The sequence below is a fragment of the Elephas maximus genome, chromosome 1 (assembly GCF_024166365.1).
Source record: "Elephas maximus indicus isolate mEleMax1 chromosome 1, mEleMax1 primary haplotype, whole genome shotgun sequence".
Classification (NCBI taxonomy): domain Eukaryota; kingdom Metazoa; phylum Chordata; class Mammalia; order Proboscidea; family Elephantidae; genus Elephas; species Elephas maximus.
In genome coordinates, this window is record NC_064819.1 from 93379886 (window position 1) to 93442689 (window position 62804).

At 50.2% G+C, this 62804-nt stretch overlaps 4 protein-coding genes and 1 long non-coding RNA gene across 7 annotated transcripts; 1 reads left to right on the forward strand and 4 right to left on the reverse strand.

Moving 5' to 3' along the window:
- Window positions 1-6634: 6634 nt before the first annotated feature.
- Window positions 6635-10939, reverse strand: NEU1 (neuraminidase 1). Its single transcript, XM_049889144.1, has 6 exons — window positions 10613-10939; window positions 10053-10245; window positions 8729-8991; window positions 7903-8085; window positions 7495-7717; window positions 6635-7397 (listed from the first exon to the last, which is right to left on the reverse strand). The coding sequence occupies exons 1-6, from the start codon at window positions 10772-10774 to the stop codon at window positions 7171-7173; spliced, it is 1251 nt and encodes a 416-aa protein (XP_049745101.1). The 5' UTR covers window positions 10775-10939; the 3' UTR covers window positions 6635-7170.
- Window positions 10940-11185: 246 nt separating this feature from the next.
- On the reverse strand, window positions 11186-25335 carry SLC44A4 (solute carrier family 44 member 4). Its single transcript, XM_049889131.1, has 21 exons — window positions 25302-25335; window positions 23077-23125; window positions 22593-22666; window positions 22397-22475; window positions 21358-21457; window positions 21150-21275; window positions 20883-20943; window positions 19216-19297; window positions 19042-19125; window positions 18546-18778; window positions 18344-18443; window positions 17550-17644; window positions 16969-17069; window positions 14067-14320; window positions 13883-13977; window positions 13688-13791; window positions 13504-13577; window positions 13199-13269; window positions 12988-13082; window positions 12824-12908; window positions 11186-11421 (listed from the first exon to the last, which is right to left on the reverse strand). Exons 1-21 carry the CDS (start codon window positions 25330-25332, stop codon window positions 11300-11302), a joined length of 2115 nt encoding a protein of 704 aa, XP_049745088.1. The 5' UTR covers window positions 25333-25335; the 3' UTR covers window positions 11186-11299.
- Window positions 11460-18686, forward strand: LOC126078546 (uncharacterized). Its single transcript, XR_007518076.1, has 3 exons — window positions 11460-11547; window positions 15463-15523; window positions 17443-18686. It is a non-coding gene; the product is annotated as an uncharacterized LOC126078546 (long non-coding RNA).
- Window positions 25336-25844: 509 nt separating the features above from the next.
- Window positions 25845-39699, reverse strand: EHMT2 (euchromatic histone lysine methyltransferase 2). Of its 3 annotated transcripts, XM_049889108.1 has the most exons (28): window positions 39636-39699; window positions 38923-38989; window positions 38605-38823; window positions 38241-38500; window positions 37239-37323; window positions 37105-37145; window positions 36796-36951; window positions 35170-35307; window positions 34967-35081; window positions 34708-34809; window positions 34339-34487; window positions 34103-34246; window positions 33788-34023; window positions 33527-33709; window positions 33341-33423; window positions 32750-32856; window positions 32529-32651; window positions 32345-32446; window positions 31182-31286; window positions 30906-31060; window positions 30651-30818; window positions 29859-30003; window positions 29448-29525; window positions 29009-29124; window positions 28788-28874; window positions 27108-27186; window positions 26741-26916; window positions 25845-26336 (listed from the first exon to the last, which is right to left on the reverse strand). In XM_049889108.1, the coding sequence occupies exons 1-28, from the start codon at window positions 39675-39677 to the stop codon at window positions 26156-26158; spliced, it is 3642 nt and encodes a 1213-aa protein (XP_049745065.1). In that variant the 5' UTR covers window positions 39678-39699; the 3' UTR covers window positions 25845-26155. The 3 variants fall into 3 exon arrangements, with proteins under 3 accessions (XP_049745065.1, XP_049745057.1, XP_049745075.1); XM_049889100.1 differs by lacking the exon at window positions 39636-39699 and having other exon boundaries at window positions 38923-39202; XM_049889118.1 differs by lacking the exons at window positions 26741-26916; window positions 39636-39699 and having other exon boundaries at window positions 26248-26336; window positions 38923-39202.
- A 2047-nt stretch (window positions 39700-41746) lies between these two features.
- On the reverse strand, window positions 41747-43738 carry ZBTB12 (zinc finger and BTB domain containing 12). The gene is made up of 2 exons (XM_049889203.1): window positions 43716-43738; window positions 41747-43226 (listed from the first exon to the last, which is right to left on the reverse strand). Exon 2 carries the CDS (start codon window positions 43204-43206, stop codon window positions 41827-41829), a length of 1380 nt encoding a protein of 459 aa, XP_049745160.1. The 5' UTR covers window positions 43207-43226; window positions 43716-43738; the 3' UTR covers window positions 41747-41826.
- Window positions 43739-62804: the final 19066 nt, after the last annotated feature.

The window sequence follows — 62804 nt, forward strand, 5'->3', positions numbered from 1 at the left end:
AAAAAAAGTATACTTTGCAGCTGTTGGGTGGAGTGTTCTGTACGAGTCTATGAGGTCAAGTTGGTTGATTTTAGCAATTAGGTCTTCCGTGTCTCTATTAAGCTTCTTACTGGAAGTCCTATCCTTCTCCGAAAGTGGTGTGTTGAAGTTTCCTACTATAATTGTGGAGATGTCTATCTCACTTTTCAGTTCTGTTACAGTTTTTTTTATGTATCTTGCATCTCTGTTACTGGGTGCATAAATATTTAATATGGTTATATCTTCCTGATCAATTGTCCCTTTAATAATTATGTAGTGTCCTTCTTTATCCTTTCTGGTGGATTTAACTTTAAAGTCTATTTTTTCAGAAATTAATATTGCTACTCCTGCTCTTTTTTGATTATTGTTTGCTTGATATATATTTTTCCATCCTTTGAGTTTTAGTTTGTTTGTGTCTCTAAGTCTAAGGTGTGTCTCTTGTAGGCAGCATATAGACAGATAGTGTTTCTTTATCCAGTCTGAGACTCTCTCTCTCTTTATTGGTGCATTTAGTCCATTTACATTCAGCATAATTATAGATAAGTGTGTTTAGTGCTGTCATTTTGATGCCTTTTTGTGTGTGTTGTTGACAATTTCATTTTTCCACTTACTTTTTTGTGCTGAGATGTTTTTCTTTGTAAATTGTGTGTTCCTCATTTTCATAGTATTTGACTTTATGTTTGCTGAGTCATTATGTTTTTCTTGGTTTTTATTTTGAGTTATGGAATTGTTAGACCTCTTTGTGGTTACCTTAATATTTACCCCTATTTTTCTAAGTAAAAACCTAACTTGTATCGTCCTATATCGCCTTGTTTTCCTCTCCATATGGCAGTTCTATGCCTCCTGTATTTAGTTCCTCTTTTTGATTATTGTGATCTTTTACATAATGACTTCAATGATTCCCTGTTTTGAGCATTTTTTTCTTTTTAAAATTAATCTTAATTTGTTTTTGTGATTTCCCTATTTGAGTTGATATCAGGATGTTCTGTTCTGTGACTTTGTGTTGTGTTGGTACCTGATATTATTGATTTTCTGACCAATTTCCTTTAGTATTTCTTGTAGCTTTCGTCTTGTTTTTGCAAATTCTGTAAGCTTGTGTTTATCTGTAAATGTTTTAATTTCACCTTCATATTTGAGAGAGAGTTTTGCTGGATATATGATCCTTGGCTGGCAGTTTTTCTCCTTCAGTGCTCTGTCTATGTCATCCCATTGCCTTCTTGACTGCATGGTTTCTGCTGAGTAGTCTGAACTTATTCTTATTGATTGTCCTTTGTAGGAGACCTTTCTTTTATCCCTGGCTGCTTTTAAAATTTTCTCTTTATCTTTGGTTTTGGCAAGTTTGATGATAATATGTCTTTGTGATTTTCTTTTTGGGTCAATCTTACATGGGGTTTGATGAGCATCCTGGATAGATATCCTTTCGTCTTTCATGATGTCAGGGAAGTTTTCTGCCAACAGATCTTCAACTATTCTCTCTGTATTTTCTGTTATCCCTCCCTGTTCTGGAACTCCAATCGCATGCAAGTTATCCTTCTTGATAGAGTCCCACATGATTCTTAGGGTTTCTTCATTTTTTTTAATTCTTTTATCTGATTTTTCTTCAACTATATTGGTGTCAATTGCTGTATCCTCCAGCTCCCACACTCTGCATTCCAATTGCTCAATTCTGCTCCTCTGACCTCCTATTGTCTAATTCTGTAATTTTACTGTTAATCTTTTGGATTTCTGAATGCTGTCTCTCTATGGATTCTTGTAGCTTATTAATTTTTCCACTATGTTCTTGAACTATCTTTTTGATTTCTTCAACTGCTTTATCAGTGTGTTCCTTGGCTTTTTCTGTAGGTTGCCTTATTTCATTTCTGAGGTCATCCCTGACGTCTTGAAGCATTCTGTAAATTAGTTTTTTATATTCAGCATCTGGCAATTCCAGGATTGTATCTTCATTTGGGAAAGATTTTGATTCTTTAATTTGGGGAGTTGTAGAAGCAATCATGGTCTGCTTCTTTATGTGGTTTGATATTGACTGCTGTCTCCAAGCCATCTATAAGTTATCGTAACGATTTATTTTATATTTGCTCACTGAGTCTCATCTTTTGTTTTCTTTCAATATATGTAGATGGGCTACTAGATTGTGCTGTTTTGATTGTTGTAGCCTTTGAATCCCTTATGTCCTATTACTTGGTGGTTTGGGCTGTTACCAGCTATATAAGCCTAAGAGTCTATTCACTATTCTTGAGTAGAATCTGATTTTTGGTCACCACATGTGTGGTGTAGACTGTCACCTATTCACTTAGAGGAGTAGTGGTGATAGTTGTGTGCACCAGATTCTAGTAGCAGCAGGGGGTCACACTCCAGGGGAGGCAGGTTGCTGACAGGCTTCCCCCAAGTGCCAGCGAGGTAGGTGTGTCTCTATTCCTAAAGCACTTTGGTGGGTGGGCTTTGCAGCTGTACCTTAGGCACCCAATGCATGTACCTCTACAGATTGGTAGGTGTCACTATCCTCAGACCCCTATAGCAGGAGGCTAGGTGGTTTGGGTGGAGCTTCAGCCCTCAGTGGGTCAGTTAGGGCTCTGTTTAATAGGTAGAGATATCAGACCTGGGAAACTTGTCTTTTCAGAAATCCACTAAAACAATTACAGTCAGACCACTATCAGAACTGCCTTTGCATTATAATAGCCACCTTGTTGCCTGTAGGGATGAAAGTCCAAGACTGTGGAGCTCATATGCTTGGCTGGTGCTGGTTCTGTATTTTTAGTCCAATTTCAGGAAGTCAGGGAAGGATTTTTGGTCCCTGGGTTTTTTGTAGCTGCTTCTCAGGGCAGGAGAATGGGTTAGGAAAAGACAAAAAAAAAAAAAAAAAACCCACAGAGCACTTCACTCTCTGGGGCAGGAAATTCCAATGTTAATGAAGCCACCTGTGAAGGGGAGGGGAGGGATCAGATAGATAGGAGAGAGTAGCACCCAGGAATATAGACAAAGTTACTTATCTTGCTTGGTGATGGCTGTTTTATCTGATCTGTAGCCTGGGTGCGTTGGCTGGGTGGAGATTGCCCCCGAGGGTCAGGCCCCCTGCTTGTGCTGTCTCAGAAGCCGTGGTCAGTTCCTCTGCTCCCAGTCCAAAGCCCAGCACCAAGGTTCCCTAGCTGGGACGCCGCACTCCAGGCTCCAAAACCAGTCACTGCCTCCCGGTGACTTCTCCTCCTGTCAGCCGCATCACTGCGCTGCCTGCATGTGCTGGCTGGGCTGCCCCCGAGGTCACTTCAGGAGGCTAGGGCTGCATCCCGTGTTTGCGCCGTCTCAGGATGCCGTGCTCAGCTCCCCTGCACCCAGTCCAAAGCCCGGCGCCAAGGTTTTCTGACCGGGACCCTGGCTCCAGGCTCCAAAAAGTCACTGCTTCCCCATGGTTGCTCATTCTCTCGTTAGCCCCGACAGTGTGCAGCCTGCTTGCGCTGGCTGAGTCTCTACAGAGGTTACCCCAGGAGGCTAGGGTTTAGGGCTGTTTCCCATGCCTGCCCCACCTCAGCAAGCCGCGATCAGCCCCTCCACTCAGCACCCAGGAACCGTGAGGGCTCAAGGCAGTGGCACAGGTCGCCGGTTCCAGAAGCGGTCGCTGCTTCAGGGTGCAGCTTTTTGCTCCCATCACTCAGGTCAACTCTTTAGATCTGTGTTTGATAGTCAGGGTTCATAGATTGTCATGTATGTGATTGATTCACTTGTTTTCCCGAGCCTTTGTTGCAAGAGGGATCTGAGGTAGCCTCTACCTAGTCAGCCATCTTGGCCCCGCCTCCCTATTTTTAGTTTGAGGAACCGCCATACTATTTTCTACAACAGCTGTGCCATTTTTCACTCCCACTAGCAATGGATAAGTGTTCTAATTTTTCAACATCCTCATTTGTAATTTTGTGTGTTGTTGCTTGTTCTTAATCTTTGCCACCCTGAAACCAAAAATAAATAAATAGATAAACCTGTTGCCATCAAGTTGATTCCGACTCATAGCTATTCTATAGGACAGAGTAGAACTGCCCCATAGGGTTTCCAAGGAGCGGGTTGATGGATTCAAACTGCGGACCTTTTGGTTAGCAGCCAAGCTATTAACCACTGTGCTACCAGGGTTCCTTAGCCATCGTAGTGGGAGTGAAATGGTAAATCTCATCATGGTTTTGATTTGCATCTCTCTGATGGCTAATGATGCTGAGCATCTTTTCATGTGTTTGGTGGCCATCTGAATGTCCTTTTTGGTGAAATGTCTATTCAAGTCCTTTGCCCATTTTATGATTGGATTATTTGCTTTTTGTTGCTAACAAAGTTTTATACGTATTTTGGTTATTAGATTCTTGTTGGATATATGGTTTCCAAAGATATTTGCCATCAGTAACTCGTCTTTTCACTTTTTTGGTAAAGTCTTTTGATGAATGAAAGCTTTAAATTTTTATGAGGTGAAAAAAAAATTTTTTTTTTTTCCAGAGATACATACTTAGGAATGTAGGGATGAAGTATCATGAGGCCTGGGGTTTGTTTTAAAATACTTCAGCTAAGGAAATAGAAAGAACAGAAGATACAAATGTGGCAACATCTTGATAACTACTGAAGCTGGGTGTTGGATACATGGGGCTTATGACACTATTTACTACTTTGTGTGTTTTTTCAAATGTCTGTAATAACAAAAATCATTACATTATTGACCACAAATTCTAGAAAAAAATATTTAAAAATTATACCATGTAAATATACATGTAACATTTGCTATTTCAGTATTCTTCACAGGTATAATTCAGCAACATTATCATATGCAACAATCGACCATTATGTTTCCACATTTTTTCATCACCCTTAACAGAAGTTCAGTGTCCCCTAAGCAATGAATTTCCCCCTTTTCCCCTTCCTCCTGCCCGCCCCTGGTAACCAATAATAAACTTTTGTCCCTATAGACTTGCCTATTCTAGATATTTCATGTAAGTGGGATCATACACTATTCGTGCTTCTGTGGCTAACTTACTTCTCTCAGCAAAATGTTCTCAAGGTATGGAAGGTAGTGAAGTAAGGTGTTGAAAACACGGAAGCATTTATTAGAATTTTATTTCTCTTTATGCCTAAGTAATGTTCATTGTATGTACGTACCATATTTTGTTTACCCATTCTTTTGTTGATGGGCATTTAGGCAGTTTCCACTTTTGGCTTTTGTGAACTGTGTTGTACTAAACACTGGTGTACAAGTATCTGCATTCCTACTTTCAATTCTTTTGGGTATATAGCTAGCAGTGCAATTGCTGGATCATATGGTAATGCCATGTTTAATTTTTTTGAGGAACCACCAAATTGTTTTCCACAGTGGCTGCACTATTTTAAAATCCCACCAGCAGTGGATGAGGGTTTCAATTTCTCCACATCCTCACCAACACCTATTGTTTTTCATTTTTTTAATCATTGTTATCTTAAACAAACAAAAAAACAAACCTGCTGCCGTTGAGTCGATTCCGACTCAGAGCCACCCTGAGTGATAGTCATCTCAGTGGGTGTAAAGTGTATCTCATTGTGGTTTTGATTTGCATCTCCCTGATTTAATGATGGTGAGTTTCTTTTCATGTGCTTGTTGGCCATTTGTATACCCTCTTTGGTGAAATGTCTGTTCAAGTCCTTTGCTCATTTTAAAATTGGGTTGTCTTTTTGCTAAGTTTTAGGAGTTCTTTATATATTCTGGGTATTAAACTCTTAGCCAATATCTGGCTTTCAAAAATTTTCTCACAAACTGGGAACAAAAATTTTTAATTTTGTTGAGGTCCGATTTATTTTCTTTTGTTGCCTGAATGTTGGTGTCATATCTAAGATTCCATTATTAAAAACTAGGTCCCAAAACATTACTATGTCTTCTTCTAAGTTTTATGGTTTCAGTTTTTACATTTAGATCTTTGATTCATTATCAGTTTGTTTTCTACATGATGTGAGGTATAGTCCAGGTTCATTATTTTGCTTGTGAAGTCCAGCTGTCCCAGCACCATTTATTGAATAGACTCTTCTTTTCCCACCTAGCACCCTTATTGAAAATCAACTGACCACAGATGTATGGGTTTACTTCTAGACTCTCAATTCTATCCCATTGGTCTGTGTGTCTATCATTATACCAGTACCAGACTGTTATGATTACTGAAGCTTTGTAATATGTTTTGAGATCAGAAGTCTAAGTCCTCCTACTTTGTTCTTTTTCAAGATTGTTCTTCTTTTTCAACACTGCTTTGAGTTGGAATCGGCTCGATGGCAATGGGTTTGGTTTGGCTATTTGGGACCCCTTGCCATTCCATATCAATTTGAGGACTGGCTTTTCCATTTCTGCAAAGATGGCTGTTGGAATTTGGATGGATATTGCTGAGCAGGATTTTAAACATCCTGTGGAGTTCACCTTCCTACTCCTCACTACACTCATGAAGCTCAATCTGTGTTTCTGTGAAAAAAGGAATCTCAAAGGCAAAGAAAGATTTGATTTGTCAAGGTCAGATTTTCACTGACAATATGCTTCATAGGCACTAAACAGCTCCCTCCCCAAACTCATTCCCACTCTCACAAGTGTATTTCAGAAAAATAAACATGAAGACATGCATTGACAGAACCACGGAGCCTCTACAAATGTTCGTTCTCTTTCATTAAAAAATTTGAGTTATAAAGGTATCGATTCATAAATAGTAATGGGGCAGGGGTGACACTTAGTTCCTTACCCTGAAACCAAATATCCTGAGCTTCTGGGACTCCCTTTGCCAACGCCAGTCTCTTCCTCCACCCCCGAAGAGGAAGCTCTGCTTACTCAACTCTGAGGTCACATTTGTTCAATTCTACAGGCCCACCTAGGCCCCATTTCCACTTTGCCCAAGAAAAGGACCAATCACTGTCCAAGGAGGGCAGAGAAGGTAGAGAGACCACATTTGCAGGGCTGTGGAAAGGAAGTGTTCCCAGGCGAGGGTGGGACTTCCTGTGCGAGAGAGGAAGTCAGGCTTTTCATTTTAACAGAGTCATTTCCCTGTCAAAGAGGAGTTGATTCTGCAAAAAGACAGAGTCTAAAGGAAGGCAGAACTACCTTTTCGGCACCCCTAGCAGATCCTGCCACGGACCTATAGTCTTCAAGTCTGAGTCTAGGGCCTCCTACCCTTATGGCAGGGGTGCAGCTCAGAAAATCCCATAGATGCTGACCCTGGCCAGGGAGATGCTCTCTGTGCACTGGTACCGGCCTTTCTCATACAGGACGTACAGCTGAGGAGCCTGGCCCTCCCCACTCATGTTGCCCTCCAGTACTGCCAAGGAGGAGTAGCCACTGGGCCCTGGCCATAGCTGGAGTCTCTCCTTCTGCCAGGAGGTACCATTGCTGAAGCTCCAGCGCAGAGTCAGGTTCACTCCTGGGGAGACAGCAGAGTCAGAGAAAGGAGGGCCTCTGCCCAGACCCTCTCTGGCCATGGAGGCATCCCCAGCTGACCCCACCCCTCAGTCACTCACGGAACTCTTGATGGGCTGGGTTGGAAAAGAAGACAATGCCGCTGTTGGTGGCCAGAGCTCCTGCGGCTACCACGGGGTCCACAAGTTCTTGGTCAAAGGTCACATCACGGGGCCGCAGTGTGTCACAGGCATCATAGCTGCGGAGGATCATTCGGCAGTGGCAGTGGTAGTTGTTCTGGTTCCTGGTGTTGATGACGACGGAGCCATCGGGGAGCTCATAGGGCTGAGGGGAAGAGACCAGGGCCTCAACAAAACCTCATGGGAGGAGAAAGGGCAAATGCCTCTGTCTCCGACGGGAACAAGGGTAGGTGAGACAGAGCTAGGCAGCCAGGCCCTGTGTCTGAAGGGAAACGGTGCCCTGGAAAACAGTGCCAGAAGAGTGGATGGGAAGAGCCATGGACACCTGACCTGGCACTCATCAGGACTGAAATCACGTTCCTGCTTGGGCTGGCCATAGGGGATGCCAGTGACCCCACTCCCATAGCGCCAGGAGGCCCCGTGGTCATCGCTGAGGAGGCAGAAGACCCCATCCCGCTCCAGCGTCCCATGGCCACACACGATGAGTCGGCCCTTCCGTGGCTCCCGCTGTTTCTGTGGGAAGGAGAGTTGGGCGTCACAGAGGGAGACACTGCAGGGGCTCAAAGGCAGGGAAGGGGTACCCACACCACACGGAACCTACCACTTCTCATATGTAAGGACACATCTGGCCCCCTTCAGTCTTGTCCTTGCTCCCTGAGGGTTCCAAGAGTATCCCATAAACACCCACTGCCTGAATTAAGAGGCTTTTTTTCAGAATAAGCTCCTTCAGGACATCCAAGGTATACAGCTGTACAGGCTGTGCAGAGCACAAGCGGACCCAGGCAAGGGGGGTACATAGGAACTTAAACCCAAACCTGTTCTCCTTGTCAAGCTCTGTACCTTGGCACAGGCTTGTGTCTTCTGAAAGAAAAGGGTGCCTTTTTCTAATTTGTACCACACAGGCTAGTGTAGCCCTGGTGACAATCCCGAAATGGGAAGGCACTGGCAACATTCCATCTCTCCCTGGTAGGCTGTTCCTTCCAGGCTATCCCCTTCTTCCATGGAATCCCACACAAGATGGAAAATCTGATGCCACAGGATCTTCTCCTTGGGAAGGAGTCAATTTTTTTTGTGGAAAGAGGAAAGAAGTCCATTTTGGGGCATCCCTCAGACTTTCCACAAAGCAGCACCTCTACCCATCTCCCAGGACAGACACCTGAATGCCAGAACCTGGTCCGGGGGCAAACATCTCAGTGCCGATGTCCAGAGAGAGGTTCTGGGGTTTGCTCCAGGAAAGGCCATCGTCCTTGCTCCACACCAACATGGTGGAGGCCACCTTGCAGCCGAACTTGTGAGCGCAGAGGGAGTAGAAAAGGAACACCACTCCTGTCTCAGCGTCGTTCACCACCGCCCCCAGGTTCAGCCCGTCGGGGGTCTCCCCATCATCTATGATGAACTCTGTTGGGGACCATGTGTTGCCTGAAGAAAAAAGGCAAGACACCCAAGGTGAGCACTCAGGAGAGATCCTTTCCACCCCAAAATCATTGCTGTCACGTCAGTTCCGATTCATCATGACTTCATGTGTACAGAGCAAAACTATGCTTCATAGGGTTTTCATGGCTGTGACCTTTTGGAAGCAGATTGCCAGGCCTTTCTTTTAAGGCACCCTTGGGTATGTTCAAACCACCAAGATTTCAGTTACTAGCTGAGCGCTTAGCCATTTGTGCCACCCAGGGAATATTTCTTTTCGCCACCTCCTGTGCTCCTTTGTATTCCTCAAATACTCTTCCTTGGGGCCTTTGCACAGACTGTAACCTCTATCTGGTCACCCTTCCTCCACAAGGCTCACTGTCACCTCCTTTGAGTCTTTGCTCAAATATCACCTATTTAAAATCGCAATCCCTCAAATGCCAGCATTTCTCATACCTCTTGCTGTTTTTGACTCCCTTGCATTTATCGCCTTCCAATACAAAAATAAATTTACTTATTATGTTTATTGTCTGTCTGCCCCCGACAGAACATAAGCCTTGCGAGGAGAGGCTTGTTTTGTTCACGGCTGTATTCATAGAGGAGTTGCTGGGTGGTGCAAATGGTTACTAAGCTTGGCTGCTACCTGCGAGGTTGGAGGTTTGAGTCCACCTAGAGATGCCATGAAAGAAAGGTGTGGCAATCTGCTTCTGAAAAATCAGCCATTGAAAACCCTATGGAGCACAGTTCTACTGTGACACACATGGGGCTGTCATGAGTAAGAGTTGACTAGATGGCAACTGGTTTTGGTCTGTATTCACAAAACCTAGAACACTGCCTGGTATATAGTAGATGATCAATAAATGTTGATTGAATAAATGCTCAACTCCTTGGTAACCCTAATCTCCAGATAGATCCCTGTCCTGGGTACCTTCTCTCCTTTAGGTTCCTCTTCCTCTTAGTGACCCAGGCCTCTAGCCCTCCAAGTTCCCCTATCCTAAGGGCCCTGGCAACTTACAGGCTCCCCACCCATGCAGCCTACACTCATTCTTGCCATCCAGGCATCGTTATACCCTGGTCAATGGACCTCCGCAAAGCGATGAACTTGGCCCCCATATCTGACGCGGACATTTTTCGGGCCTCAGAGAAGGCAAGGAGAGTGCCCCGAGGAGTGGCCGTGATGAGCGGGATGCGGAAGGTGTCCACAGAGCCGATCTGCTTCCCGCTCACCCACAGCAGTTGTTCCATGGTCACCAACGGCCGCACCTGCGATGGGAGGAGTTTGTCAGGACAAACTTGTGAACTTAGCATGTGGGGACAGATGGACTGCGTCTCGGACTCAAGTTCCCCGAGACAGGAAGGTGATGGGAATTTGGAGCAGGAGTGGGGGTCCCAGAACAAGGATGAAAAACCTGCTGGAGAGTCTGGAGCGAAGCTGGGTCTCTGAGCGGGGAGAGGCAAGGAGGTGAGGAGTCCACAGGGAAGGGACCCAAAAGAGGGGGAGTGGGGCTGGGAACGGGGAGGGGGCGGGAGTGGTCCGGCGCAAAGAGGCTCAGCCGCCCGCGTTCCTGGTAACACCAGGCATAGACCGGCCGCGCGGGTTGGGGAAGGGGCTGAGCGAGAGGTAACTCACCAGACTGAAGTCGTCCTTTGGCCCGGCTTCGAATCCTACCAGAGACAACAGCAGCAGGAGGGTCCCGGCAAACACCCGAGCCCCATAGTCTCTCCAGATCCCCAGCATTCGCGGTCCCCGGGGTCTACCTAGGAACGCTGTGCTCAGTTGCTCCACCGTCATTGCTCCCACTCGGTGGCCGCAACACCTGCCCCCTGAGCTAGACAAGGGCTGGAGCTGGTGGGCTGACCCGCCTCTTTAAACTCGCGGGTACCATCCACCCAGACCGCCACGCCCGCTTGCCGCCGGGCCGGGCTTCCGTGACTCTAATTGGCCTCACGCGCTGCAGGCCCTCACGTCACCAGCCGGCGCCGGCGAACTCGCTTTCCAATTGGCCCTCCTAAAGCTCGGAGCGCGTGACCCGGACCGAAGTTGATTGGCTGTGGTGGAGACTCGTCATTCCGCATGAGCCTTTTTATTGGTCACAGCGCCTAGGGCGCGTCTGAGGGGGCGGGGCCTATTTTAAAGAGCCAGGCGGGGAAAAAGGCAGTGCGTCGTAGCGGGAATAAAAGTCTGACTGATCGAGAAAACAAAATATTAATTTTTAATAAAACCTTTTTGCTACAAAATCGCAATCTTGAAGTCGGAGTGGGGCTGGGCAGCTGTTCAGGCGGAGTGCAGCCCTGGGTCAGGGCAGGGCCAGGTCTCTCACTTCTTCCTCTTCTTGTCCCCTGGGGGCGCCTCGTTCTTCTTGCCCAAAATCTGCAGAAGGCCCTTGGACATGTAGTAGGGTCGGGCCAGAGAGCCGTCGTTCCGCTCCAGGTCTTCCACTGAACCGCAACGTAGACCGATTAGAGCGGACCCTCTAGTGGCCATCCCCACCCCATGGAAATCAGGGAATAGGAGACTGAGTAGCGAGTTCAGGCTTCACCACCACTGAGTGGGTTTTTGCTAAGGTACGTTTTGTAATCTTGGTTCCTTATCTGTAAAGTCAGATCAATAATACTATACTGTACTTCCTAGTGGAGCCCTGGTTGCAGAGTGGTTTAAGCATTTGACTGCTAACCAAAACGGTCGACAGTTCGAATTCACCAGGCACTCCTTAGAAACCCTAGAGGGCAGTTCCACTCGTCCTACAGGGTCGCTATGAGTCGGAATCTACCCCATGACAACGGGTTTGGTTTTTTGGTACTTCCTAGTGGGTTAGTGGTTTTTTTTTTAGTGGTGCAGTGGTCAAGCATTTGGCTGCTGCTAACCAAAAATTCGGCAGTTCGAATACACTAGCAGCTTCTTGGAAACCCTATAGGCAGTTCTCCTCTGTCCTTCAGAGTCGCTGTGAGATGGAATCTACTCACCGCAATGTGGTTTTTTTTTTTTTGGTACTTCCTAGAGTGATGATAAAGATTAATGGGGGAAATGAACGTCAGTTGCTCAGAGCCTGGTACATACCACACCCAACCCATACATACCAAGCCCTCAATAAATGAACACACCAAAAAACCAAGCCCACTGCCGGTGAATGGATTCCGACTCATGGTGACTCCATGTGTTACGGAGTAGAACTGAGCTCCATAGGGTTTTCTTGGCTGTACTTTTTGTGGGCAGTCCCTGTTTGGCACAGATGGTTAAGCGCTCAACTACTAGCCATGTGGTTGGCAGTTTGGACCCACCCAGGGCACCTAGGGAGACAAGCCTGGCAATCTGCTACTGAAAGGCACAGCCTTGAAAACCTTATGGTTCGACTCTGCACACATGGGGTTGTCATAAAGTGGAATCTACTCAATGGCAACTAACAATGACAACAATAATCTTTATGGAAGCAGATAGCCAGATCTTTCTTCCGTGGCACTGGTGGATGGGTTCAAACCACCAATCTTTCTGTTAGTAGTCTAATACAAACTGCCACCCAGGGACCTAAAGGCACACAATTGGGTAAGACATAACCCTCTCACTAGATCCACCAGTTAGATCTCTCTTGTTAACTTCCAGCCTAGTTTTCCTAGGAGAACACAGCAGGAGCATCTCTGGAATGCTATTTCCTGGGAGAGTTCACCAGCCTGGGGCTCACTCCCTCCTTTCTTCCCCAATCCCATGGACTGAGGATGTCAGAAGAGGCTCCTTCTGGCTCTTTTAACTGATGAGGTTGCAATTTGTAGAAGCACCAAGTCCCCGTAAAAGCCTGAGTAGTCCCACACCTTGAGGATGGGAGGAGGTGGTTGGGGTTTCACTCACAGAAACAGAGGAACAGTGTGTCCACACACATGCTAAAAACACTGAAGAAGCCACTGGCGATGACGTAGGCCCCCACGATGGAGGTCTGGAAGACACAAAGTCTATTGGGGCTGCTGGGTTTCTTGGGGGAGGTGAGGGGTGAGGCAGAGAGGGGAGTCACTCACCATGATGGGCAGCCAGTAATAGTTGAGATGGGGGTTCTCGAAGTCCTTACCCAGTCCGTGGATGCGACCAGAGAAAAAGAAGAAAGACAGGACCCCTGTGGGAGAGGCCTGGAGGTCAGTGCTGCTCCTCCAGAATCCCCACTTCAGCTGTCCAGCACCCTGCCCAGCACCCCTGTCCTCTGTTCCCAGAACCCCTGGCTCTGGCCCTCACCGACGCCTCCAACCACCAGCAGCTTCCCAAAGAACAGCAGCAGGTCCGTGACTTTATCCAGGACGACCACCCTGCACCGGGATTGGGGGAGGTTAGGGGTGAGAAGCCTGGCAGGAGGAGCAGAACCCACACCATAATTTGTGGGGCCCAGTGAAAAATGAAAATTATTCAGATTTCAAGATGCAAACAATGAGGTATTAAACTAAGCCCAGGGCCCTTCTAAGGAACACAGTTGAACACCCATGAGTCCGGCTTGGGTGGGAGAGCTGAGGAGGGGACCACATGAGGGTGGGGGGCAGCCTGACCTGAGGACGTTCCGCATGAGCAGCATGAAGGCATTTTTGGCCGAGACACAGAAATTCTTCCCATAGATGGCGATCTGGGGATGGCGGGAAGGTCAGGGTTACCTGAGGTAAGCCTGTCTGGGCTGGGGTCCGGGCCTAGGCCCAAGGGCACTGAACAAGGGGTTGCTCTCGCACTGTGGCTCACCATGATGTATGCATTGCGGTTCAGGAACTTGATAAACTTCTCCAGACACCAGAGGCAGCACTTGAAGCAACACATGATACAGCGGGCGATAGGGTTCTGGACTCCTGGGGGCAAGTGAGGCCCGTGTTTGGACACAAGTCTCTAACAGACCCTTCCTGAGGATCCAACTGCTCAGCCTAGCCTTCCCCAACTCACCCCTCAGTTTGTGGTCAATGTATTCCAGAACGACCCTGGCCAACTGCACGAGGGTCAGGATGAGGGCTCCGAAAGCCAAAGACCCAGTGTGGTAACTGCAGAGGGGTTGGGTGGTCACAGGCAGCCTTGGGATGCCCTGAGACCCCCACTTTTACAATTCCCAGGCCCCCTACCCCAGCCTTACTGGAGTGTACGGATGAAGGCAGCGCTCAGGGGGAAGGTGGGGATGTCCCGGGGTTTGTTGAAGGCCCAGTAGAAGGAGGCGAAGGCCCCAGCCAGGACGCACTGGCCCAGGGCCAGTACCCAGTTGAGAGTCCAGAAGAGCCCCAGGACTCCGTAGATTTGCAGGTTGAAGAGGGTACGCTGTACCAGGCCTGTGGACGAGTAGCCCTGGAAGACGCACGTCAGCCCTGGACATGAGGAGTTCACCTGCTGGGCCTGGGAAGACAGAGTAGCCTTCATAAATCTTGGTGCTGCCCACTCCCAGCCAGCTCCTGTCCCTCCCAGAGTAGAGGGAGGGAAGTAGCCTCTCTGAGCTAGGTGGGCCAAAAGTGTCCATCCCAGGGTTCAAACTGCCTATCGTCTGAGTGTAGTTAACTTCTTTCAGTCTCCTGATTGGCACAAGAGCTTCCAGGGCATCTGGGCAAAGGTGTAATGGTGCATATGAAGGCAGCGAGGCTAAGCAGCCTGGCACCAATGCTCCCCTCTGCCTTGCCCTCACTCAGCTGTCCCTTCCCAGAAGCCTTCAGAGACCTCTGGTCTGGGCTGGTTGTCCTGCCTCTGGACTCACAGTGTAGTCTCTGCAACTTCAACCGAAACACTTTCCAGCAAATTTGACCTGACTGGGTGTTAGATGACATTAAGAAATGATTGTTAATTTCGCTGTGTGATCATGGTATGAACCAGTTGCTATCTAGACGATTCCAACTCATGGTGACCCCATGTGTTTCAGAGTAGAACTGCTCCCTGGGGTTTTCAAAGGCTGTGATCTTTCAGAAATAAATTGCCAGGTCTTTCTTCTGAGATGCCTCTGGGTGGATTGAAACCACCAACCTTTCGGTTAGTAGCCAAGCACTTAATGCTTTAGTGGTTGTTTTTAAAATGTCCTTATCTGTTGAGATCCATCCTGATGTATTTATAGCAGAAATGGCATGATGTCCAGAATTTGCCTTAGAAAACTTCAGAAAAAAAAATTTGCAGGTGGGGAGTAGGGAGATAGAGGAAGCAAGAATGGCAGCAGTTGAGAGTCGTGGAATCTGGGTGATAGGTACAGGGATTCACCGTACTATTCTCTCTACTTTTGTGTGTATTGGAAAATTTCCATAACAAAAAGTCAAAGCACACAGAAAACAACCTTTTCCAGCAAATGGGACAAAAATCTCAGTATATGTTTAAAACTTTTAATAAGAAAATAAACAAACCACTTTCTACTTTGCATGTAAGCGTGGATTTGTATCCACTGCTGGATCATGAGTAAGTTGAAAGCAAGAACCAGGTCGTGTTGGACTTTGCGTACCCTGTGACTGGCACATAGTAGGTCCTCCATCAATGTAACTGAGCCTCCCTTTCCTTTTATGCAGAGTGGGAATGAGGCCTGCTGGCCCAGCCCATGGTGCCGGCTCAGAAGAGGCTCGGAAGACAGTAAGTTCCTATCAGGCCAGCGTTCCGGACGATGCCCTGGGCACTCACAGGGCAGCGTTTCTGGAAGCAGCTTCACCCCACGGAGTGCCCGTATGTCTATTGTCTAGGCCAGTGGGGACTGTGTTCCCAGGAAGAAAGATTTAAAAACAAACAAACCAACCTAACCACGAGTTATCAAACTCTTATCTGGTGCCAGGCATTGTACAAAACACTTTATGTGTCTAATGTGTCACTTCATTTTCTCAGCTGCCCAGTGGGACAGATATTATAACGATCTCCATTTTACAGATGAGTGGCCCGAGACTCAGAAGGCAGAGAAATGAGGTGGTCCTCAAGGTTAGGAATGTCCTGGGGAGGCGTGGAATAACTTCTGGTCTCCAGCTTCCCCAGGGCCTGGCCCTGCCCTTGGGCTCACCTTGCCTCCTCCCAGCTTCACTTCCCTTCTCTGCATAATGGGTGAGCTTGGGAGTACGAGATTAAGAGTCAGTGGCACTCCCTTTTTGGCTCTGCTGGGTGGGGGCGGCTGAGTGACCTAGAGTGGACCCCCTATCCTCTCTGGGCCTCAATCTCCTGTGTACAATGAGGGATTTGGACCAGTAGGTCCCCGTTATGAACTACACTGTGTCCCCAAAAAATACGTGTTGTAAATCCTAACTCCTATACTTGTGGGAAGGAGCCCTGGTGGCACAGTGGTTAAGTGCTTGGGTGCTAACCCAAAGGTGGGCAGTTCTGAACCCACCAGCTGCTCTTCGAGAGAAAGATGTGGCAGCCTACTTCCAGAAAGATTCCAAACCCAGCGCCATCGAGTCAATTCTGACTCATAGCGACCCTATAGGACAGAGTAGAACTGCCCCATAGAGTTTCCAAGGAGCGCCTGGCGGATTTGAACTGCTGACCCTTTGGTTTGTAGCCGTAGCACTTAACCAGGGTTTTCCTAATCCAGAAAGATTAAAGATTACAGCCTTGGAAACCCTATGGGGAGTTCGACTCTGGAGTCTGTTCTACTCCCGGGGTAGCTGAGTCAGAATTCACTTGACAGGATTCCTGTGGGTTATAATCCCATTTGGGAATGGGTTTTCTTTGTTATGTTAATGAGGCAGTATTAATGTAGGGTGTGTTTTACCTCAATCTGAGATATAAAAGAGCAGATTATGCAAGATGTAGAGATGTAGGAAGATAGCTGCCATGCCACTTGAAGATCACCAAGGAAGTGAGAAACAGAAGCTGAAAAAAGACCCCAGAGCCAACAGAGAAAGAAAGCCTTCCCCTTGAGCCAGCACCCTGAATCCAGACTCATAGCCTCCTAAACTGTGAGAAAATAAATTTCTGTTAAAGCCACCCACTGCCAGTATTTCTATTATAGTAGCACTAGATAACTAAGACAGTCTCTAACGTCCCCTCAGCCCTATAGGTGCCTCCTCCATGCCCATCCTATCACCTCTTACCATGGGGTCGCACGACTCATTCATTGGCACTTCCTTACAGGCAGGCGAGCTTGCATTGGGTGCCCACAAGACATACTGGGGTTGCCCCGACGTGGCCAAAAACCCAGAAGGGAGTCAAGGAAAGCATGGTCACAGGGGGTCTCCACAGGTCCCCTTCTCAGGGGCCCATTCCCAGGGCTGCCATGAGCTTGTACTGGTTGGTCTCTGCAAATCCAACCTGTTGCCATCAAGCTGATTCTGACTCATGATGACCTTGTGTGTTAGAGTAGAACTGCTTCATAGGGTTTTCTTTGCTGTAATCTTTATGGAAGCAGATTGCCAGGCCTTTCTTCCAAGGAACCACTGGGTGGGTTTGAACTACCAACTTTTAGGTTAACAGTTGAGTGCAAACCGTTTGTGCCACCCAGGGACCAAACGTTCCCTGCAAAAAGGGGGCTGAAATCAGCCTGTGCTCACTCTTTCTACTCTGTGCAGGTGCAGGGCTCCATCTGCCCAGTGCAAGGGAGCCTTCTTCCAATGCCACTAAGGATCTTCCCCCGCCCCCGAGGATCCCAGAAGGGCCCAGCGTGTGGACAAAGGATACAGGGCAGTCATGGCCCAGTAGGTAATGCAGATGAGCAGGAGGACAAAGGTGACCAGCGGGTAGAACATGGTAGACATCATGTGTCCTACAGCCCTGCAGGGAGATAAGAATGCTCAACAGCACAGCCCTGGCCTCCAGCAAGGGCCCCACTCTGCCCTCACCAGGCCATCCCACTCCCCTCAGGCTGAAGCAACCATGGCAGCGACTTTGTGTTTCATATCTGTATTCCTGGCACCTGTGCAGGGCTGAGCACACAGTAGGTGCTCACTGGATGAACTGAATTGGATAAATCAGGTTCAAGGGACCCTTAGAGGAGACCAGAGTCATAGGGAAGCCACCTGGGGCAGCTTCCAGGAGAGAAAAGGAAGAACATCCCCAGACAGTTCTGTACGTTCTCTTGACAGATGTGACAGGTCCTGGTTGGGAGCAAGCTGCTGCTTTTCCTCCCTGACTGGATTCCTCCCCATCCCGCCCATCAACCACCACTCCACGATGACAACTACCACTACCACTAACCCTTTTAGAGGGCTTACACTGTGCCAGGCACTGGTCTTGACATTTGACAGACACTGCCTCATTGTATCATCAAGACAGCCCTATAAGGCAGGAACTACTGTTACCCCCATTTTATAGATAGGTAAAATGAGACCCAGAGAGGCTAACTGGCATAGCGATGTTAACTTCTGCGCAGTTCTGCCCTTCTCCTCCAGGGCTCCTTGACATCTTGCCAACTCCCCTATCCAGGCCCGAACCCCTCCTCCCAGGCCCATTTCCCTCCAGACAGGCTCTGACTTGCTGGCCTCCTTCAGGAGAGCGATGGCGATTCGAATCCGTTGCCGCAGAAAGAGGAGCATCAGCAGCAGTATGCCTTCAAGCGCGGCCAGCACGATCACTGCAGGAAAACAGGGGCAGTGGAGCCTGGGTCAAGGTCCAGGCCCAGGCCCAGGGTGGCCCAGGGTGGCAGCCGGTGGCTGGGTGTGAGTGGGACACTCACAGGCAGCTAGCCAGGTCTCCTGCACACTGCCGTAGACGCTGAGGTTGGTGAAGTCTTTCTGGGTGATGGAGGCACCCTGGTCCCGTAGCATTCGGTACTCCTCCCAGCAGTGGTAGATGCCATATGCCAGCACGCCCAGCACCCCCAGGATCAGCACCAGCACCAGGGGCCCGGCCACCAGGCGCAGAAGCAGGATAAACAGCAGGCTCAGGACCAGAGCCACAAAGAGGGCACTGAAGGCAGGGTGAGGTAGGCAAGGGTCACTTTTGCTTCCCCAAATCTTTCCCTTTTCAGAGGTCCCCAAATGCCTTTCCTTATACCCCTAGTGCCCCAGATTAGACATTTCCCTTCCAAATCCCGTTGGGCTTGGGGTCCATCCTGAGCTCTGGCTCCTCCTCTCCTGTCCAAAATCTTTGTCTGTTTCAATCATTGAGCTAGGGGATAGAGGATCAGGGAGAAGAGAAAGACAGGAGAATGGGGGACTCCAGTGACTCACACAAGAATCCAATACCAGGATTGGGCAAAATCTTCAAAGATCTTAATGCTGATGTCTCTGGCATTGAGGGTGTCAAGAAGACCGCTGTTGGGAAGAGGCAGTGTCAGATGGAGTCCCGGGGAGGAAGGGAAGGAAGGGGTGTGGGGTAGAGATGTGTGGCACCGGAATGCATACCTGATCCCCTGGGAGATGTTGCCAGTGATCCCAGGGAGGTCAGGTGGTGTATTGTTGGACCATGGCAAACAGCGCCCCAGAGCTGCAGAGAGAGAACAGAATTGCCAAGTGGGAGGGCCCAGGGCTCAGCCCCCACCCCGGTGCACAGAGTCCTCAGGGGAGCGAGGAATGATGGGCTCTGCTTCATGACTGGGAGGGGTGGGGGAGGCTGCTCTTGATGCCATAGCCACACAGGAGCACCTGTCCTGCCTCCCTGTCCTGCCAAGCCCAATCCACTTTTCCTTCACTGTCTCAACATGCCCCTTCATACCTCCACCTCTCCCAGCCCCCAGCCGCTGGCTGCCTCTGTTCAGACCTTCATCCCCTCTGGCCTGGACTCTTAGAGCCCCTGCCCCCACAACCGGAGCCAGTCTTCAATCCAACCTCCTCCTGAGTGCCAGGGGGACCACACCAAAGCACAGCCCTGTCACTCCTGGACTCTAGGTTACTCTGCTGCTCAGACATCTCCAGAGGCTCTGTCCTGGAGACTGTCCACACTCCCTGGCCAGGCTTCAAGGCTCAGCTCACTCTCCTGTCACCTCTATGCCTTTGCTCCTGCTGTATCCCCCTCTCTGAGTGCTCTCTTCTCCAGAAATACCACCCATCACTCCCTGTCCAGCTAGCTCCATCCCCCCTCCTCCAGGAAGCCTTCTTACCCCTCCTCCATTTCCTGGGGCACCTGGTCTGTGCCTACAGAGTCATTTATCACAACATCTTTGTCTAGCAGATTGGTTTTGTCATCTACATTCTGAAGATGAGGAAACGAGGCTCAGAGAAGTCGAGTAACTGGCCCAAGATCACATAGCTAGAAAGTGCTGGAATTCAAATCCAGATCTATCTATCTGACTCTGAAGCGTTCATTTAAGACACGACTAAGAACTGAATATATTTTCTCATGTTTTAATTTAAAAACTTTTTTTTCTGTTAAAAAATAACATTTCCTGTTGGAAAGAAGAGTATACAGGGGAAAAAAAAAAAATCAAATGTGATCCTACTACCAGCCACACTCACTTGTAACATTTCGATGAATATCTTTCTAATTTTTTTTCCATACACACATATACAAGTGTATGTGTGTGTTGATTCACCCATGTATGTTTTCATAGGATCCTCTCTTTGTGAACATCTCTGATCTCTCTGCCTAGAATGTAGCTCCAGGCAGGGAGCAGTTTTCATCTTCCCTGCAACACTCCCCAGTGCCTGGCACATAGTATCCAAACCAAGCCAGCTGCCGTTGAGTCAATTCCGACTTGTGGTGACCCCATCTGTCGCAGAGTAGAACTGAGCTTCATAGGGTTTTCATGGCTGTGGCCTTTCCAAAGCAGAGTGCCAGGCCTTTCTTCTGAGATGCATCTGGGTGGGTTTGATTCACCAACCCTTAGGTTAGTAGTCAAGTGCAAACCCTTCATGCCATCCAGGGACTCCTTGGCACACAGTAGGTGCCTAGTAAACACTGGTGATCTGACTGCAGTGTTGTGCAGCAGAGAGAAATGGAGTCCTGGTGCAAATTCCACTTTTGCCACTAAACTGTGTGACTTCACCCTCCCTGGCCCTGGTTTCCTCATTTGAAAACAATAAAAATATTGGACTAGATGATGCCCAAGGAAGGAATTCATGCTGTGTCTCACCTGGGCTGGAGGGGAGGAGGAAACTGGGGCAGAGCTCTTCTTGCAGGCTTTGGAGCACGGACTGAGAGGGAGGGAGAGAGGCAGACAGACACACAGACACAGAGCAGGATAAAAGATCAAAGATGTCGGGGCAGCAGAAGGAAGAGTGAGGTCCTCCCACCTCGGGCTCGGCCTACCCTGCCTTTCACAGGAGAGCCACCCTGGGGGTCCTCCATCCTCCTGCCTCTGCCCCTGATAACCCTTCTCGACATTGAGGGCAGCACTCACCATATTCCTAGGCACCCCTGGCAGACAAAAGCTTCTATTTGAAGCGTAGAAGACCTCATCGACTGTCTGGAAGAACTGGTCTCCTACCACGGTCCATGAGGACTTTGGGCAGGAGGACACACATACCTGGGAGCAGACAGGGTGCTAAGGGGCTGACACCCAGGATCTCGGAAGAGATCTGGGGCAGAGGCAGGACCCAGGCTCTGACCTGGGGAGTGGGGCACCGCAGGCCATTTGTGGCAGCTGTGATGAGGTTGGTAGTCAGGATGCAGCTGAAGATGTTGAAGTACAGTAGATACGGTTTGTCCCTGTGGGAGGGGAGGGCATGGTGCATTAGGGCCTGGTCAGGCCTGGGGCCGCAGGGACTGACTACCGGGGCCTTGCCTTGGTGGTACAGAGGGCCCAGCATGGCCTGGACACATTACACCCCTCCTGGCCTCAGGAAGCTCAGTCCAGCTGTGGAGGTAGGGGAGACACCCAGATCTCCCAGAGTAATTCAGCATCACAACAGCTATGAATTCTGGAGCCAAGTCACCACTCACCAGCTGTATGACCTTGGGGGCAAGTCACTTGACCTCTCATTATCTCAGTCCATCATGTGTAATAGCACCTACCTCATCTGGTTTAAATGAGTTAGTGTGTGTAAAGTACACTGCCTGCCTAGAATACAGCAAGTACTATATAAGTGTTAGAGGTTTTATTAATCTATTGAACTGACCATTTCCTGTATGCCGGGAACTGACAACATCACGTCTAGAATCATCCTTGTGTTTCAGATAAGGAAATCAAAGCTCAGAGAGGTTAAGTAACTTACACAAGGCCATATAACCAAGAACATAGCCTCTTTGGGATTTGAGCAATCTGGGATTTGGGATTTGGTCTCCAAACTCTCAAATCCATGCACTTAACCATGACTCTCTAAACCAGTTGCTGGCAAGTCGACTTCCACCTGTGGCAACCCCGTCTGGGTAGAGTAAAACTGCTCCATAAGGTTTTCAAAGCTGTGACTTTCAGAAGCAGATTGCCAGGCCTGTCTTCCAAGGGGACTCTGGATGGGTTTGAACTGGCAACCTTTTGGCTAGTAGTTGAGTGCTTGCTTAATCATTTGTACCACCAAGGGACTCCCCATGAGTGTGTACTGCCTCCTATTTCTAGCATGGATGGGTCTGAAGCCTAAGAGGTGGGTGGGGGGTTTCCTGCCCATTTTCCCCCTTACCTCCCTCCTGTCCCACCTTCTTCATACTCACTTGTTCTCCCCCAGCCCACAGTAGGCCCCGGTAGAGTTCCTGGGGTAGAGGACTTGCCGGGGGTCTCCATACACCCAGGCTGGAGACAGAAACCCACAGATGAATCACTAGAGGATGGGCACTTGGGTGGGGGAGCAGCTATGGGTGTGGCCCCTCCCTGGGTTACTGCCCCAACTCTGGGCAGCTGGAAACTCACCCACAATCCCCACCACGATGTAACCCAAAATGAAGAGCAGGAAGAGGGTACAGCAGATGACATCTGTGCAGCCCCTGGGAGAGAAATGGGAGCCTGAGTTGGGGAAATAGGGGTGGGGCGTCTGGGGGGTCAAGATTGGAGAGTTGGGGGATGCTGAACTGGAGAGTGGGGATCAGGATTTTTTTTTTTAAGAAAGCTTTTTGGGGCGTGGTTCAATTTTTGCTACAGTATAACACGGAAAAGTACACAACACAGAAGTACTCGGCTTGATGAATTTTCACAGAGTGCACATGCCAGAATATCACCAGCCCCTGGGAGCCCCCCAGGAGCCCCTCCAGAGCGCTGTCCCAGACACAACAATCTCCCCTAAAGCACCACTCTCCTTACCTTTTCTTTCCTACAAGTTCCTTACCACTATTTCAGCAAATACAATGCAAAAAACCAGACTGGTCCCTTCCTCACCCACGGGGTGCCCAGAACTCACCTGTTCTTGATGGGGCCTCGGAAGGAGGGGTCATATTTGACCGGTTTTCCTGAGGGAAATGGGGAGGAGTGTGGAGAATGAGGCACTGAGAAGACTCTATCTTCCTACTTCCTGGCCCTCCTGAATTCTTTCTGAACCCAGGAGTTTGGGGGGTACAGGCGGGGGCAGGGCTGGCCCTGGAAGAAGGGGAATTGGAGAGTAGGAAAAGTAGGACCAAAGCCTGGTCAGCAGTTCAGCAGCTCAGCCGGCCATGAACTCCACCCAGGCAGCCTTGGCAGGTGGGGGAAGGGGAGCCTTCATGGGCCGCTTCCGGCTCACACCTCGAGGCCGTCAGCCTGGCAAATGGCCTTTATCCCTTGCCCCCACCCTGGTCTGTTTCTCCTAAGTCTCCCTTTAGCTGGGATGTGGGACTCTGTCAGCCATCTCAGTGGTTCTCACACCCCCATCCACAACCCTCTCCCTTCCCCATACCCCACCCAAAAAACCCAGGCACCACATAAATCTGAGCCCCTCTGGGAGGTCACAGCTCCTCCCCACATCTGCCCCAGGTCCTCCTTCTACCCTCTGGCCCCAGGCCATGAGGAAAGAAATTGGAGCCAAGTGGCTTTAACCCCTGCAGGCCCAGTGGGTGGGGGGGGCCCCTTGCAGACCCCAGTCCCTAAGGGACCTCAGTCCCCAGGCCACCACTGGGCTCCAACTAGAAGTCATGGTGACACCCGAGCCCAGCCCCTGAGATGGTGGAAGCGTGCTGTTCCCAGTCCTCCCTGAGTACACATGGGAGGAGGTGGGGCCAGATAGCCAGGGTCCCCAGGGTAGTGAGGAATGAGGGCTGGGCAGAGGCTGGGAAGGGGTGGGATCCGTTCTCCTCAGGTGCTCTGGACTATGTCCTACCAAGGCTGATGGACATGAGGTCAATGATTGACTCAAAGCTGAACCAGGAAGTCTACTACGGACTCTTCACCAACCCTTTCCCTAGCCCCCTACGAATCCAAGCCCCACCTCGAGGGAGGTCCCTCCCTCAGGGTTGCTTCCCCTCCAGATCAGGAGCCCACACTCCCGAGCACTGAGCCCTCGAGACCTTGTAGGCAGGCCCTAGCCCTTACTGCTCACAGGGTTCCCTGAGGTAGGTCCCCAGTTTCTTCTCCCCTCAGACCCCCAGTGCCTATTTCTCAGGATGCCTGGAACAGGCTCCCAGCCTTTATTCCTCAGACTTTGAAGACAGACCCTGCTTCCCCATTCTGGCCCAGGTCTTCCCACCCCCAAAAAAGTCTTACCCTTCACGAAATAAACAAACCAAAAAAAAAAAAAAAAAAAATCCACTGCTGTTGAGTTGGTTCCGACTCATAGCGATCCTACAGGACAGAGTAGAACTGCCCCATACAGTTTCCAAGGAGCCACTGGTGGATTCAAATTGCCATCCTTTTGGTTAGCAGCTGAATGCTTAACCACTGTGCCACCAGGGCTCTTACCCTTCACAAGTACCCCAGAATCCCTGCTCAGGAGGGACAGAACAGGTTCTGAGACAGGTTTTTACTCTTTGCTCCTTTCAGAGACCCTGGAGGAAGGGGCCCAGCCCCCTTTCTGCAAAGACCCACAGCCCAAACTCCTCAGAGACTCCAAACAGAGCCCCCCACTCTACCCGGGCCCCTACCACTACTTAGCATTCCTTACAGAGATCCCTGCAGGCAAGCCCCCAGCCTGCTTGGTCCAGTCCCCAACCCCTCACAGAAAGCTCAGCAGGCAGGTCTCCAGCACCTTTCCCCTTAGGGACCTATAGTCCAGGCTGAAACTCTTCATAGGGACCCAGCCCCAGGCTCCCCTCTCAAAGGCTCCACAGCACATTGCACTCCCAGCCCCTGAGCTCCATCCCTGGCTCTGGGCCCCAACTCTGCCTCCTTTTAGCCAGGCTTTGTTTCCCGGACCCTCTCTTCAGGGACCCAGAGTCAAGGCCTGAAATTCTTCATCCTCCTCCCAGGAACCCCAACCCCAACTTGTCACGGAAAGCCGGGCTCCAGCTTCCCTCCCCAAAGGCACTAGCAAGGGCTTCCAGCCCCAGAGCCTCACACCCCCTCCATCGGTGGTTGTTTCCCAGGCCCTCCCCTCAGGGACCCAGAGCTCTCCTCAGCTCCTCTCCCTGAGAGCAGCTCAGCCACAACTCCCCAGAGTGGCCCAGGCCTGGTTCTCCCTTCCCTCTGCAGGGTCTCAGCTTCCACCCCCAGCCTCACCGTTGGCCTCCTCCTTGTTCCGCTGCCCCATGACTCAGTCTCCAGAGTGACTGGAGCCAGGGAGACCTGTTGTCTTACCTGCTGCCCGCCCCGCCCCCCAGCCACGTCACAGCCCCACCTCCACCTGTGGTCCCCGAGACACACTCTAGTTCCTCCTTCTCAACTGTGTGCCCAGTGGGTTGGGAAGGCTGAGCCTGCGCTAGAGGCACAAGGGCTGGCTGCCGGGGCCCCACAGTTCACAGCAAGAAGGAACTGGCATGTCCTGATAGGAAAACCCTTCATAGTTTTGCAAAGGACCTCAACTATGGTGATTATTTCCATGCCACCCCGCCCCCCCCGCCCAAAGATTAAGTATCAGATTTGCCTTTTAGTCCTTGACTAGATCCTACCCCACAGTGTGGTCCACCCACCACCCTGCCCTCCGTCTGGGCAGCCATCCACACATGCCCAGCCTGCTTCCTATCCATTCTGGCCCTTGGAACCACATTGCCGCTGCCATGTGTACCCACCCCCAATCACCCAGATAGTTCATTACCAAACTTGACATTTATTGAAAACAAAAGAAACCAGCTGGCAAAAAGGCCTTATTTCAATTCATCCAATTTCAGCCAAGGATGGGGAACAGAGGGGCAGCCAGCCCTGAAGTCACACTCCCAGGGAGGAACCAGCTCTGGGAGGGGGGTGCTGTCAGACCTCCAGGGCCTGGCTGGGGTCTCTGGCCGAGGAATGTGTCAAGGGCTAGGGTGGGGAGCAGTTGGCAGCGCCCCCAGGGTGGGCCGTGAGCAGAAGGTGGCAGAGACTGCTGAGGCAGGTGGCCATCAGGGATAGGGAGGGAGGGTGAATGTGGCCCATTCTCAGGGGTTGACGGGGGGCAGGGAGCTGAGCTCAGGCAGCAGCTCAGGGTGGGGGTCCAGGCGGGCCAGGCGGCTCTGCTCCAGGGCAATGGCCTCGGCTGAATGCTTGCACTTCTCAGAGCCACACTGGCAGGTGAAATATTTGCTTTTGATGTCCCAGAAGCGGTCACCATAGTCAAACCTGTCAGAGAAGCACACAGGGCTCGGGACCCAGGCCCAGCTGCCCTGAGCCTGCACCAAGGCCTGTGACAAGCCTGCTCCCCGTGAGAAACTCATGCACCCACCCCCATCTTCCCCTGATGAGCGCTAAGCCCTTATGTGTTCTTTGGACCTGCAGCACCAGCATCACCTGGGAGCTCTTAAGAAATGCAGAATCCTAGGCCTCGCCCCTGATCGACTGAATCAGAATCTCTTGGTGAGGCTTGGGACTCTGTTTTAACAAGCCATCCAGGTGACACTTACGTAAACTGAAGTCTGAGCGGCTTGCTCTAACCCATGCCTGGAAACCAGTGCTCCCCAGCTCTTGGCATCTGGTCCCAGGCTCGCTGATCTCTCAGACCTGGGCAAGGCCCTGGGATGCCTCACCCTAGCTCCTCCCCCGTCCGGATGTCTCGGGAACTGAAGAAGGCAATGCGTGGAAACCGCAGGTCTTGGTGCAGCATGAAAACCCGGACGGGGATGATGTTGGGGTCGCACAGGTGGTTGATGAAGCGGCTGATATTGCCATAGTAACGGGCATCAATGCAGTACACCTCTCCATCCTAAGGGCAGGGGTGTCACTCTTCACATCTCCCCTATCCTACTTGCACAGCCAGCTACCAGTCAATACCCAGTCCCTCCTCCCAGATGGAAGCTCCCAGGTTTCTATCTGCTGACTTCCCAGGGGACCCCAGTAGCTCAGAACTAGAAGTTTGGGCATGGAGGGACGAGGGCAGACGGGTTTCCTGCTCACCTTGTTGTCTAAGTCGAAGAGGTAAGAATCATCCTCTCTCACATCGGCCTCGGCATCGGAGATCAGCTCCCCGACATACCTGTTGGGCAGGAAGTGGTGGTTCTGAAGGTGAGCAGAGGTTATGGGAAGGCTGCTCTAGGACCCACTTCTCCTCATAATCCTATGGAACCCCCTTCCACTACTTGTCAGCTGGTCTGGTCACCATCCATGAGTCCCACAGACCACCGTGCTTAGGCTGGTGGGGAGACCCAGAGAGGAGGCTGGACATCACCTGGGAGATGGGTCACCCCTTCTAGGGGGGACTCAGGAGGAGCATGGGGACATAGGCATGTGAGGGGACAACACAGGATACAAGGTGCCAGCTCCCCACTCAACAGCTGGGACAAGGGGCAGGATTGGTAGGTGTGAGAGAAGCCTGAGGCAAGTGGGCCAGGAGTGACCTGGAGGAGCTACAACAGGAAACAAAGTTAAAGCTACAGTTTCTTGAGACTTGTCAAAGGAAGATTCCAGTGAGCCTTAAGATGCCAAGCCTCTGTGGTTACAGCGATTAGTATTTACAGGCAGTTGGCTAAGTGGCTCAGGTGTAGTTAGACACAGAGAGGTTTATGTACTTAAATCACCCAGCAAGCGATGGGCGATGCAGGACTGAAGGACAGGAGGGGGTCAGGGCTGCAGGGAGAGCTGGAGCCACAGGAGCCAGGAGGAACTCGAGGAAGGAGCTGCTGTGAGAACAGCACACTGGGACAGCAAATGAAGGAAGAGGCAGTGCAGGACAGATGGGTCAAAGAGGTGATGTCAGGGTCCTGGGAGCCAGAGTTGTCTAAGAGGGTTGGGCAGATGTCAGGAGAACAAGGGCTGCTGAGAAGCAGCACCCACAGAGGGTGAAGGCAAAGAGGAGAAAAACTAGATGTTTCCTTGAATTGGCAAGCTGCCGCCACCACCACCAGTCGCCATCGATTCCACCTCATGGCGGCCCCATGCGTGTCAGAGCACAACCATGCTCCGTAAGTTTTCAGTGGCTGATTTGTCAGAAGTAGGCTGCTAGGTGTTTCTTCTGAGGTATCTCTGGGTGGACTCGAACTGCCAACCTTTTGGTTAGCAGCCAAGTGCATTAACTGTTTGCACCACACAGGGACTCCTACCTAGGCAAGCAGGGTTACCTAAAGGGAGACCTAGGTAAATATGAAGGCTATGGGATAGGAGCCAGGGGAGAAGGGGTGATTACAGAGGCTGGGCACAGAAAAAATTGATCGAAAGGGACAAGGCCCCTGAAGAAGAGGCCTGAGAAATAATTGTTACCTTCATTTTACAGACAAAAAAAATATGACTCGAGGAGGTTCAGTAACTTGGCCAAGGACACAATGTCAGAGAGACTGAAACTCAGGGCTGCCTGTCTCCCAAACGAGCACCTTTCCCAGCTCAGAGGGCAGGGACGACAGTGTGTAACGCTCAGAGATACATGGAGGTGAAGTGGGAGGAAAACGTGGGCACAGAGATGGAAAGCTCTGCGGTCTGGGCAGAGTGAAGGCACAGTCCTTGGCTGTCAGAGGAGGTCACAGGAGGCCGGCCAGAGAGTGGGCAGTGAGAGATGGGGCCGTCTGGCAAGAGGGCAGAGAGGCCTGGGCAGTGGCCATGCATCCACCCTCACCCCTGGGGGCCAAGGTGTCCCAGCAGACTCACTCGCAGATGAAGGTCCCCTGGGGGATGGTCTGCAGGGCACGGACCCCCCAGCCCATCTTGGCTGTCCGGTAGAGCTGCAGTCTCACCCTGGGGGAGGAGGGAGGGTGATGTTGGGTGGAAAGGCCTGGAAAAGCCTCAGGGTGGGGGAAGGGGTGCCCCACCACTCTCTGCTGAGAAAGGGGATGAGGCAGGTGTGGGTGGGCTGCAGGGCGTGCTCTCACTTGATGCCACTTTGCACTACCCGGTTCTTGCAGTTCCTCCAGCAGGAGCAAGCCTGGTTACACTCAAAAATCAGGGGGGGCTCGATCTTGTTAAACTCCTGGAGCAGCCGCCCGTCCTGGGGTCCAGAGAGGAGAGGAGAGTGGTCTGTGTGTGGTGCCATCTCAGCTGCCCAGGACCCCCAAGACCCCACGGAAAAATGCACTCTTGCCCCACCCCAGATAGGAGGGGACCTGGGGGAGGCCATACATACAGGCTCTGAGAGAGAACAGGAAGCACACAGCTGTCACCCTTGATTTGCATATACCTGGGCATGGCAGTGCCCCAGGAGATCCCGAGGTGCTGCCCCACCCTCCTGGCCACTTCCCTCTCAGGGCAGGAGGTGAGGGACAAGGGCCCAGGGAGCAGGCACCGTTCAGGCCGGATCCTCTGAGGACGCACCTTGTCGTACCAGCACCGGATGCTAAGCTGGCCGCAAAGGCAGTTGGAGCTGGAGCAGTCATCCACACATGTGCAGTGCTGGGCAGGAAGGAGAGAGTGAGCTCAACCACCAGATGCTCCATGCCCCTCAACTGCCATCTTCTCTGGGGGGTCCACGTTTTAGGATAGTGGTGGTGAGGGTCCCAGGGTGAAGCACAATCAAGATATCACTGATGGGAGTACCCCCAGGGCTGCCCTGTGACCTTCCTGGGGTCTAGAAAAAAGAGCTCTTTCTCCGAGTGGGCGCAGTCCCACACCAGGGTCACTTTCTGCCCCCATCCTTGACCAGGCATCTGGTTGGCCCACAACTTGCCCAGTTGTACTGGGTGGCTCTAGGTGTCTCCTTGGGAGGGGCCCCAGCTGACCGCTCACCTGCAGGTGGGTGATGTTACGGTCAATGTTCATGGTGGATGTCTCGCAGTTCTCTGAGATGTACTTGTAGTCCTCGGGGCAGGGCTCCCCATCCACACCATTGACACAGGGAATGGGCACGTTCTCATAGCCCCGAGCCACATCCCTGGAAGCAGAGGAGGAGATGGGGCTGGAGGGCTAGAGCAGTGGTGAGAGGCTGCCCCTGGTGCAAGGAGGGGCTGTGGAGGTTCCAGGAGCTCACTGGGGCATAGGACGGAGCTGGGGATGGTGCCAGGTTCCCCAGGCCACGGGGAAGGCGGGGGTGGGGGGGTGGGGGGGTGTCTGCTGCGGTGGTTCTAAGGGTTCACTGGTCCATGGGGAGTAGAATTACCAGGAAAATACAAAAAGTCAGTTGAATTTGAATTTCAGATGACCACAAAACAGTTTACGTTGTGTCCCAAACACTACATGTGATGTTTTATTTTTTAATTGCAGTAAATACATAAATAACTCAATATGTGCCATTTCTATGTTCTTCTCACATACAGTTCAGAGACGTTATGTTTGTCATGTTGTTCAACCATCACCATTAACTGTTCCCAAATTTTCCCATCACCTGTAACAGAAACTCAGTGTACTCTTACACTAAAAAAGGTATTCTTTTATCCGGAACTCAAGTTTAACTGGGTGTCCTCTCATTTGCTAAATCTGGCAACCCTAGTGGGCAGGGGCCCAGGGAGAGTTCTGGGGATCCAGTGGGGTCTGGAGATGTTCTGAGCAGTAGATGGGTCCCACGGAGGGGCCTGGGCTCACCGGCAGATGATCTTCTCTGTGCGGATGGCCCGGTTTCCCACTCCGAGCCGCAGCTTGCGGTTTAGCTGGAGTGCGAACCACACATCGGAGCGCTCAGGGGTCAAGTCCCATGCTGTGTCCCCCTCTTTGTTCCGCAGCTCAGGGTTTGCCCCACGTGACAGGAACAACCTGCGGAGCAGACAGGGAGCCCATTGAGTCTGGGGCTGTGAGAGGCGGCAAAGAGGAGTCACGGAATGGGACCAGGCGGGGGCTCACAGCACGCAGTCATGGTAGCTCTCCCTGGCTGCGATGTGCAGGGGCGTGTCCCCGTGGTAGTTGACAGCATGCAGGTCACAGCGGGCGTTCAGGAGGACCTCAGCAATGGCGGCGCTGCCAGTGAAGGAGGCCCAGTGCAGGCAGATGTTCTCTTCCTGTGGAGATCCAAGGGGAAGGGATGGACACAGGTGGTCAAGCCCTTGAACTCAGCCTTCACTTTGCTCAGGGGCCTGAGGCTGTCCCCGTCTCCCCCACCCTGACCAAACTCCTGCTCACATTGTCAGTGAGGGTGACATCGGCGCCCCGTGTCAACAGCATGCGTATCACCTCAATGTGCTTGTGCTCTGCGGCCCAGATGATGGGCGTCCACCCCCCACTGTCCTGTGGATGGGGAGAGAAGGAGGAGGGTCAGGCACGCGCCAGTTCCTCCCTGGCCCCAGAGCAGGCCCAGGCTGAACGGTTAGGAGCACACAATCTGGAGCCAGGCTAAGTGTGAATCCCAGCTTGACTACTCACAGGCTGTGGGACCTTGGGCAAGTTCCTTAACCTCTCTGGGCCTCTATTTTCTTATCTATAAAATGATGTCTATAATGGCTATTGCCCAGGGGTGCTGAATTAAATGAGTAATTTTTCTCTTTAAAAAAAAAAAACATCTATTTTCTACGTGTGCCTACTGAAAAGTTCTAGAAGCAATGATAACCCCGGAGAAACAAACACTCCTAGACACAGACTGCATTCTCTAAAAAAGATCTCCCACTTAAAGGAACCAGACTTTCTTAGAGAAACAGCAGATTCTGAGATTGGGGCAAGGACACGCTCAAAACTTCTGAGTCATGTTGATAGCCACAGGAGCCTACTTCAAGGCTCCCCCTGGTCAAAGATGGAACAATTCAAAGATCAAGAAGAATGACGCCAATAAACTAAAGGCATCCCCTGGGTGGACGCAACAGTTAAATGCTCAGGAGCTAACCAAAAGTTTGGTGGTTAAGAGTTTACCCAGAAGCACCTTGGAAGAAACGCCTGGCAATCTACTTCTAAAAAATCAGCCACTGAAAACCCCATGGAGCGCAGTTCTACTGATACACATGAGGTCGCCATGTGTCTAAGTTGATGGTAATTGGTTTGGTGATAGACTAAAACACAACTGACATAAGAGAATCCAACAGTTAAAAAACTTATCGGCCACTTTCGGAGATCAGGGTAGCAGCTCATTATTCTGAAAATAATAAACAAAAATAAGCAAAGAAGAAAAAAGTCAAGAAAAATACAGATAAAGATGAAGAAACAAATGGAAATAGGCACAAGTAGCATGAGTAAGTGAAAAGATCAGAGGCCAGATGAAGGAGACAGGGGGCCCAGAGCCCCAGCCTAAGACAAAGAACCAGGTATCACACACTCAGAGGAGTTGCGGCTGAGCAGTAGGGCTGGGGGCCACTGACCTGGGCATTGACATCCACCTGTCCTGTGCTGAGCAGCAGGCTGACCATCTCCAGGTTCCCGATTTTGGCTGCATGGTGGAGGCAGGTGGAGCCATCCTCTTCCTGAGAGAGACATGGGCAGATGAAGACTCTGGCTGGCACCGCAAACCAATCCCTGCCCCCCCAGACCACTCCCTGCCCGCACCTTGCTGTAGACGCAGCCACCACGCTGCACCATGTAGCGTGCCACCTCCAGGTGGTTGTTCACCACGGCCTCCATTAGCGGCGTCCGCTGCTGCTTGTCCACTGCATTGATGTTGGCTCCAGCCTGCAAGGAAGTGGGATGCAGGCTGGCACCAGGGAGGAGTGGGGGCAGGGAGGGGGTCCAAGGCCTGGTCACCCAGGCAAAGGGCCGGCAATGCTGACCTGCAGCAGCACGTGGCAGATCTCCACGGAGCCCTTCTGGGCAGCTGCGTGCAGGGGCGTGCGCTTGCTCTGCTGGTCACTCTGGAAGTTGGGGTCCAGGTTGTCCACTGTGGGGAAAACCCATTACACCGGGAGAGGGACGGACAAGTGGTGAGCGAGCGAGGGGGCGGGCAGCACGTCCTCAGGGCCCCAGTCTGGGTCAGGGGCCCCTCCCTGGCATCCTCTGTGGTCACCTCCACCACAGTACTTATCAGAGTGGGGAGTTAAGAACTTTGGCAACACCTGGGTTCTGATCCCGGTCCTGCCCTTTAGTACCACCATGCCACCGGGCAAGATATGTAACCTGTGTCTCCACCCCCGGGAGGCTTACACGAGCTGCCGCATATAAGCACCCAGCATATCACTCAGCACCAATGTGCTCTTGTTGTCACCGTTATCCTGGGTCACCTGTGTGTTTTCCCCACCACGCCAAGTCCTTCAAGGTGAAGACTACACCCTTCATCCCTGTCCTCCTGGCCCTGAGCCCAGTGCTTGGTACATACGCAGTACTCAATACAGGTTTGCCAAACGAGCAAGTGGAGGACTACTCACACAGCATCAGGATCACCTTCTGCAGCTCCCCCTGCTTCACCGACAGGTACAGCTGTCGTGGGTGGAAACGAAGCTTCTTCCGCCTGCCATGATGAGAGAGGAGAGGGTCAGCTCCTGGGATTGGATCACCAGCCTCCACGCCTGCAGAACTGCTGCTCCTCCCTCCCCGCCCCAATCCCCACTCACCTCTCTGACTCCTGGATGACCAGGGCCTTTTCCAGGGCTTCCCGGCCTGGTCCAGGAGGCAGCCCCACAGCTGAGAGGCAGCCCCCATTGGGCAGGGTAAGAGAGGGCCCTGAGCTGTCAATGGTGTCCGCCAGGGGGTCACAGAGGGGACGTCGGGGCTCACCATGCCCTCGCATCCGGGCGCTAAGGGAGAAGATGCTGATGTCTGGGGACGACAGGAAGGGGGTAGGGACAGATAACAGAGACAGAAGAGACCAGTACCTGGGCTGGGATGTGTCTGCTCTCCCGGGAGCATCCTGGGCCAGGGGTGGTGGGGCAGGGGCTGCAGCACCAGCTGGTGGGGTCATCCCATCCCCCCGGGGGATGGTCACCTCCTGAGCCTCGGAGGCATCCTCCCCACAGTGGGGACAAAAGACCATCCCGTTCAGTTGGGACACACAGGCCTTGTGGAAGCGATGAGCCACGCGGAAGTCAGGGTGGCACTCCAGGAAGGTGCCCTGGGGGCAGAGAAACGAGGTCAGGCCCTGTGAGCCCCTCCCCTGCCAAGGGTGCCTGCCTGGCCCACTGGTTACTCACCGCCGTGCAGAAGTAGCCACAACCTGGGCAGCAGTGATGTTTGACCATACGGGCACGGTGGGTCTCACAGAGCACCATCAGGGCCACACGGCTGGAGGGCCTCATGGTCTCCCGCTTGAGGATTGCAGCATTGCAGCCCGACAGCTGTGGGCAGTGAGGACGCCAAGGAGAGACAGTGAGGCTGAGGCTCAGAGAGGGTTCTCCCTGCCACCTCTTCCAGTGGCTCAGCAGCCCACCTCTCCATCCACACTTTCGGTGGCCATGCATTTATGCCCCGCCCTCTCGCTGATGCGGTCGATCTTGGGCGCCTCCATGCGGCAGCTGCAGAGGGGCAGCTCCTCAAACCCACGCTCCGTCTCCAGCGAAGACGTGTCATTAGACACCCCTTGGGTGAAGGAAAAAAAGGAGCTGAGGAAGGCCATGCCCTTCATCCAGTGGGACCCCTGATGGGTCCTCTTACCCCCACCCTACTTCTCCCTCCATGCTCTAAAACCCCCAAAGCCTGGCGGTGGATGCCCAGGCTCCGATGGGTCTCCCTCCTCCCCATTCCCTCCGGCCCTGAGGGCGCCCCCTAGTGGCTCCCTGTCCCGGCAAGTGACAATTACCAGCGTGGTTGGGGGAGAGGGTCCCCTCGCTGGGCAGCTCCAGGGACCCCAGAGGGACCTCCATGTACTCACTGGGGCCTGAGGAGCCCACACCATTCACTCCTGACACAGAGACAGAGAGGGTGAGAGTGTGAGCTCACAGGTGCGTGGGTGTGGATACATGCGGGTGTACATGCGTGAGCATATGTGTACATGTGTGCTCTCTGGGGGCCAGGTGGGGGCTGGAGGGAGGGACCTAAAAGCAGAGTAGACCCCTCACCTCGTGGCTCCTTGGCTCGTGGAGGCTCACGTTTCCGCCGTTTCCGGGTTGGCTTCACCCATGGGCTGTCCTTCCGCCATTTCTTCTTGGCCTTGCGCCGGCCACTGGAGCCACTCTGGAGAGGAGGAGGAGAGTTAGGGACCCCAGCCTCCAGTACCTCAGTGCCTGCCTCCTGTGGGGACACCAGCTTCTGGCCCTTTTACCCTGTCTGACTGATTGCCTGACTCCTCATCTTCTTCTTCCTCTTCCTCCTCCTCTTCCTCTTCCTCTTCTTCCTCTTCCTCCTCCTCCTCTTCCTCCTCTTCTTCACTCAATTGTTCGGCAAGAGCTTCAACTTCAGACTGGGAGAAAGGGAAGATGGGGCCAGAGGGGATAACGACTCCCAGGCCACAGCTCTCTCCTGGGAGGAAGGAGCTTGAGAGACAGACTTATCTAGACCCCCAGACTCAGACAATGAGGTGGAAGAAATAAAACAGTAACAACAAAAACCAGGAATGGCGGCTCCCCGGAGAAAGGGAGTATGGGCAGGAAAGAATAGAAAAAGCTTGGCGGCTCCCCGGAAAAGGGGAGTATGGGCAGGAAAGAATGGAAAAAGCTGAATAAGAGAAAGATGTGAACTACTATACAGCAGTGAGAAACATGCTATGGTTACATGCAACAACACACTGAAGTCTTACAACATAATACTAAGTTCTTAAAAAAAACAAATCCCAGAAAACAATTAATAACTAACAGTATAATATAATTCCTTACTCACAAAATTAATAAGTAGACAAGAGTACCAAGGACTTTTAGAGATAACAGGTGAAGAACTTTATAACCAATAGATTAGGCTGATACCACCTGAACCTGCCGGCCAATCTTGACATCACAAAGAAGAAAGAAGACCTGATGTTCTGTGCTTCCTGATGGAATGCAACTGAAAGCACTTGACACCTACTATCTACTTGTCTTGCAAAAACAAACCAAACAAAGGAACCTGAAGCTGACCAGGATTTTAGATCTATCAGTTTACAAAAAAAAATGTGGCAGAGAGAAATGTGTCAGACCTCATCCCAGTTAGCCAACTCCTGAGGACTTCTGTAGGACAAATGACCTGGTTCCTTCGACAAATAAATGGCCAAAAAAAAATTTTTTTAGAAGAGATACGGAAGCTATATATCAAGAGAAACCTAAGACAAATGCCAAACAAGTCAATGTACGGACCTCATTTGGACCTCGACAAAAAAAAACATTTATGAATCAATTGAGGGAACATGAAAACCGACTGGGTGTTTGACAGTATTAAGGAATCAATGGTAAAATTCTTAGATACAAAAACAGTAACACGGTGATGTCAAAACACAAAAAGCCTTATGCTTACAGACCAAAAAAAAAAAACCAAAAACAGCAAGCCCACTGCCACTGAGCTGATTTTGACTCACAGTGACTCCGTAGGGCAGGGTAGAACTGCCTCATAGGGTTTCCAAGGCTGTAAATCTTTATGGAAGCAGACTGCCACATCTTTCTCCTGCAGGGTGTCTGGTAGATTCAAACGGCTGACCTTTTGCTTAGCAGCTGGGCGCTTAACCACTGCACCACCAGGGCTCCTTATGCTGACAGACTCACATAAAAATACTTGCAGATAAAACGATACGGTACCTGGGATTTACTTTAAGACAATCCAGTAAGTACTTGTGTTAGATTTTTAAAGCATTTTATATAGCATTATAGAGCAAGAGAATCATAAAATCCAAACAAAAAGCCAATAAACAGTAAAACAAAGACTGGTGAGAAACCCCTGGACCTGGGGGAGTGCTGGTGGGGGAGGGCAGGCCTGCGGACCTCACCTTGCTGTCAGAGTCCACGCGTTCGTCCACAGAATAGGAATCATAGTAGAGACTAAAGTCGTCCCCCACCACCGTCTCCCACTCTTCCAGGGACCCAGGGTCCCCCTTCTGCAGGGTCACTTCTCCTGAGCCACGGGCAGAACCCAACTCCTCCGACTAGAAAAAGATCAGAAAAATTGAGGCTGCTGGTAACCACTCCCATTAGCCCCCACTTCGAGGACGCAGGGTGTGGCCGCAGAGTCTACACCCTTGAAGCAGTCCTTCCCTCCCAAGGTGGGAAGGCCTCGCTCCCTGCCTCTCCTGGCTTACCAGACCACCTCCAGAGTTCAGTTTCCTCCTTTTCACGACATCTGGAAGGAGAGAATGAAAGGGATGAGGCCTGTGCCCTACACCTTCAAGAATGGCTACTGTCAGGCTGCGGGTGGGTAGTAGGTGAAACTGACCTGAGGTGACCTTCCCCAGAGAGTGCACGTCGTCACTCATTCGGAAATGCTGTACTTCAGGGGGTCGCTTCTCAGGGACTGGGGGCTGGGGGTGAGAGGGAGCATTTGGGATCAGGGAGCACCTACAGTTCTGCTGATTAGCCTGGAGTCCCAGGTATGAGCAGGTTGGTGAGACATACCCTCAAAAATGCCATCTGGTGCTCCAAGAACCAGAATATAACAACAAGATATCAACCACTTTCCATATCAAGCACTTACTTATCTTTCTAATCATTGACCCTCTACTCCAATTTTACAGATGAGAAAACGGCCAAAACCACATCCAGGACCAAACCCACTCATAGCGACTCCGTAGAACAGGGTTTCCAAGGGTGTAAATCTTTATGGAAGCAGACTGCCATGTTTTTCTCCCACAGAGCTGCTGATGGATTCGAACCAACAGCCTCTCGGTTAGCAGCTGAGTACTTAAGCACTGCACCACCAGGGCTCCTTACATTCAGGACAGATCATACCAAAAGCCCTTAAAAACCCTACCATAAAGCTTCTGAGATTCTGGGGACTTTGTGATTTACCTTCTTTGCCATTTCTGTGGCCCTCACATTCTTTCCCGTAGGAATTCCCAATAAAACCTTAAAACGGAGCAGGGACAGGTTTCAAAGGGAGGGAAACATCCCCCTGAGGGCTTGCTTAGAGGTAGAAAGAAAAAGTGCCTTGAAGTTCCTTTACATACTCGTTATCACAAAAATAATTAAGACATTAACTATACAATTAACTCTTTAACATGTCTTTTTTTCTCCTCCTTTTCTCTGAAAAAATAAACTCTAAGAAGAACAGCGTCTGTTCATAGATTAGGCCCCAGCCCATTACTTGACAGGCAACAAAAACAGGTCCTTGGTAAATAAGTAAATGAGCTACAAGAGACCTGAAATTAAGTTTTTAAAAAGCCCACAAGGGCTTTATGGTCAATTACCCTAGTTCCCCCCACCCTGCCCCCACCCTCACCTGTCCATTTCCGGGTTTGGACATGGTTTTCCTGGCTCTGTGGACCTTGGGCTGCCCCTCTGGACTGGTGGTGGCCGGAGGGGCTTCAGGCCCTGCTGCTGCCACCCCCTGGGCCCCTGGCATACTCAGCAGCCTCATGGCCAAGCTCTGGACTGAGGGGGGTGACTTCCCAGCTCCTGTCATTGACATCTTGGCCCGACTGGGACAGGCACCCCCGCCTCCCTTGCTGGGGGAAGAGGGAAATGACTTTGTGGCATGCCCTAGAAGACAAGACGTACAGGCAGACATAATGTAAAATAACAAGGAAGGCTCGGAGGACCCCCCCATGGTACTCCCCCCGACCCCAGGCTCCCCAGCCTCTCACCCAGCAGGATGCGGCCCCCATGGAGGTCCCCATCTCCCTCGAGACTCTCAGGCTCATCCCCAATGAGCGGTGTGGCTCCCACAGGGGTGTCAACCCCCTCATCGCCGACGGTGACAGTGACAGAAGCTGGGGATGAGGGGCCTGCCGGCTCCAGGGGATCAGGGCTGGCCTTGGGTAGGGCCTCCTCATTATGAGAAATGTCTCCCAAAGAGCCATGAACTGATAAGAAAGATAAAAAAGTTCAGGGCTAAGAACTCACGGGATCCTGTGCTGGGGGTTGATGAAGGTTCAAGTGGGCCGTTTCTGCCGCACACTCACCTCTCTCGGTGGCTCCTCTGGGCTCTTTTTCCAGCAGCAGCGCCCCCATTTCAGCGGGGGCCTCCCCCTGGGAGGGGAGACAGGGGACGGGAGAGCTGGTCAGCCCAGTAGGGAGTTGGGGGGCCCAGGACGCCTGGGCCCTGGGAAGAGAGAGCAGGCTTCGGGGCCTACCTCTCCCCCTATGGGTGCCCCCCCTTCCGCGGCCTCGGCTGCCCGGAGGGGCTGCACGACCCCTCCCCCGAGCCCGCATCAGCCCCCTCCCTCTCGGTAGACCCCGCATCTCTGGGGCAGAGAGAAGAGGAGGGGGAGGGGGCGGGGCCTCCGCGCCCCGGCCCCGCCCCCTCCTCCCGGCTGTACGCGCCGCTCCCCCTTTGTCCCCCAGGCCGCGGGGACCCCTGGCACCAACCCCTCCAGCGCCCGCTGCCCCCCAGCCCGGCGGACGGCCCCTCGTGCCCCTCGCGCGTGCCGCTGGGGCCGCGGCGCCCGCCACCCACTCGGGGGCAGCCGGCGGCTGCATGCGCGCCTCCGTGCCCACTCCCCCCACCTCCCACCCCCTGGTCCCCTCATCCGCCCCCGGTGCTGGCCCCCCGGATTGCTCCAAGTCCCGCCCGGGCCCCCCGGCCCCGTTGCACCCCCGGAGCATTGCACGGGTGCGCGCTTCCCCCGGGCGCGCGCGCGGGCATGCACCCGCCTCTCCCCCTCCCCTTCCGCACCTCGGCCGCCGCCGCCGCTGCAGCTCCCGCCGCCGCCGCCATCGCCGCTCGCGCGAGGGGCCGAGCCGGCGCGCGGCCGCCCCGCGTCACGTGATCGGGGGGGCGGGAAGGCGAGGAGGAGCCTTAAAGGAGCCGCAACGTGCTTGCTGGTTATTTTTCTCCGGGAGCAGCGCTGGAAATGGCGGTGGCTGGTCGAAGCTGGGGGCCACAGGCGAGAATTCCTGCCATTCCTCACCTCAGCTCTGCGGGGAACCGAGAGCGAGGCACGCCCGTCTCCAGGTGTGGCTTCTCCACCCCTACCTGGTTTTAGGTAACTAGCAGAGTTGTGAGCCTCCCGGCTCCCGACAGCGGCCGTATTTTCTTGTGGCCCTCGTGAGCGTCTCCCGCCGCTGGTTGCTTTGCTCGCTTTCTAGTTTCTGGGTCAACAGATAGGCTCGGCCTCACTTCTCTAACGAGCAAAAAGGGTACAACAGGGCCGCGCGGAGGATACCTTTACTCTTGGCTGGTTCTGACACTCTGCTTCTGTCCCCTGGAGCAGGGTTCCCTTTTAAAAACCTGGGACTCAATGTCTCTTCTGTTTATGCAGGGCGTATTACAGCATCACACGCACTAGGGATCCAGGTAAGCCCCCAGCGGCCCGAGAGTCATTACTATCTGGTGACACTGCAGTAAGTAAGCTTTACTAAACACTTCACAAACAAAGTCAGGCACTCCATGGGTCGTACGTAGTCCAACTGTCCGTGGAAGTAGGTAGTAGTATTTAGGGTACCATCCCTTTAGGTATTGCATTCTGGCCAAAGTTTGGAAATATCTGTATGATTTCACACGCAGCATAGGATCCAGGCAGGTGGTTGTGATATGGGGCACCTGAGGCCAATTCAAGGCCTTCTGGGAACTGTAGTACTGTTTGGTTAAAAACTATTCCAGAGCTTTCTGGGACTTGTAGTCTTCCCTGCACCCTAGCCCAAACAGTGGTTTTTAACTTTCCCATTGAACAGGGATGGACCTTTCTCTAGACCAAAAAAAAAAAAGTCCAACACAGAATTCTGCTTGCAATTTCAGTGGGTGCACTGACTACCGTTAGCCCATCCCTAGCCCTGATACCAAATTCCTCAAAAAGGAGCAGTTATGTGTAACATCATCACTGCCAAACAACTGCAGCACATTTGTGCTATGAGTTACCCTGCTACATGTTGAGGTTACAAGACTGAGAGTCCCTGGCCAGAGGAGCCCCCTGCCCCAAAGGCTGGGCTCCTTCAGCCATGGGACCTGCATGAATTGTGACCTCTGGGTACTGAAGACACAGCATCAGAGGAAGAGGCTGTCTCGGGTGGGATGCTCATAGAACTGGTGGGGAAAAAAAAGGGCCACTCATACACAATTATCAGAGTATAAAGAAAAAACAAGTTTTTGTTTTTTATTTTGTGGAAAATAAAAGCAGAAAAACTAAAACCCCAAACTCCAAAAAGATCCTAAAAAATATGTTTTGTTTTCTTAAAAAATACTGTATAAGTCTCTACTCCTCTCCCTCCCCAACAGCCCTTCTCGTGTCCTTTCTTCTAAGTGCCCTCCCCTCCAACCCTCACTTCCCAGTATCTACCTAGGATGCTCATCTTTGTGTTCTTTTACCTGGCACCTTACTTTGTTCCCTCTAGAAATTGTACCCCCTTCCCCCAGCATGCAAGAGCTTCCTTTTCTGGGATTCGATCATCTTTTCCCTCTACCACTCCCTCTCCCAAAGATCTATTCTAAACAGGAGCATGTAAGCTGCCCCCACCAAATTCCCTCCCAAGCCCCACCCACCCAATCCCTACCTCAAGAAATGTCAGAACCTCCCCTTGGGCAGCCTTAGCCCAGAATAAAACATTTTCCAGTCTTTTTTCTATTCGTTCTATAGGACCCTTCCCCTCCCTCCACATATCCATGCACCTCTAAGAGAAGAAAATCTTTCTCTGGGACTCCATATTCTCTTGGCTTTCTCAAAGGACCCTCTCTCCATCTGTCCTTTCTTCAGCTCTGAAGAGGCTGGATCTTTTCAGCAGTAAATCTTTGCCTCTCAGAATGCCTCTCCTCAGGTTCCCCAATATACCTTCCTGCCCCAGACCCCCTACCCCCCTATTCTCCCAGGCCACAGGAGGCACCTTCCCACCCAGCCCAGGGACCCCGGCCTCCTGCCCCGGCACCTGCCCCGCTAGCGGATGAGGACGTTGATCTCGGCCACACTGGCCTCCAGCACGTTCTCGGCTGTGGTTTTGCCGTGCTGCTCCTTGAGGTGTCGCCTGATGGCAGGCTTGTGGGCGAAGCGCACGTCGCAGTAGGAGCAGCGGTATGGCCGGGCTCCTGAGTGCAGGTTGAGGTGGTCGTGCAGTGTGGACTTCTGCGTGAAGCACTTGCCACAGATGCCACATGAGTGCGACTTGACACCGCGATGCACGTTCATGTGGCGGTTGAGGTTGCTGCTGTGGTTGAACTGCTTGCCGCAGCGCGGGCACATGAAGATGAAATGCTGCGCCCGCATGTGGAAGACCAGCTTCTCCACGCCCTGGAACACTTCTGGGCACTTGGTACACTTGATGTTCTTCAGGGGGTTCCCACTTGAGAAGCCCCCAGGCAGGGGGCCCCGGCTACCCCCTGCCCCCAGGCTGCCCCCCGCCCCCCGGGCAGCCATGGCCACTGCTGCTGCCTCCACCAGACCTGAGGTGGCCCCCACGCTCGCCCGGCCCCCAGGAATCAACAGCAGGCCCTCCCCTTCTGCGTCCTCTGATAGGCTGTAGCAGGCCTTGACCACACCCTGTGGAGGGGCGACAGTGCTGGGGGGCACACTGCTCTGGGCCAGTTCCCCGAGATGGCTGCCCACAGAGCCCCCAAGGCCCAAACCCCCTCCCAGGCCTCCTGGGGGTTTGAGCCGGTGTGCCACCTCCAGGGCCGACTCCACCTTGACGATGCAGATGTCAGACACATCCTCGTCCTCATCCTCCTCCTCCTCCTCGGCTTTCAGCTCCAGATCCTCATCCAGAGGAAATTCCAGCTTCACGGGCCGCAGGAGCGGAGGGGGTAGAGGAGGTGGGGGAGGAGGCTTGGGGGCTGGTTTTGGGGTCCTAGCAGGAGGGAGGAGGGACTTGGTGGTAGTGATGCCGCTCATGAGCCCAGCCTCGCTGACCCCATCTTCTTTGAGGCCAATCTTGGGCTCAATGAACTGGCTGAGGGCATTCCGGCATTTCTCCACCACGTGCTCCATCTGCAGGTAGGAGGCTGCCGTCAGATAGTTGACGATGTCCCTGACAGCGAATTCCAGCGCGCCGGTGTAACAAGAGAGGAGCAGGTCTGCCACAATGCGCGCACTGTGCATCAGCGAGACCTGCAGTTCAGAGCTGGGGTTCAGCAGGAACTGGTCCCGTAGAAACGGCGAACAGGCGGCCAGGATGACCTTGTGGCCACGGAACTTGAGGCTGTCGGCCACAATGGTCACGTCGCAAAACCGCTCCTCTGCGCGGAGCTGGTTCATGTTTCGCAGGGTAGCGGCCTCGTGGCCAGGCAACTGGAAGCGCAGGACTTCCACCCCAGAGGCCATTGTGGCGGGGGTGGGCAACCCTGGTTGGGAAGGAAACCGGTCAGAGACAAAGGTCTCTGGCTCTCCGAAGCCGAGGCTCCAAACCCCTCGCCCCCATTCTTGCCCGGTTCCCCAGCATCCGATCTCCCAGTCTTCAGGGCTCTTCCTCAGTTTCCCCAGTCCCCGGAGGGGAGGGAGGCGTGGCTCCCGGGGGCGGGGCAGCAGCATCCACACCCTCCCCCGCCCGGCAGCCGGCGAGGATAGGGCAAGCCCGCGCGCCCACGGAGGGACGTAGGGGAGCGGACAGAGGCCTGGGGTTCCGAAGCGGCCCGGGTTGCAGGCACTTCCCACCCCGCCCCCTTTACCCACCACCTTATTCCTCCGCCCCCCTTTGCACGTTTGCACGCGCTTTTCACGTCCCCCCCCCCACCCGCCAGCACGCATCGTGCACGCCCCTACCCCCCACCCCGCTCAGAGCTCCGTGGCACGCCCCCCCCAGCCACAAAACCGTGAGTGCACGCGCCTCTCACCTGGCCCGGTTCCGCGCGCTGTTTTTTTTCCCCCCTATTTCCCCCACCCCCCCCCAGGGCTGGCGGCGCCCCCCACACAAACGGGCAGATCCTGGGCAGCGCGCAGGCGCGGGGGTGTGCGGGGTGCACGGGGCGCGCGCGCGGGGCCGGCTCCGCGTGGGCGTAAGGGGGAAGGGGCGGGGGCGGCTCGTGCCGTGTGTCCCAGGCCCCGCGCGCAGCGGCGTTGGCGAGGACTCGGGGAGGAGGAAAAGGGGAGGGAATTAAAGGAGCAGGATCCCCCCCTTCCCAACCCCCCTTCTTCTCCAGCCCCCCTACGCGGTTAAAGGGGCCGGACGGCCTTGTGTCCCCTTTGGCCAGGATTATTTGTCCGCCAGAGCGGAAATACATTCCTCTCCCCCGTCTTTTTTGCTCCCCCTCCTCTGTGCGGCTGGGCCCCGTGGCCCGTCTGCGCGTGCGTGAGACTGCCGCGCGGGGGCCCGCTTGCTAAGCCCGCCTCCCGTTCCCGGCGTCCCGCTGCGCTACCCACTCCGCGCCCGCCCGCGCCCCGCCAGCCCCTTGGAGACGCGCGCTCGCAGCCGTTTGCGCTCTCTGTTGGCTTGGCTCTTGCCTGGTCATGCTGACACCTGCTCCCAGAGTTGGTGCGGCCCTGACCCAGCTGTGCGGGGCGGCCCGGATGCAGCCGCAGTCCTTTTTGGGGCCCCAGACGACCCCGCGCGTATCAGCTGTGGGTCGCCCTTTCTATGCCTGCATCCCCTGTTGAGTTTGTTCCCAGTTGCTCCAACCACACTTCTAGACTCTTTGAAGCTAGTAACCACTGCACCCTCCTGGCCTAAAAGATGGCTTCCTACAAAGCCCAACGATCCAGTGACCGCAGTTTTCCTCTTCATCTCGAAATTGTTAAATCATACCCGTCCATTCTCAGAATTGATCCAAGGCAAAAGCCCTTCACTTTTGCTGTAGAGGACCTTGCTCATTTCACTCCTATAGAATTAGCTCAGTACTAATTCTTTTAATTATATGATTATTTATATTAGTATGATCGTACTATCTTTAGTCTTTTTACTGCACCCGTCCCTCCGACACCCCCGCAGAGTGCCAAAGTCAGGGCTCCACATCTTAGACAAAACATCTCAACTCTGCTCCTCTGCCTTTCTCTGACATGCCCAAACTAAGCTCCATAGCTTCACAACTAGCACTTAATTAGCACCTTGAAATGTCGATTGGCTCCTTCCCCCCCTCTTCCTTGCACCCCTCAAACCTACACTCACTTCAGCCATCCAGGTCCAGATGAAGGTGCCACTGTTTCTACCAATTAGATTTATTACATCCTCCAGGAGACTAAAGAATTAAAAAAAAAAAGATTTATTCTTTTTTCCACCAGGAGACTAAAGTATTTTCCTTACACACCAATTCTGATGAAGCTCCTTATTAGATAATGCGTTCAATATCCTTCTCCTCATTAGGTTGTAAACTTTTAATTTTTTTAGATTGTAAACTTCTTGATTACCAGACTGTCTTGGGATTATGTTTTACAAATAAAAATCATGCAATAAATAGCTGACCGTTGAAGTCATTCCTCTTGGGCTCAGCTAGCATCCACTCATAAAAAGTTTATTTCTGACTTAAACTGAATCCCCAAACTCAAAGGATGCCCTTTGGGAGGAGGGCTGAGGCAGTGCTTAGGTGGTGCTTGACCCTTTGTTTTTCCCTTATAAATTCACTGACTATAAATGCCCCTGCTTGTTTTTTTCTGTTCTCAAATGTCTCTTCCCTTTCTCTCTTTCTGTAGTCAGGCACTATGGATTAGACAGAGTACATAGGCTTCTGTGTCAGACACACCTAGACTCAAAGTCATATTCTACTACTCACTAAACAAGGGCCCTTGGGCAAGTTACTTAGTTCTTTGAATCACACCGTGTCTATCTTTGAATTGGAAGCTAATGTGAGGTTTAAATAAGCCCGGCTGAATCAATGTAGCTCCCTTCCTTTTTGACTAATTGGGAGGCAGACTATGAAATTTTCTAAAGAATTTAAATGAAAAAATCTGTTTCCCTACCCCACCTCCCCTTTTCCTCACTGCCAAACGTCTCGAAAGAATAGTTCACATTCTAGAGAGAGCAGAAATACAAAAAATTGTCAAGTTAAGCATTTGAAAAGTTTTGGATTCCATCCCCTCTTTGCTGTTTCTCTTTTCTGGGAGTGTGGATGGGACGGACAGGCCCTAATCTTAGGCTATAGTTAAGATGAAATACCTGGCTGTGTGCAACAGTTAATGCACTCGGCTGTTAGCAGAAAGGTTGGAGGTTGGAGTCCACTCAGGTATCTCAGAAGAAAGGCCTGACAATCTACTTCTGAAAAATCAGCCATTAAAATTCCTATGGAGCACAATTCTACTCTGATATGCATAGGGTCATCATGAGTCAGAGTTGACTTGATGGTAACTTTTTTTTTTTTTTTTTTTAATAGTTTAAGACAGGCAGTCCTTGGTGACTGGTGGAGTTGATAGTCAATGAATCCTACAAGTACCCCCCCACCCCAGTTGCAGATTTACATAGAAATTAGCAGTAGGTGCACAGAGCTGTCTTTTCCTATATTGTCTTCTTATGGGGAGATGTAATGGGATTGTTCTGCCACATACACCCCTACGGAGGGGATCTAGAATAACCTAGACCCTTGTCTCTTGGTTCTCAATTTCTGCCGGTGTGAGAAGAGGGGGCCTCACATCCTTCCTGGTTTATAATACCAAATGTCTTGGGGTAGTGCCAGATAAAAGTCAGGATTCTTCGAGAGTTTCAGAAAGAGAATCTGACTAGGGATGCAAGGAACAACTAGGAGACAGGAGGTCTAGGTTCTAGTCCAGGTTTGATGTCACCCAGGCCTCAGAGGTTTCCATTTTCTCTTCAATAAAATGGAGGATTGCCTTCAGAAGTCTTTTCCAGCCCCACCAGTCCATACAAGCTTCTTAGTCTGAAAAAGGACATGTGTATATTTGTGTGTATGTCTGAGGCTAGTTCATGGCTTAGACCTGGATGGATTCCTCCATTCTTGGTTACTATTGGTGGTGAGCAGTGACCTACATAATCCAAAACAGTAGGGAAAGTCAGATGTTTCTCTGAGACATTCAAAATATTTTTGACAGCGGGTTTACCTTTACAATTCTGCTTAGCCCAGACTGAAATGGAAATAACTATATTCCCTGAGCAGCTGATAGGAAAAGGGGGAGGGAAGTCAGCAGCCTGGACTTTTTAATCCATAGGCCGATAAACCAGTTGCAGGATGGCGCAAATGGTTCAGTGCGTGACAACTAGCAGAAAGGTTGGAGATTCAAAACCACCCAGAGGTGCCTTGGAAGACAGGCCTGGCGATCTGCTTCTCAAAGGTCACAGCCTTGAAAATCCTATGGAGCCGTTCTGCTCCGTACACATGGGATCATCGTAAGTTGCAATCGATTAGCCGACAACTAACAATAACAAGAGGCTGATAAAACGTGCCTGTATTTCAACAAAACCTCTAACTTCTCCCTCTTTCTCCTTTGTCTCACTGTCATGGATTGAATTAAGCCCCCCCAAAAAATGTGTGTATCAACTTGGTTAGGCTGTGATTCCCAGTATTCTGTGTTTGTCCTCCATTTTGTAATTGTAATTTTATGTTAAAGAGGATTATGGTGGGATGTAACACCCTTGCTTAGGCCACATCCCTGATCCAATGTAAAGGGAGTTTTCCTGGGGTGTGGCCTGCACCACCTTTTCTCTTTTAAGAGATAAAAAGTAACCGGAAGCAAGCAGAGAGTTAGGGACCTCATACCACCAAGAAAGCAGTGACAGGAGCAGAGTGTGTCCTTTAGACCTGAGGTTCCTGTACTGAGATGCTCCCAGACCGAGGAAAGACTGATGCATCACAAGGACCTTCCCCCAGAGCTGACAGAGAGAGAAAGCCTTCCCCCGGAACTGACGCCCTGAATTTGGGCTTGTAGCCTACTCGACTGTGAGAGAATAAACTTCTCTTTGTTAAAGCCACCCACTTGTGGTATTTCTGTTACAGCAGCACTAGATGACTAAGACACCCACTCTCAGACCTGCCCTCGCTGCTGAAAGCCTGACGAAGACTGGAGCCAGTTCTGGAGACATTGGTAGGGCTCACCACTTAAGAAATGATATGAAAACCAAGGGCTCATGCCACTCTACCCGTTTAGAAAGCCATCTTTCCTGAACTCTCCATCTGCCTCTGGCTCTGTAGCCCACTCCTTGCTGCTGCCTCCTCCTCCTTCCTCCTAAGTCCTTCTCCTGAGCTCTCTGGAACCCCCTCCCAGCCTCAGCCTCCTGGCACCCTCTCCCATCCCTCACTACCTTAGAGGGAATTGAGTTCTCCCCTGAACCACCACCTTCCCCCTCTTCCAAGCCCTCCTAAGCAGACACCCTCCCCTACTCTGACCAGCACCAGGTCTGAGGAAATAGTGGTGGATTCTTCTAGCTCCTTGCCAGCCCCAGACTGAACAGGACTCTCCCACTTCATGTCAAACACTCTTTCCTCTGGGCTTCATGAAGTCCTGTCCTGCCATCCCTGGCCTCTCCTTATTGCCCTGAGCAGTTGACTTCCAGGCCTGTTGTGCCTGGCTCAGGTGGTCTGATGTCCATGAAGATGACACAGCCTACACCCTAGCTTTAAAAAATTTTTGTTCAGTTTATTCTTTCCCCCCATGCAATCACTCATTTGTTTCAAAATTCAAAGAGTATGGAAGGGAACATAGTGAAAGGCCTCCCTTTCGCCCCCATCTGGTTCCCCTTCCCTTCAGTAACTAATATTAAGGATTTCTTTAAAGCTTTTTGACCTCCTTCCAATAGTTTTTTTATTTTTTATTGTTTCCAACGTTTTGTTATGAAAAATTTCAAACATGGAGCAAAGCTGAAAGAATAGCACCACGAACATCTGTATCCCTACTGCCTAGATTCTACTACTCACATTTTACATTTTTTTTGTTATGAAAAGATGTGTAGTACATTTGCCAATTACAATTCAGTGACACCAGTTACATCAGTCCTGTTGTGCAACCATCAGCAATATCTGCTGACAAATTTTTCATCACCGTAAATAGAAACTCACTGCTTCCTAAACAATGGCTCCTTTTCCCCCTTCCTGCTGCCCCTGGTAACCACTCACTTTGTTCTCTATACATTTGCTTCTTCTAGATATTTAATATAAGTGGGATCCTACAGTATTTGCTCTTTTATGGCTGACTTATTTCCCTAGGCATCCTATATTCAAGGTTCATCCCTGTTGTAGAGCCTGCAGCAGGACTTTATTTCCTTTTATGGCTGAGTAATACTTCATCATATGTATGTACCACATTTTGTTTATACATTCATCTGTGGATGGATGTTTAGGTGGTTTCTACTTTTTGGCTCCTGTGAAAAGTGCTGCAGTGTACACTAGTGTATATGTTGTCCTTCCAATAACTTTTATCTTGACTCCATTTTGTCCGCTTTCACCAGAGGATCACACTCTGGTGATAACCAGCGTCTGGAACTTCATCCTCTCTGAAATCTGAAACTCCAGCACATTATTCTCTTAGCATAGAGACCTTGGCTCTCAGAACTCCCCCTTCCAGAGGACAGTAAGTATACCTGCTCCACCACCCCAGGGAGATCTTCAATCCTAGTCTTCTCTTTTCTGCCAGACCCCGCCCCCATCACTCCTGTCCAGCAGTCAAGGCCTCAGGCATGATGTATCCATCACTCAGTCGCTCTCTGGCTGGCACCCTTCACTTGGGCCCTTGGTGTCTCATTGTGTACCTGGATGAGCTCCTTCCCCTACCATGGCATCTTCCAACCTTCTTCACTCTCCTGAGACCCCTACGCCACTCCCGATCCCCCCTCTCAGCAGATGCCCCTGTCTCATAACTACTGAGAAAACTGAGGCTCGCGTGCCTTCCTTCACATCCACAAACATCTCTCTCTTTACTTATCCTTATTTTCCTTTCTTAGTTTCAGAGCCTGTGGAAAGCCAGTCCTTCCTTCCTTCCTTCCTTCGCCCGACTCCTGACCTTGCTGCATTTCTTGCCCTCCTGGGCTTTACATGTACCCTCTTTAGTGCTTCTGATCTAAAGTCTATAAACCCAGACAGATCTTTGCTATGTTAAAAAAAAAAATCCTTCTCTAGCTGGCACCATATCTTACCTCCCCCCTTCCCAGCACAACCACCATTTGTAGTGTTCACCGCTCTCAGTCCCTCCCTGGTCACACTCATTCTGTCTTCAAAACAATTTATTGTGACTATATTATACACATCGAAGAATGTGTAATATAAGCATACACAGTTAAAGATGACTGAAACACCTGGGTGCCCACCCTCAGGTTAAGAAATAAATTCCCAGCACTTTAGACAGCCCTTGACTGCTCCAGGCTAACTGTACCCTCTCCTTCCCCAATGGTAGCCATTATCCTAAATTTCTTACATGTACTTCCTTTGCTTTTCTTCATAGTTTCACTATGTATGTATGTTTGTACTTTGTTGTTGCTACAATTGAGTTGGCTCCAACTCATAGTAACCTTATATATATAACAGAACGAAACGTTGTCTGGTCCTGCGCCATCTTCACGATCTTTGATATGTTTGAGCCCACTGTTGAGGCTACTGTGTCAGTTCATCTTGTTGAGAGTTTCCCGCATTTTCCCTGACCCTCTTCTTTACCAAACATGATGTCCTTTTCTAGCAATTGGTCTTCCCTGATGTATGTTGTAGGCATTTCTAAATAGTGTACTGTTTAGTTTTGCATGCTTCACTTTCATGTGAACGGAATCACACTGTATGTGTTCTTCTGGCACTTGCTTTTTCATTGAACGTTGTTTTTGTTGACTTGTGGAGCTGAAGTTCATTTATTTTTCTTTCTATTGCATACTTATACCACGATTTCTTTATCCTTTGTCCCGTGGATAGACGTTTGCTTCATTAGAAGCTGTGGTTATCATGCACAATGCTGCTGTAAACTCACTGGTACTAACGGATACGGCATGTAAGTTCCTCCAGGACAGCAGTTTTCACACTAGGGCATGTTCTTTCCTGTGGTCGGGAGTGGGCTGTTGTCATGGATTGAATGGTGTCCCCCCAGCCAAATGTGTGTATCAACTTGGTTAGGCCATGATTCCCAGTATTGTGTGGTGTCCCCCATTTTGTGATTGTAATTTTATGTTGAAAGAATTAGGGTGGGATTGTAACACCACCCTTACTCAGGTCACCTCCCTGATCCAATGTAAAGGGAGTGTGGGGTGTGGCCTGCACCACTTTATTTCTCAAGAGATAAAAGGGAAGGGAAGCAAGCAGAGAGTTGTGGGACCTCATACCACCAAGAAAGCAGCACCAGGAGCAGAGCGTGTCCTTTGGACATGGGGTCCCTGCGCCTGAGAAACTCCTCTACCAGGGGAAGATTGAGGACAAGGACCTTCTTCCAGAGCCGACAGAGAGGGAAAGCTTTCCCCTGGAGCCGACGCCCTGCATTTGGACTTGTAGCCTACTAGACTGTGAGAAAACGAATTTCTCTTTGTTAAAGCCATCCATTTATGGTATTTCTGGTATGGCAGCACTGGCTGACTAAGACACCTGTCCAAGGTCAGGTACCCTGGATAGACTGAAGGGAATCATTTTCCAGATCTGACGCTCCCATGTGACATTGGGATGCTGAGGGGGTCCATCCCTGTGAAGGAGGAGGTACCCCCTTTACCTTCCCTTGCCCAATTCTCCCGTACCACACAAAGAAGGCCCCAGGGGGTGGTCAGGAGGGTCCAAACATCTGGGACACCAAAGGGACAGTTCCAAAAGTCTGTGCTGGTTCTGAAAAAGTGAGTGACTCAGGGACCGCCATGTTCCTGTCACTCTGCAAGTCAAGGCCTTTCCCTTTCTTCCCTTTCAACAAATTGAAGGAGAACTAATTGAGTTGTCAGCTGATTGATGCTTTTAAATTTTCTTTTCAGTCGAGGTGAAACTCACGTGACAGGATATAAACTATTTTGAAGTTAGCAATCCAGTAACATTTAGTACATTCATAGTGTGCAATCATTACCCCTGTCTAGTTCCAAAACATTCTCATCACCCTAAGAAAACCCTGTGGAGTAGTTCTACTCTGCACATGGGGTTGCCAGGATCAGAACTGACTTGATGGCAACTATCTTAGTTTATCTAGTGCTGCTATAACAGGAATATCACAATTGGGTGGCTTTAACAAACAAATTTATTTTCTCACAGTTTAGGAGGCTAGAAGTCTGAATTCAGGGTGTTGTCTCTAGGGGAAAGATTTCTCTCTCTGTTGGCTCTGGAGGAAAGTCTTTGTCTATTTGAGCTTCTGCTCCTGGGCAAGATTCCTGAGGCTTGAATCTCTCTTCCCTCATCTCTGCTTCTCTCGCTTACTTGTTTAATCTCTTTTATATCTCAAAAGAGACTGACTCAAGATACACCCTGATCCTGCCTCATTAACATAACAAACACAACACATTCACAAATGGGAGTATAACCACAGGGAGAGGTTAGGATTTACAATCCATATTTTGTATTTTGGGGGGACACAATTCAATCCATAACAGCAACTAACAATAACAACGGAAAGACAGTAGCATGTCACCTGAGGAAGGATAATGGACAGCCCTGACAGACTGTCATTTTTCAAAAGGTCTGGCACTTGGCTTCATGAACTCAGGAACTGGATTTTAAAAATATGGATATGATTGAGATCCAAGGAACTGACTGGTGTGCTAATAAAAACTCAGGAGACACTAAGGTATAAACTGCTCATTGATTAATTTCAGTGGTGGATATAATTTTCAAGATGATTCAGTACTTACGTTTCCTGAGCTTTTTCATTTATTCATTAGGTTGTTTTTTGTTTTTTTTTTTTTCTGACAGTGCCTATTGTGTACCAGACTCTTAGTGTCTTATCTGGTCTTTTTATTTGTTTGTTTAAGCTCAGTCACTTAATGATCACAGGGGTCAACATATCTTTTTTTTAACTTTTTATTATGGCAACTTTCAAACATACACCACAGTAGGGAGAGTAGTATACAGGATTCCCATGTTCTCTACTCATCATCCAACTTCAACGGTTATCAGCAGTTTATCAGCCTGTTTCCTTTGACACCTCTGCTTCCACTAGAATATTAGAAAGCAAATCTCAACATTGTAGCTGTTTTTTCATAAATACCTTTGTATGTGTGTTGTTGTTAAGTGCCTTGGAGTCTATTTCGACTCATAGCCACCCCACGTCACAGAGTATGACTGCCCCAGTGGTTTTTCTAGGCTAACTCGGCTGCTAACCAAAAGTTTGGCAGTTTGAATCCACCAGCCACTCCTTGAAAACTCTGTGAGGCAGTTCTGCTCTGTTCTGTGGGGCCGCTGTGAGCTGGAATCTACTGTTGACAATGGGTTTGGTTTTGGTTAATCTTTATGGGAGCAGATTGCCAGGTCTTTCTCCTGCGAAGATACTGAGTGAGTTCGAACAGCCAGCCTTTCAATTAGCGGCCCAGCACTTGACCATTGTGCCACCAGGGCATCAAAGGGATTTTAAAACAGCATCACCACAATACCATGATCCCACCGAACAAAATTAGCCACGATCCATAATGTCATCTGCTATGTGGTATGTGTTCAAATGTCCTGGATCATATCAGAAAAGTCTTTTTCCGGTTGGCTTGTTAGAATCACCATCCAAGCAAGGATCGGGCATTGCATTTGGTCAATATAACTCTTAAGCCTTTCAGTCTATAACAGTTCCTCTTCCTTCTTTTCATGCCAATTGTTTGTAGAAAAAGTCAAGTCCTCTGTCCTGTTATTCCATACACTTTAAAAATGGAAGTAAAATTCGAATACAGAGAATGATGAAACATTTTGCAAATGTATCATTCAAAAGAGAACTTCATTTAGGAAAAGCCAGAAAGTAAAAGAGAAGTATTTAAAGAGAAATGAAGTATTTCAGCTTTTAAATAAAAAAATTCATGATGAAATTACATTTAAAGATGAAATGGTGGCGGGGGCTGACTGGAAAACGCATGAGAGCTTTCTGGAGACTAAGAATGTTCCCTGTCTTGATCTGGGTGGTGGTTACTTGGGTGACAGCCTATGCAAAAAGTCAACAAGCTGTGCACATAAGATTTGTGCACTTTACTGTATATGTGTTATACCTCAATCAAATTAAAATAAGTAAATAAATGAAAAGGAATGATTACCAAGATAATGCAAGTTGGTTGTGCAAAGGTGAAGTGTCCAACCATTTGCCAAGGAGTCGATCTCAACTCATGGCAACCCCATGTGTGTCAGAGTAGAGCTGTGCTCTGCAAAGTCTTCAATGGCAGATTTTTTGGATGTAGATTGCCAGGCCTTTCTTCCCAGGTGTCTCTGGCTGAACTTGAACTGCCAACCTTTTGGTTAACAGCTGAGCACCTTAGCTGTTAGCACCACCCAGGCACTCCCAAAGGTGAAGCATCACATAGAATTGATATTGTTGATTTTTTTAAAAAATGTGATAATTCTCTTATGGTTGTGTTAAAAAAAAAAAAAAAGTCCTTATCTTGTACAGATACATACTGCTGTGTTTAAAGATGAAATATAATATGATGTTTTGGATTTGTTTAAAAATAATCCTGGAGGAAGTCACTGGGGTATATAGAGATGAACTGAGATTGTCCATCTACTGATAATTGTTGAAGCTGGGTGATGAACTTGGAGATTTATTATACTATTCTCTCTACTTTTGTATATTATTGACAATCTCCAAAATAATAGTGAAGTAACCTGCAGAGAAACGGTATCAGAGTCTCTTGCTAGTATTCCAGCAGGATAGTTTTGAGGGGATTGGGACATTTAGACATTCAAGGCACTTTTTCTGTAAAAGGGCTCCAGGGTTGAGAATACAAAGGAAGTGCTGATTACTCCTAAGACCTATGAGAGTCTTCCCACGTGTTTCAGCACTTCTGCTCCACCTGCTTAAGCTTTTCTCCGTCTATTTGAATAGGTAATACATATACCCAGTAAAAACATCCAAACAGCAATAGAAGGATTCAGTGCAAAGTAAGTCTCCTTCTGTAAAAATGGCTCGGTGAGGGTTTCCGACCTCTTCTAACGTCACATGGGGGAAGGAGAATCAAGATCAACAGCCCAAGGCTGATTCCCATGAGGCAGAGGTCAGACATACCTCCTCTCTCCAAAGCTTTTTACCAGTTCTGACACCAGTTGTCCCTCCCATTGGCACTCTGTACTTCTCTGTTAGGTTTGATAATTTGTTGCAATGGTCACATGGAACTCACACACCATGCTCACAGTTATGGGATTTATTAGGGAGGTGACAGGTTACAATTCGGGATCAAGAACGACTGAGGATACAGTTCTTTGGTCAGGATAGCTCCTCGGCCATGCCTAGCACTCCCTAGCCCTTGGCCCCTTGGCTCCTCAGGCCTCTTGGGCCGGCCTGGACTCTGCCCTGCTTGGCCAAGTGTTACAGAGTTCTTTAGTTCTACCATTAAGTGCCCAGGAGCTTCCCACTCCCCAGTAAGCCTTGGCCTGAAGGCACTCAGTTCTCTTGCTCAGTGGGTTGGCACACCCACTATAACTGCCTTGTTCTCTGGGGTGGGAAGTTACTGCACCATCTAGCGGTGGTTTTCTTGTTCTGCTGCCACCATTTCTCTGCTACAGCTTCTTGTTGTCTCTTGCCATTTCTACTGTTACAGCTCTCTCTGTCTCTTGGGTTTAGGAGGTTCTTAGCTCTGGACCCTGAGTCCAAAGGACATGCATGCTCTGCTCCTGTCTCTTCTTCTTGGTGGTAGTCAGGTCCCCCCTTTCCACCCCTGGGATGGCTCATTTTAACCCTAGCGAATGGTAAAACTGACCAACCCCCTTGTTAGTGTTCCATACACCTTATTTGCATGGCCCCACCCCCACCCCGGGTATCATGCACTTTATTTGCAGTATTAGCAAGCTATCCAATCCCTTAGGTGGGCCACAAGTACTTCATTTGCATAATCCCACCCAGTCATTTGGTGGGAGTTACAAGACCATGGTGAGAAAGGCCATATAAAAGTGATCCATCGCACTGCACCTTCCTTGCCCTATACCCAGTTTCCCTATACCCCATTTCCCAATTCTCTTCCCCTGAGGCAACTCTCCTTTGTATTCCTTTCCAGAGAAATTGTACACATATAAAAAGCGTATGTGGTTATCATCCTTTTATTCTGTTTTGCATAAATGGTGACATCCCACACACTGTTCTGAACCTCCGTTTAGTTAAAAAGTATGTATTATAATATCTTGAGACTTTCCAGCCCATGTAGAGATGCTTTCAGAGGCTGCTCAGCATTCTACTGCCCATATACCACATGTACTGTGTTAGGCCCCTGTTAGTGGATTTTATGAATTGAATTGTGTCCCCCAAAAATGTCTGTCAACTTGGCTAGGTCATGATTCCCAGTATTGTATGACTGTCCACCATTTTGTCATCTGATGTGATTTCCCTATGTGTTGCAAATCCTATCTCTATGATGCTGATGAGATGGATTAGAGGCAGCTATACTGATGAGATCTACAAGATTAGATAGTGTCATAAGCCAATCTCTTTTGAGATATAAAAGAAAGAAGTGAACAGAGAGACATGGGGACCTCATACCAGCAAGAAAGCAGCACCAGGAGCAGAGCACATCCTTTGGACCTGAGGTTCCTGCGCAGAGAAGCACCTAGTCCAGGGGAAGATTGATGACAAGGACCTTCCTCCTGAGCTGACAGAGAAAGCTTTCCCCTGGAGCTTACACCCTGAATTTGGACCTCTAGCCTACTAGACTGTGAGAGAATAAACTTTTGTTTGTTAAAGCCATCCACTTGTGGTATTTCTGTTATAGCAGCACTACATAACTAAGACACTGAGGAAGAGGGGGGAGGGGAAGTGATCTCCCTAAAAGCCACTGTGCAAACTCTGCTTTAGCCCCTCCCCCCCCCCCCCAGACTTTCTCTCTCTGTAGGCTCTGGAGGAAAGTCCTTGTCATCAATCTTCCTCTGGTCTAGGAGCATCTCAGCACGTGGACCCTGGGTCTGAGGAAGGCACCCTGCTCCCGGCACTAGTTTTTTGGTGGTAGGAGGTCTCCCTCCTCTTTGCTCACTTCTGTCTTTTATAGCTCAAAGGTGATTGATTCAAAATACAACCTAATCCTGTACACTGAGTCCTGCCTCATTAGCATAATTGCCTCTAATCCTGCCTCATTAACATCATAGAGGTTAGGATTTATAACACATAGGATAATCACAGCAGATTCCCACAATACTGGGAATCATGGCCTACCCAAATTGACACACATTTTGGGGGGACACCATTCAATCCATAACAGCGGACATGGATTATTTCCAAACCTTTGCTCTTGAGAGCATTGAATGTGGCAGCGAGTATCTTTGTGCATCACACTTTACACCATAGGGGAGTAGATCCCCTCATTTTGATATTTCAGATTTAATTCTCATAGGTCCCTGGGTGGCACAAACGGTTTGTGCTTGGCTGTTAACCAAAAGGTTGGTGGTATTGAGGGAGAAAGCCCTGGCAATCTGCTTCAGTAAAGATTACAGCCTTAAAAAACCTATGAAGTGGTTCTAATCTGCACATGGGGTTGCCATGAGTTGGAATTAGCTTGCTGGCAACGGGTTTGGTGTTGTTTTTAAATTTAATTCTCAGAGGTATCCTTAAGTGGAGTGTATTTTGCCATTGGCCCCAGTGTGACAAAGTAGGATAAGTGTGGTTATAAAACAACAAATAAAAATGGCTAGGTCGAACCCAGGATTCTGGGCTGTCTTAAATCAAAGCCTGAAGTCCTTCCACCACACTGGGGCTGGAGCCAGAGATGGGGCAGGAACAGTTCTGCTTGGGTGTAACCTTTCATCTGAACTTGGCAGAAGAGCAAGGTGTGAATGTACATCACTTTTATCGAGGAAACTTCCCTCCCTGTCCCCTTGGCAGCAAGGGGGAGCGGGGGCGGGGGGAGAGTTGGGCAGGAGGCTGCTCCTCCTTGAACCCCAGGGCTGTCCCTTTGGTGGGCAGGGGACTGATATTCCAAATAGGGAAGGAGGTGGACCATCTCCCCCACTCCCAGGGATGCTAAGGAAGACATTAGAGAAGCATATTGAATGAAAGGGCAGGCGAGGGGGAGTTAGGTTCCCCCCCAACCCATGCTAAGTCCTGGGGGTGGGGGTGATGAGGGGGGATGTAAGGACGGCGGTAGCCCTCCCTTGCCCTTTCCCAGCTGACCCTAGGTATACCAGGCTCTCACCTAGCAGACTCCACCATAGGTAGGTCGCAAGATATGTAGGGGGAAGGGGAGATGTGTACTACTGGTCCCTAGATCTGCATAGTCTCCAGAAGGATGACATAAACAGGTGTGAGGCAGGGTCTGTGGTATGGGTGGAAGGACAATGGCACACCCCAGGGCCTGGGCATCTCTAGGGCCTGAGTGTCCTTCTGAAAGGGATGTGGCCTCTTAGAGGCAGGGAAGGACAGGCCTTCTGTTTCTTGGGAGCTCCTCACCCCATCCCTTGGTGCCTTGCTTAATTCTCAGGTAATGTTTGTAGAATGGATGGGCGGAGAGAGAGGATTCAATGTCCCAACCCAGAGTCTGGGCCTGCAGGGTGACCTCTGAGGTCCAGGGGCCTGGAACAGGCAGTGATTAGGCAAGGACTGGGCATAACCCTTTTCTGAGGCTCTAAGGGCAATTTTGAGGAGTCCCCGGGGGTGTTACAGTTAAGAGCTCAGCTGCCAGCCAAATGGATTGTGGTTTGAGTCCACCTAGAGGTGTTTGGGAAGAAAGGCATAGAGATCTGCTTTTGAAAGGTCGCAACCATGGAAACCCTATGGAACACAGTTCTGACTCAATGGCAATTTTTTTTTAAGGGCAATTTATGTAAAGGCTCCTCAAGGTCACAGCTGGGCAATCAGTTCAAATGAAGTAGGTCAGTGTATGGTGGAACTGGGATGGTGTGGGTACCTGGTACCCTAGCAGTGGGCTGTGTTGGAGGAAGTGGGCAGGGTCTCACCTGAGGTAAGTATTTTTATTTAAAAAAAAGGAGTAGAAACAAGGCTACTTCTCCTGTTGATCTGAAAGATATTATTTACTTGGGGTGAGGGTAAGGCTGAGCAGAGGGCTGCTCTTGGCCTTACCCATGAAGCTCATTCTTTCAACAAAAATTCCTTCCTTTGGGGAGGCTGAGACAAGCACACACAGAATTAGAAGGCAGTAAGTACTGTGGGCAGGTCCTGCAGGAATCCGGAAGACTGAGAGCTTCCTGGAGGATGAGAGATTTGAGAAGAATGGAGATGGGAGAGGCTAGTACAGGAGAGGAAGAGAAGGCTTGGAAAGGCACAGTGCAAGGGGTTGGGGGCGGAACTGGGCATTGGCTCAGTGTCCTACTGCTGCTCTAACACAAATACCACAAGTGGGTGGCTTTAAAGAACAGAAATATATTTCCTCACAGTTGTAGAGACTAAAAGTCCAAATCAGGGTCTTGACCGCTATGGTGAAATGAGTTCCTTTATGTGACCTTTTGCCTTGGTTCTTTGGAAAAACAGCTTGAAAGATTTTTCTCCTAAATCCTGAGAAGTTACCTTTGCCCTAGTTTTCTATCCCAGGGGGTTTGTTACTTTTGTACAGGTTGATTGACATGTCCTGGGCAAGCTGTAAACAACCTGGTTTGATACGTTCTGCCTGGCCCTGGGCGCAGCCTGCCCCGTAATTGGTATGCATCTGGCAGGGATTAGACTATGCAAATGAAGTGAGTTGTAGCTCAGCCCTGCCTACTGTGCAAATGAAGTGTGTCTGGCCTACCCAGAAGCAACTAGTTTGTGCCCACCACCCCCAAGGCCTGTGCCTTGAAATTGACAAGGAGTTGTGTCTATATATATATATATGTATGTTTATATATATATGCCCAGTGACATCGAGTCGATTCCTATATATATATACACACACACACACAGATGCACATATATCCAAAACAAAAAAAGCCAAACCTGCTGCTGTGGAGTCGATTCCGACCCATAGTGACTCTATAGGACAGAGTAGGGCTGCCCCATAGGTTTTCCAAGGAGTGCCTGGTAGATTCAAACTGCTGACCGTTTTTGGTTAGCAGTCATAGCTCTTAACCACTATGCCACCAGGGTTTCCACCACATATGTGTGCGTGTGTATATATATGGAGTGGGGTGCCTCTGAGCACTTGTTGGCAGAGCTAAAGCGTTGTAACACTTGCCTGAGCAGGGCACAGTCTAGGCCCAAGTGGGCCTGGCAGCAGTAGGCCCAAGTGGGCCTGGTGGTAGAGGCCAAGAGTGAGGTCTGCCAGCAGGCGTGACCGAGAAGAAGCTGAGAGCTGTCTTGACTGGAAGCTGTCCTGACTGATGAACTGTATCCTGCCTCCTGACTTGTCCCAAGTTGATCCTGATCTTGAATTGTAACCATAATTGTGAGTATGGTCTGTGAGCTCTATGTGGCCATTGCAATGAATTATCAAACCTAGCAGAGAAGTAGAAAGTGTCTTGGGAGGGACGACTGGTGTCAGAATGGGTAAAAAAGTTGGAGAGTGGAGGTGTGTCTGACCTTCATCTCATAAGAATCAGCTTTAGGCTGATGTTGATTATACTCCTCCCTTGTGAAGTTAGAGGACTTCTGAGGTTACCTAATTTCAGTTATCAAGCATGCTACCATTGCAGGTAAATAGAGACTCATCCCACTGAGGAACCCTGGATTGGTACAGAACGTGCACTTGAGAATTATCCAGTGGTAATTAAAAAATATATATATATATAATTTTTTTTAATTATACACCAGTTCCACTCATTCATTGTCTGAGGTCTGCTTTCAGGGCATGTTAATTCTCCAGTATTTCCAAAACCCTAGTGGAGTAATGGCACTACTTGGAAACTGTATGGGGCAGTTCTGCTTTGTTCTATGGGGTCACTATGAGTCAGAATCCACCGGACAGTGATGGGTTTGGTTTTTTGTTTGTTTGTTTGTTTTGTGCACAGGTGGAGCAGGATGCCAGAGAAAACCCTCAGGCAAAGAGATAGAGATGCTCCTATTGGAGGTTGGTGGCACACCCCTGTGATAAGTCCAGAGGGACTTGGGTGGAGCAATGCCAGCATCCACTACAATCTTTAAGAGGTTTGTTGAGTAACACTGAATTCCTAGCTAAAATCACACAATATGGCTGTGAACCAGGCCAGGTCAGCTTAGTGTTCTAAATTAGGGTTTGATCTAGGAATGAGCCTTGGCACTGCAGTTGCCATGGAAGATTCTATGATGTTAGGAAAATCCATGTTTAAATGTTGAGACTAGACAGGGAGTAGACTGTGGCCAGACAAAGACTATACTACTGTGGCCCCACCCCATGTTATCTGTCAGTCATTTTCAGCTGCCAAGGTGCTGAGCTCCCCAGGGGAGCAATAAGGCCTGTTGAGAGAACATCACACCATCATTTCCTTTTTTTAACCTGTGAATAGGGCATAAGGTGAAGAATACAGGGGTGTTGATTTCTCCTCTTTGGAACTGGTCCCATGGGAGCAAATATTAGATGCTTTGATTGATGAGAAGAAATTTGCACAAGATAGAAGAAGCTGATGGCAACTGAGGGTCTGTCATTTTAGGCAATATCTACCTCCTTCCTCCCACCTGGAGTGAAGATACAGGTTGTAATTGCCAGGATTTTTAATGATACAAGAAACAGATAAGGCAAGGTCACCTTCATCAAATGGAGATTTACTGAAAAGCTGCTGGGAGCATAGAGAGGGAGTGAGAAACCTGGTGTCTTCAACCCAAGAGCCACTCAGGTCATGGTCCTTCCACATTGGCCTGGGCCTCATGGAGAACTAGAACAGTGGACCAACTCTGATGACCCACTTTCCCTTTGTTCACCTTGATTTGCCACTATCCAACATGGTGCCTGATGGCCAGAGTTTCCCATCAAAGTTGGTCTCCTGTTGCACATTACTTATTGCCTCCCAAAATCCATTCTATTTTTATATAGTATTTGAGTTTTAGCAGTGCGCATGGTAGACAAACTAGAAACCTCATATCCCACCCTCTAATATAATCTAGTTTTTGCCTGTGGAATATGAGTGGACGAGTTGGATGGAATTTCCATGTCATTTAAAAAAATAAATAAATAAACAACAATCCATTGCCGTTGAGTTGATTCTGACTCATGGTGACCCCATGTATTACAGAGTAGAGCTGCCCTATAGGGTTTACTTGGAGCCCCGGTGGTTTAGTGGTTAAGTGTTCATCTGCTAACCGAAAGGTTGGCAGTTCAAACCCTCCAGCTGCTCCATGGGAAAAGATGTGACAGTCTGCTTCTGTAAAGATTACAGCCTTGGAAGCCCTATTTGGCAATTCTACCCTGTCCCCATAGGGTTCCTATAAGTTAGAATCACCTTGCTGGCAATGAGTTTGGTTTGGGTTTTTAAAAAATCTTTATAGAAGCAGATAGCCAGGGCTTTCTTTTATGGTGCTTCTGGGTGAGTTTGAACAGCCAACCTTTAGGTTAGTTGTTGTTGTTGTTAGGTTGTCAAGTTGGTTCTAACTCACAGTGACCCCATGTATAACAGTTTCCAGGTGGAAACCCCAGATTCTGCTTGATGTGACTCAACTCAGCGAATAAATGAGAGGCCAGGGTGGAAGAGTAGAAAGGTGGCTTTATTTCACTGTGCAAGGAAAGGAGACAGTTGGGCCTGCTGCTGCCAACACTGCTCGGTGACGTTGAGGGGAATGTTTCCTTTTTAGGGATTTACAAGTAGGAAGTTCATATGAGTTACATCAGCAACATTCTTAATCATGCTATGCAGGCACGATGGGGTTCACGTATAACTTCATGCATTGTCAGGGTTTTAATGTGAAGTTACAGAACAAGCCAAGCAAAGGAACCAGGATTCTAATGCAAAGCTATGGGGCATGCCAAGCAAACTGCTTAAGGCGGTGGAATTTCCCGCAGCCTGGGGTCATCTGTCTTGACAGAACGAAATGTTGCCTGTCCTACACCATCGTCACCATCGTTGCTATGCTTGAGTCCATTGTTGCAGCCACTATGTCAGTCCATTTGG

What these genes read in the sequence shown, in the direction of transcription:
- NEU1 (XM_049889144.1), bottom strand. Translation starts at nt 10,774, where the DNA reads ATGACGGTGGAGCAACTGAGCACAGCGTTCCTAGGTAGACCCCGGGGA. An exon ending in GCGGAGGTCCATTGACCAGG is followed by an intron (nt 8,992 to 10,052) that starts GTATAACGATGC and finishes TTTTTTCTTCAG; the next exon opens with GCAACACATGGTCCCCAACA. An exon ending in GACCAGGTTCTGGCATTCAG is followed by an intron (nt 8,086 to 8,728) that starts GTGTCTGTCCTG and finishes TCCTTCCCACAG; the next exon opens with AAACAGCGGGAGCCACGGAA.
- SLC44A4 (XM_049889131.1), bottom strand. Translation starts at nt 25,332, where the DNA reads ATGGGGCAGCGGAACAAGGAGGAGGCCAACG. An exon ending in TGCGGTGCCCCACTCCCCAG is followed by an intron (nt 21,276 to 21,357) that starts GTCAGAGCCTGG and finishes GTCTGCTCCCAG; the next exon opens with GTATGTGTGTCCTCCTGCCC. An exon ending in CAGGGGTGCCTAGGAATATG is followed by an intron (nt 20,944 to 21,149) that starts GTGAGTGCTGCC and finishes CCTCCCTCTCAG; the next exon opens with TCCGTGCTCCAAAGCCTGCA.
- EHMT2 (XM_049889100.1), bottom strand. Translation starts at nt 39,202, where the DNA reads ATGCGGGGTCTACCGAGAGGGAGGGGGCTGATGCGGGCTCGGGGGAGG. An exon ending in GTGGCTACTTCTGCACGGCG is followed by an intron (nt 34,024 to 34,102) that starts GTGAGTAACCAG and finishes CTCTGCCCCCAG; the next exon opens with GGCACCTTCCTGGAGTGCCA. An exon ending in GAAGGTGATCCTGATGCTGT is followed by an intron (nt 32,857 to 33,340) that starts GTGAGTAGTCCT and finishes TTTTCCCCACAG; the next exon opens with TGGACAACCTGGACCCCAAC.
- ZBTB12 (XM_049889203.1), bottom strand. Translation starts at nt 43,206, where the DNA reads ATGGCCTCTGGGGTGGAAGTCCTGCGCTTCCAGTTGCCTGGCCACGAG.